This window comes from Bufo bufo, chromosome 6 (genome assembly GCF_905171765.1).
Source record: "Bufo bufo chromosome 6, aBufBuf1.1, whole genome shotgun sequence".
NCBI lineage: Eukaryota > Metazoa > Chordata > Amphibia > Anura > Bufonidae > Bufo > Bufo bufo.
The window spans coordinates 317,065,834-317,126,781 of record NC_053394.1 but is presented as its reverse complement, the minus strand read 5'-3'; the positions used below and the strand labels follow the sequence as shown (position 1 = coordinate 317,126,781).

General features: G+C 44.9%; 1 protein-coding gene across 1 annotated transcript; it reads right to left on the bottom strand.

Moving 5' to 3' along the window:
* Nucleotides 1-1,761: 1,761 nt before the first annotated feature.
* PSME3 (proteasome activator subunit 3) lies at nucleotides 1,762-38,618 on the bottom strand. The gene is made up of 11 exons (XM_040435411.1): nucleotides 38,497-38,618; nucleotides 18,965-18,997; nucleotides 18,614-18,676; nucleotides 17,567-17,671; nucleotides 14,309-14,354; nucleotides 12,699-12,811; nucleotides 12,521-12,589; nucleotides 6,321-6,388; nucleotides 3,239-3,293; nucleotides 3,051-3,137; nucleotides 1,762-2,032 (listed from the first exon to the last, which is right to left on the bottom strand). The coding sequence occupies exons 1-11, from the start codon at nucleotides 38,536-38,538 to the stop codon at nucleotides 1,952-1,954; spliced, it is 762 nt and encodes a 253-aa protein (XP_040291345.1). The 5' UTR covers nucleotides 38,539-38,618; the 3' UTR covers nucleotides 1,762-1,951.
* Between the last annotated feature and the right edge of the window lie 22,330 nt (nucleotides 38,619-60,948).

The window sequence follows — 60,948 nt, the reverse complement described above, 5'->3', positions numbered from 1 at the left end:
GTCGAATGCGCTGGAATGAATACATGTTTACTGCCTGGCCCTAAAGAGGTGGACTAAAAGCAAGTGAGTCGAGCCTAAAGCCTTGCACAATTGCCTAATGTGTATATGGGACCAACAGCATTTGATTCAGCTGGCACATCGCCCACGTCAGCCAGTTTAAATGAGAGGCATGTGGTGACAGATTCCCTTTATTTAAAGTTTTCATTTGGGTTTTATTAATGAACAGCTTACAGAATTTCACTCCCACACCCTTCGCTACTAAATTAAAGGCCGACTATACAGTTTTCAGGGAGGGGTCATGGCGGACCATGGGCATGCTGCTCCACAATCTCAGTAAGTACGCACTGAAAATGTAGGTAGAAGAAACAGGATCATACTACAGACAGCATAGAGGAAGGGGCAGAATAATGGCCGACCAACCACTACATACAATACTGTGGTAGAAAACATTACAGCGCTGTGTAAACCTTTAAAGTTCCTGATTATACACTGAAAAAAGGTAACACTTCACAGGTCAATACTTGAAATGTTCTGATGGGGTTATGTAATAAACTAGTTTAAGAGTTAATTAAAATGGGCATGAGAAAATCTTAGACACTCCAGCATCCTTCCCATTTTTACAAAACATCCTATTAGGTCAAAAAAGTGGAAGAAACTTCAACAATTTGGTTAAAATGAATGAACAGAGAAGAGGAATAAAGCCCTGACCTATAAACGCGCTGCGCATCAGATTGTGGAGGCAGTCATGTCGCTGGAGCCCAACACATCCATTCACGGGGCAGCTGTGACATTTCTATCTCATGGCTCAGTCACCACCTTGTGAATGGATACCGAAATGGGGCTAGTTGCGCCCACCTGAAAGTGGATCCACAGGATAACCAGAGTACATTTAAAAGAACATCTGTCAGCAGATTTGTAGCTATGACACGGGCTGACCTGTTACTTGTGCGCTCGGCAGCTGACGGCTTCTGTGTTGGTGCAATGTTCCTATGTGCCCGCATTTAAAATGAGCCTCTAAGAGCAATGGGGGCGTTACCATTACTCCTAGAGGTGGTGCAACTGCCGCACCCTCTGCACTTTGATTGACAGGTCCAGGCTGTGATGAGGTTTTCACTGCCTGGCCTTGTCAAAGAGCAGAGGGTGTGGCAGTAGAAGAACGAGCAGAGCATTCAGGTGTAATGGTAACACCCCCATTGCTCCAAGAGGCTCATTTGCATATATTAAAACATCATTGTTCTCAGCCATGCGGGCACATATGAACATGGGACCAACACAGATGCCTTCAGCTGACAAGCGCACATGTAACAGGTCTGCCAGTATCATAGGTACAAATCTGCTGACAGATGCCCTTTAAATATACTCTGGTTATCCTGTGGATACACTTTTTAGATGGGCACCCATGCCAGCATCCACACAAAAAAAAAAACTGCCCCTGGTACAGAGGTGTCAGTACTACACTTAAAAATTGGAAGAGGCAAGTACAATGAGTCATTTCTCTATTGAGGATTCCAGTATATTAGGTAGAAATTAGCAAAGGTGTTCTGCAGTAGCAGCGGCGTGACACTCCACAACGTTTCAAGGACTGTCACGATGCACGGAAACGAAGTGCCAGAGGAGAAAGCCCCAGAATTCGGGCTACAGCACTCGACATGTGATAAGGCTTCAAGGCTCCTCATCATTGAGCAGGGCTTTCTTCACAATTATTTAGCAGTCAATTCCAGAAAAAGAAGGGAGGAAGGAGGGGCGGAAAGGTGGGGGGAGGGGGGAGCAGTTTAATACGATTAAAAACCTGCACACTGATTTCCAGGCCAGTCTCTTTCCCTTCTTGGTGGTACGGATGTCAGAAGTTCAAACAAGGCAATGATGGTCTTTACTCCTTTTATGTTCAAAGAAGAAAAAAAATAATAATATAGAACTAAAAATTTGAGAGGGGATTATGAGGACGCGCTGGTTAGTAGAGAGTTTCAGCATTGCTGTTTCTGGGCCTCTTGATTTTCTCAATGTTTTTGAGGATCATGTCGTGCAATGTCACCTAAAAGACACGTAGGATTAAAAAACACATTCGGAAAGCTACATCAGATACAGCTCCAACTGCAGGCACAGAAGACAATTAGTTACAAACATGACGACAATTTAAAGCCATGTGCCATCCTCTGGGTCAACTGCCGGATGAACTAATCTCCGTTCAGCAGATGTTGGCTGCAAGGAAAACTTAAGGGGGGGGATATTTTTATTTTAGCACATTAATGTCATCTCAACAGGTTACAGGAGTGTTTGTTCCGCTGGACGGCCACACTAGTATTAGGGTTCAAGCATATAAACACATTTATTGTCTTTTTTTTGCAACCCGTATGTGGAACCACTTTAATGGGACCCCCAAAAAAAAGGTTAATTACTCTGTGTGCATGTCCGTTCGGACAAGGATAAGACTGTTCTATTCTTTCCGTTCCGCAAAATGCGGAATGCACACGGCTGGTATCAGTGTTTTGCGGATCCGCAAAACAACGGTCGAGTGCATGAGCCCTTATAGGCCGCACTTAATGGACTCGTGTTACTCAACCCCATCAACTATGTAAGCATAAGAAATGCCACCTCTCAACTGATTTCTGCAAGGAAAGCGACAGTCTGTGAACAAGAGTCCCTGAAAAATGCACCCCTTGCAGCTAGTTTTGGACATTATGGCATTGGGAGGGTTCGCCTTTTCATAGCCTCCACCCAAGAGCCATTACTTTGGTCAGTAGGATTATGGCAATACAAAGTATGTTGGGTTTTTGAGGTTTCACTGCTTTTGTAGAACATATAAAAATGTGTATTTTTTTTTTTGTAGCACATTCCAAGAGCCATAACTTGTTGAAGTAGCCATATGTAGATGACGAGGGCACAGGTCTTGTGTCTGCACCACCGAACCAACGTAATTGTACATCAGTCTCCGGTAAGGCACCGCTAAAATGGACATCTGCCATGTCCAAATGAGGGAAGGAGTTAATTTACCTTGACAACTAAAACGGGCACAGGCAAACATAATTCATAAAGATGTAGGAATTGCTTACATATTGGTTCCTCAGTTCTGATATAATTAGTCGTAAACTAATATATTCCTTTTCGTCTATTTCTGTCACCGTACGTCGATAATCTTCCTGCAGAGCACAAAAAGACAATTCAGAACCATGTGCCATTCTCAGGGCCGGAAGCAGACTACATGGAAGTCAATAGTGCGTCACAAGAGGCTACTACTTACCACATGAGGATACTTTGCTATTTTAGAAACAAGTTTTGCCCGGGTAATGTAATATCTAAAAACATGAACACATGGGGGATGGGGAAACAAAACAAAAACAAAAAAAAAAACGGACAAAATGTAAAAAAGATAAATTCTTATTTTCACAACAGCAAAGTCAGCAACAGATGCAAACTATTTTGACTAATCCATAGCTGACCACTAGTGCTGTAGAGGAGGCTTTCAGAAAGACAACTACAGAGAAGACCTCAATGCACACTTCTTGCCATATTGGTAAACTTAAAGGGGTTTCCCGGGACATATATATTGATGGCCTATCCTCAGGATAGGTCACCAATATCAGATCAAAAGCAACCAGCCACTGGTGCCAGAAACTGTACAGTAGACAAAAGGCTCTGTCTACCGTGTAGTTTCAGGCGCAGTGAACACGACCTACTTCCAGCTCCATCCACTGTATAGTCTGTCACTGGTGGCTGCCTTAAAACAGCGGATCATAGGGGCGTCAGATGTTGGACACCCACTGATCTGATGTTGGACACCCTATCCTGAGGATAGGCCATCAAGATCTAAGTGCCAGGAAAAACCCTTTACAGTTTTGCCTGAGCTCTACATAGGCTTTGGGAAAAGGACTTTACAGTTCAGCCAGGGCAGTGCTCGGGCAGCAGGGTGCGGGGGATGGGGGGGGGGGGGGGGGGGGGGGTTGGGGGGATGCTGCTCTAAGCCTGGACTGTAAAACAAGGATAAGCAACCTCTGGCACTCCAGCTGTGGTGAAACTACGACTCCCAGCATGCACACTTACTTGGCTGTTCTCAAAACTCCCATATAAGTGAATGGAGTCTGCTGGGAGCTGTAGTTTCACAACAGCTGGAGTGCCGGAGGTTGCTGATCCCTGCTGTTGAAGATAGCAATAATGGGACAGAAGTGATGGCAGCTGAAAACAAAAGCAGGATTCAGATCCTTTCACTCTCAAACAGATTTCTAAAGGCTATAGCGCCCAATGTAAATGAGATAATGCTGTATTTCTGGACTTGTTTTAAAGCTCGTTTCAAACAAGACCAGGCCCATATCTTATCTTCTATAGAGCCCAATATTAGGAAGCTTCAATCAGCACCCCCCATGAATGCAGGACTTTTTCTCGGTTCAAAAATAACTGATCTCTGACAGAAGTGACAAACTGATGCAAACTGAATCCCAAAATAAGGCTGGGTTCACATCTGCAGTTTTAACGCCAGTAAGTCTGTTCCGGTGGAGGAACAGACTGCTGGAGTTCACCGGATCCAGCACAAGCGGATACCACCATGCACTGCTGGATCCCCATTCACTGTAATGGGATCTTTCAGGATTCGGCTGGACAAAAATTGCTGTGTGTAGCATCTTTTGTCCAGATGACAGACGGCATATGTACGCCGGATACAGCGAATTCTGGCAAACTGTTCCTCGGCCGGAACAGACTACCGGAGTTCACAATGCAGATGTGAACCCAGCCTAAAAGGATCAGTTTTTTTTCCTGTTCTTCTAATGGATCAGAAGAATGGAAAGCTAAACAGTGATGTCAACCCGGCCATAATTAAATCACACAGTGAATGCCATAAATCCCACAGAATAATGTTAGAATGGCTGTTATTTAACTTCACCTGTAAAAATAAAATGTTATTTAAATACAATATATGTTATCCAAAATGGTTAAAAATAAAAATACTATTTGTCCCACAAAATTGAATGTCTAATATATCTAAATTGGAGGGGGGGGGGGGGGGGGCTGGAGAAATTTTCAGGAAGGTTTTCCAATTTTAATGTGACTGTTGGGGTGGTTAAAGGTCAAATCTTGTTTATGTGCCCAACATAGGCAAATGGATGTCTCAGAAGGGGGTCCACAGCTTAGGTCTCAACTCTTGAAGTTACTCCTCTGGTGATAACTTATTGCTGGGGGCTTAGACCTATAGCAATTAGTGGATCGCCAAGCTTGCTTGAATATACAAAGGAGTGTTGACAGCCCCTTAGAGCTCTTTCACACTTGCGTTGTCCGGATCCGTCGTGCACTCCATTTGCCGGAGGTGCCCGCCGGATCCGGAAAAACGCAAGTGAACTGAAAGCATTTGAAGACGGATCCGTCTTCAAAATGCGTTCAGTGTTACTATGGCAGCCAGGACGCTATTAAAGTCCTGGTTGCCTTAGTAGTAGTGGGGAGCAGTATACTTACAGTCCGTGCGGCTCCCGGGGCGCTCCAGAATGACGTCAGAGCGCCCCATGCGCATGGATGACGTGATCCATGTGACACGTCACCCATGCGAGAGGGGCGCCCCGACGTCACTCTTGAGCACCCGGGGAGCCGCACGGACGGTAAGTATACTGCTCCCCACTACACTTTACCATGGCTGCCAGGACTTTGGTTACCATGGCTGCAAGGACGCTAAAGTCCTGGTAGCCATGGTAAAGTGTAGTGGGGAGCAGTATACTTGCCGTCCGTGCGGCTCCCCGGGTGCTCCAGAGTGACGTCGGGCACCCCACGCACATGGGTGACGTGATCACATGGATCACGTCATCCATGCGCATGGGGCGCTCTGACGTCATTCTGGAGCGCCCCGGGAGCCGCACGGACTGTAAGTATACTGCTCCCCACTACACTTTACCATGGCTGCCAGGACTTTAGCGTCCTTGCAGCCATGGTAACCATTCAGAAAAAGCTAAACGTCGGATCCGGCAATGCGCCGAAACGACGTTTAGCTTAAGGCCGGATCCGGATTAATGCCTTTCAATGGGCATTAATTCTGGATCCAGCCTTGCGGCAAGTGTTCAGGATTTTTGGCCGGAGCAAAAAGCGCAGCATGCTGCGGTATTTTCTCCGGCAAAAAAACGTTCCGGTCCGGAACTGAAGACATCCTGATGCATCCTGAACGGATTTCACTCCATTCAGAATGCTTAAGGATAAAACTGATCAGGATTCTTCCGGCATAGAGCCCCGACGACGGAACTCTATGCGGGAAGAAAAGAACGCAAGTGTGAAAGAGCCCTTACATAGAATTCCAATCAGTTATACCCATGTCTGTGCTCAGTAATGTGTTCTCTAGTTGTAAACTCTACCTGGAAATCTGATCTAGGTAAGAAGCCGCTTCACTCTCTACTGTCCGCAACTCTGCCACAGTCTCTTCCTAAATGTAAGGGAAAAAAATGGAAGACTATTATATATAAAAAAAAAAAAAAAAAAAAAAAAAAAAAAAACACACGTTATGCATGACTACTAAAATACATATTCTGAATACATAGAGCAGGGGTCGGCAACCCCCGGCACGCATGCCCGGCATGGCACGCGAGTCTGTCTCTGCTGGCACGTGTGAGCGGCTGTCAATTTCGCCCCATAAGACGCACTTTTTCTTCCCCCAAAATGGGGGAGAAATGCCCCTGCGTCTTATGGGGCGAATGCTTGCCGTTTTACATCGCAAGCTGCGATGTAGGAGCGAGCTGGGACTCGGGGAGGGACTGGGAGGAGGATCTGGGGGGCTGGCAATAGCGGCGGGGCGGTGCAGTCAGTGTAGTATAGCCTCGCCCCTCCGGTATACTAATATAAGATGTCATATTCATTTATTGGTTATTAAACATGGCCCCTCAGTCCTATTACTACCTTACATCCTAATCGCATCTGTAGAATTCAGGCAGGCCAGGCGGGCGGCAGCGTAACTCTTGTCATGTGCCTGAATGAAGCAGGCGGCGCAGGCAAGTGACGTCAGTGAGAGACGCGCCGGCCGCCCGGCTTGGGCTGCCTGAATTCTACAGAAGCGATTAGGATGTAAGGTAGTAATAGGACTGAGGGGGCATGTTTAATAACCAATAAATGAATATAACATCTTATATTTGTATACTGGCGGCGGGGGGGGAGGCGGGGGCGATCTGTGGATGGCACAGTTATGGGTTGGGGGGGGGGGGGGGGGCGCGGTCTGTGGATGTCACTGTTATGGGCTGGGGGGGGGGGGGGTCTGTAGATGGCACTGTTATGGGCTGGGGGGGGGGGTCTGTGGATGGCACTGTTATGGGCTGGGGGGGGGGGTCTGTGGATGGCACTGTTATGGGCTGGGGGGGGGGGGTCTGTGGATGGCACTGTTATGGGCTGGGGGGGGGGGGGGGGGGGGGGAGTCTGTGGATGGCACTGTTATGGGCTGGGGGGGGGGGGGGTCTGTGGATGGCACATATATAACCGTGCCACCCACAGATCCCCCCAGCCCATAACAGTGCCATCCGCAGATCTCCCCCCCCGTAACAGTGCCCGTCATCCACAGATCCCCCCATAACAGTGTCAGTCATCCACAGATCCCCCCCATAACAGTGTCAGCCATCCACAGACCACCATTAGTTCCAAACCCACCAAACACACAGCACACCTTTTGGTTAAAAAAAAATTTTCTTCTTATTTTCCTCCCCAAAAACCTAGGTGCGTCTTATAGAGCGAAAAATACGGTACGTGATTCGCCCACCCACCTCTGACATTGCTGCATTTCATTGGCTTGCAAAGGCACGCTGAGGAGGCTCTCAGCGGTCTGCCCGATCTCCCGCCTGCAGTGCCTGGCGGTTCCCTCGTACAGCAGCAGAAATTGTTCCCTGCCCAGTTTTATCAGGAGCCAGAGCGCATGTGCCCCATGCTTTCTGCCTGCTGTCTGTATGCTGCCCAATTTTACTTTATGTGTTCCATGCTGTATGTATGTTGCCAAGTTTTACTTTATGTGCCCCATGCTGTGTGTATGCTGCCCAGGATTACCCAATGTGCCCCATGCTGTCTGTATGCTGCCCAGGAGTACCCAATGTGCCCCATGCTGTCTGTATGCTGCCCAGGATTACCCAATGTGCCCCATGCTGTCTGTATGCTGCCCAGGATTACCTAATGTGACCCATGCTTTCTGTATGCTCAGGATTACTTAATGTGGCCCATGCTCCCCATATACTGCTCTGGATTACTTTATGTGCCCCATGCTTTCTGTATGCTCAGGATTACTTAATGTGGCCCATGCTCTCCGTATACTGCTCAGGAATACTGTATGTGGCCCATGCTCTCTGTATACAGCCAATGTTGGTCCTCAAACCTGCACACACGCAGATCCCCACAAATGCACTGCAGTATCTTGATCCACAAATAGCTTTGATTTTATTCCTGTCCTAATATATAGGACAGGAATAAAATCAATGCTATTTGTGGCTGATACAGCTGTGCACTTGTATGAGTCTGCATGCCAGGGGAGACTTCTGCTAGAATACTTGTTTTCTTTTTCATTTCAAAATTGGGGCTGTTGCAGCCTGAAGTATGTGGATTGGTGTTGGTCTGCCACTCATTGCTGCTAATCTGAGGTCTGCTGTGCATTGCTGCTGGTCTGAGGTCTCCTATGTATTGCTGCTGGTCTGAGGTCTGGTAAAAGGTTTGAGGCCGACGTGAGGTCTTTTGGTGATGCTGTAGGCCTGTTAGAAATTATTTTCTGTAAGTAATAATTATTTTGTATTTCTTCCAGTCTACCAGAAGAAAATACCTGCCAGTAACCTACAGTCAGAAGTCTACAGCTTGAACGCCTACAGCCCATACGCCTCCGGTCTTTTGTCTCAGCTCTCCATCAGGTAAGTAAAAACCCTGTGTTTTATGAAGGTGCAGTGTTTAGGGCTGATCTGAGGTCTTTTTGTAATGTGGAATAGAATTTCTCACTGCCTTAAAGGAGAACTATGAGGTGAGTGCTTTTCACTCACCTCATAGTTCTAGCCGACCTGTGACAATGAGACTGTCACAGGTCGGCTCAGTAGATCGGGAGGTGAGCTAACACATGCACATAGCTGTAGCTCGCGTTATACTGAGCTTAGGGTGACGGGAGGAAGTCTCCCCTGGCATGCAGACTCATACAAGTGCACAGCTGTATCAGCCACAAATAGCATTGATTTTATTCCGGTCCTATATATCAATTTTTTCACTTATAGCTGTGCTGCTAATGGCAAGGTAAACACCTTTAATTAATTAGTGAGTTTAACTTACTATTAGCAGTACAACTATGTACTTGTACTGTATAAAAAGTATAAAAATGAAAATCTAACTAACACTATGGAGCGCTGTTGTTCACTAACACCCGATTGTCTGGTGGTTTCAAAAATGGCACTCGGTGTGTAAAAGGTTGCTGACCCCTGACAGTATTAAAGAATATTAGAGAGCACCACATTATATACAACGCCTTAAAAAGTATTCATACCCCTTGAACTTTTCCAAATTTTTTTTTACGTTATACCCAGAAACAAATATATTTTATTGGGATTTTATGTGAAAGACCAACACAAGAAAGAATGTGTGTGTGTGTGTGTCTAAACTAAGTAAAGGTACTCAGGGTGCACCCTCCTCCACCACAGTGTAAATAAGTGTGCGGCAGAGGGGGTCCCTTAGTCTGTCTAGTGATGAATATAGGTCACAGCTTAGGAGACTGCGGAAGATACAGGAGAGAGACCTAGACTGGATTCAGAAGACTTCTGGGGAGGTGATATCCATGGGTCAGAACCCCACAATGTTGTGCGAGAAGAAAAAATGGAAACTGATTGGAAGACGACAAACTAAAAATGGCGTCTGGGTATCAAGGGAAGCGCAGATGTGACGAAAAGAATGGGGTTATCCGAGGAATGCACAAAACGGGCCGAAAGGAACCAGAGATGGCATAAATACTGCGCCAGGAAGGTAGTGTGGACACCAAACGCCACAAGTCCCAGAAAAAAAATAAAAAAACAAACACTGGCAACAGAACCAATGCCACCCCTGCAGGCACTCTACAGCAGAAAGGGGGCATACAAGAACTCAATGGCAACTGAAACTGGCCGAGCAGGCAGAAACAGTATCTGGAGAAAGTGCAACTACTCGCCCTGTGGAAGGGGAGAAGTTGAAGAGGATGATGTGGCTCAGTAGGAAACCAGCATTTGGAGGTGACAATGACAGCACGACCGCTCTACCCGGGGAGGGGAGCCATGGAAACAATTCACATATGCAAACTGAATAAGTGCATACCCAAAACCACAAGGAGGCAACGCTGATGCTGACAGCATAGAGGATGGTAGAGGCAATGCACAACATGTGAAGGGAAGAAGGCGCGAAGCCAGCGCCATAGAAAATCGGCAGGTTATACCATGCACAGAAAACCGTACTAATACCCACGAGAAGTTAGCAAACCCACCAGCTGCAGCATGTCATGGTATGGGCAGATGACAGCACTATAGGGAATAAGTACCTGTCAGCCAGCGCCTCAGGAACACCATACATAAGGCCTGGAGGATCTATCGCACCTAAAGATGGAAGAACATGAGCACAGTGGCACCTGTGGAAGAAAGAAATGTAGGCACAATCACAGCTACAACTAGTGAGAAGGTTGCACCCCTAGAAGGAAGAATAGTGCGCAGATACCGCACAAAACACCAGGGCCGATAAAGGGGATGCGGAAAAAACGATGAACACAAATACTCCTCCTGGGACGGAGTCACACAGAAGTAGCCATGGAATAGGAGTACCTAAGAAAGACAGAAAATGCGATAGGATGAACAGCTTCCAGAGATGGGGAATCACTCCGCTGATGGAAAGAGGGGAACCCGACAAGATGTACCGGGTCCACTGGTAGTGTAAGCACTACTGGTTGTGCAACTACTGCGTCAATGGAAGGAGGGTAATGCTACAGGCTGTACAGTATCCAGTGCAAGTAAAATTACTCCGCCTAAGGAAGAAGGGTAAAGCTACAGGCTGTACAGTATCCAGTGGTAAGCACACATATTCCACCTAAGGAAGGAAGGGAATGTGACAAGACCTACAGAATCCAGTAGTAGTGAAACGACTTTATTTATGGAACTACAGGGAATGCGGTATTCAGGGGTAGTGCATGACTGCCGCTTATGGAAGGAAAGTAGCACTACTGGACGTATGTATCCAGCGGTAGTGCGAGCATCCAGCTGTAGTGGTAAGAACTCAGACTATGGAATGGCGGTGGGAACTAGGTCCAGAACAGGACCAGATAGCTCCAAGGATTAACAATATATATAGTTTTTAATTACATACAGCTCAAATCTAAACCCCCAGTTGTCTCGAGTCCAGGAAGCATTTTGCCCAGCGCAGTAGTACTGAAGGCAAGGAAAGGGTTAAGCCCAGGAGCGAGCTTATTGGTCGCTGGTGGGAGGAAGAAATAGCGTGAAAATTCCACACTCTGTTGGAAGAGTTCGCGCCCCCCGAAACTGTTTTGAAGATGCTGCCTATGTAGGCCGCATAGCCGGGGCCTTGAGTACAGGCGGGGCGACAATGCAGGGAGGTAGCGGGAGAGCAAACCTGCGACCTACCCCGGCAAGGAGCTACGGAACTGCCACAGGGAGCCAGATGGGCAGTAGGCAGCAGAGAATTACAAGCGGCCCCGGCGGAAGACATGGACCGGAACGCTGGGAATAGGCAGAAGGTGGCCTGACATGAAGTATCCCCTCCCCCCACCGGGCGAGGGACGCCTGCTGAAACTGAGGCCTTAGGGTAAAATAAAGGTAAGCAGGCCTCCGTGGGGGATATGCACATGGGAAAACCTCGGCTCCAGCCGGGTCACCAGCTTCGGTGTGTTACTCCTTGGTGAGTGTAGCTACACCGGTAACGGGGGATTTAGCAGAGGCCGGACCTGGCGATCCAAAAGCTGGCGGGATACAGAGGCTTTAGGAACCTCTGGTCCTCCTTGCCTTCTGGAGACCAGGAACAAGCAGCGGGAGACTGCCAGCAGTCCAGCTAAAGAAAAGAAAAGAAAAAAAAGAAAAGCATGGAGGTCTGCCTCCCATGGACACTAAGCTAAAACTGATTAGCTCAGTGTCTGCAGGAGGGGTATAGCTGAAAGGAGGAGCAAACACTTTTTTTTTTTTACTTTGTGTCGCCTCCAAGTGGCAGCAGCTATACCCATGATCTTCTGTGTCCCCCAATGATACGAGCGAGAAACTCCCTTAATATAGGTGGGGGTCCAAGGTAGGTGTCATTTATGTTCTTGGCCACTGATAGAGAGACATGGGATGCACTTTATCCCTCACCACTTTCTACTGAAACTAGTTTCACTTAAATCCACAAGCTGCACAAGCGTAGATAAAAGCTAGGTGTGACATTAGAGACACTACCAGCAAGTATGGTGCAGAGGTCCTATTAATTGGAAAAGGAGATGTGCACAATGGTCATGTTCAAAGTGGTACATGACCATCTCTCAGGGCCGGATGTGGCTCTCAGGGTAGGAAGCGTTGGACACACGTGCATTACATCATCTATATAATACAATGTGGCTTACCTGGATTGAAACGCCAAAATTGTTTCCATCTTCTATCCTTGGAATTAAGAGTTGAACCCACATTTTTACCTTAAATAAAAAGAAAAGGCATAAAGAATTGCCCAGTGAAGCCTCGAGCTGCCCCTCCAGAACCTAATAAAAGACAGGTAAGGCCCAGGCAGATACAGAAAACACTCACCGTGTTACATTTCTCTATGAGTAGCCTTATCTCAGGTTTTACTCTTTCAATGATCTCAACAAGGGGGGCGTTACTCTTCAGCATTCCATTAGGCATGGCAAAAATTTTAGTCCCTACAGAAGGAAAAGACAACATAAAAACGTGATTTGCCATTTAGCAACTTTACGTCCATAACTGAGTTTTTAAGGGAGTTCGTGCATCACAACAATAGCCATCACCCCCATGCCAGAGAGCATGGAGCTTTCAGATGTGTTCAAACTTCCATCATATTTGACAGTGGTAATAGTGCAGCGCTATACTCCCATCAAAATGATGTTCTGGAACCTGACGGACCCCATAAAAGTCAACCGTGTCTGTCATAGGACAGATCCAGCACACCACTATTCTTGTTTTTTTGCTCCTATGACAGAACAGGGTGATGAAAACGTGATGGAAGTGTGAATAGTGCTCTCAATCCAAACAAAAAATTAATGAAACGCGATCAACTACAAAATGAACAGAATGGCTTTAGAGATGCTTGTTCAACATGCCCCATTTGGGATATGGATGTGAAGAGAGAAATGTGCACATCCTTAGAGGTCAACGTGAACCAGGTTATACTTCCATTTCATCGGCAGCAATGTATTTCCTGCATAACAGCCATCTTCCAGAGATCCCAGTAGCATAGTTCTCTCATGAACAGCAATTCACCAGGGCAAATGGTCACTGAACAGTTGGGTGTGTAAAAAGTAGAAGGGTCCAGCTTTTGATAAAACAATATCCTTTATTCGATGTGGTAAAATCCATACAAAACAAGACAGATGCAAAACGGACACGTTTCAGATCTCAAGTATATCATGAGTAAGGATTGTTAACTTGCGATCCGAAACGCGTCGATTTTGCATCTCTGTCTTGTTTTGTATGGATTTTACCGTATCGAACAAAGTATATCGTTTTAACAGAAGCTGGGCCCGTCTACATTTCACACAGTTTAGGTTGGCTTTGTCCTGGCCACATCCATGCCTCTGATACGATATACAGGTGAGCGCTGCAATCTGAGTTTCTATATCTGAACAGTTGGGTGCTCCAAAATCCAAAAAACACTTTCAGAGCCATGGCTCCCAGTGGTCCACGCCAGACCAGAAGTGATTGGGACCTGATCTTGGTCATGAGACAAGTCAATCAATGGCCTCAGCAGTCATGCGTGCAAGAACGTTCAGATCCGATTTCTGCGCGTGTCAGGTCATTTACATACTGAGCGCACAACCTATACAGTAGAGTTTTTAATCTTTCTTAGGGTGGGTTCACATGACGTTTTATGCCTTTGACACATATATGCAAGAAAGAAAAAAAAAGAAAAAAATTGAGCACACCATGTTCTTGTATCCGTATACTTTATTTTTTTGCAATTGAACCCTAGAGTGAATGGATGGCACTGTATGGCACCAGTTTATCGTATACGTTAAACGGATGGAAGAAAACACAATTTGAACCAACCCCCCTGGTGATAAGTCTCCTCTTCCTCCTCATCTGAGAGCTCCAGGAAGAGATAGCATTAGTATTGTACATCACCACCTTAGGAAACACTGGCACATGAAGCAAGCAAATGCAATGAAAAGCCAAAAAGTTACCTGAACAGTCTTCTCCATCTTCCAGTTTTCTCTTCTTAAGAGTTGGCTGATAAAAGTAAAAAGAAAATTACTCTATTACTACAGTAATAATAAACTAAGGTAATGTTGTTTTAGTGGTATTCTGGTCTCATGAAACTGATGACCTGGCCTAAGGATGTCATCAATATCAGATCGGTAGGAAGCCGACTCCTGACACCCCTGTCAATCAGCTGTTTGTAGGGGGTGCAGTGCTTCTGCTGCATTCTCTTCAATGTTTCCCTGCTCACTATCTACTGTGCAATACAACTCTTTGTCTCATTCAAATGAATGGGAGAGGAAGCTGTAATTACCCTGCACTGCTGCTACAACAGAGAGCTGGCGGGTAAACGCTGATGAGATTGCAGCTTATGTACTAGCACCGCAGCCCCTTCAAACAGGTGATCCAGCAGAGGTGCCGAGAGTCAGCCTTCCACCAGACCTGGGATATCATGTTCTTAACCTCCTTTGGCAAAAGAGAAAAAGGGAGAGGCGCTCATAGGGTAAGCAATGATAATCAGATAAGCGTAACGGATGAAATGTGCTCACCTTTGGGTGTTGTGCATGTGTAAGCGCAACGTCCGTGAAGGTAGACACACAAAAGGTTGGGAAAGGGGGGAGGGGGAGGTCCGTGCTGCCGGTACCCGTACAGTCCCTTTGGAGGGAGTTGCCAAAAACTCCTAGGGATTGTTGAGGGCGAGATGAATGATGTGTGTGAAAACACACGATAAGGTACCTCTTTGGCGCACAGGGACGACCACAGTTCCAAGGTTTTTTGGTATAAATGCCATTTATTGTTCAGTTGACCCAATGAACAATAAATAGCATTTATACCAAAAAACCTTGGAACTGCGGTCGTCCCTGTGCGCCAAAGAGGTACCTTATCGTGTGTTTTCACACACAAATCATTCATCTTAACCTCCTTCAGGAAGTTTTAAAACGTATTGCCCTCAGATGGCAATAACCCAATGCTCATACATTAAGTATGGGGAAGTTGCCGGAGAACCAAGTCCTGCCGTTGGAGGCGCTGGTGTACAAACTTGGTAAGTGATCCCATAAATATGAAAGGTTATGTTGGGGTTGGCACAATTCACCCTTAACACACTAGTCATCTCCTAGGCTTCCTCATACTTTGGCTACACAATCATGAACGTCTGCCCTGGGTGTCTCTCCCACATTACTTTACACTCTGTACTAGCGGGTCCTGCTAAGGAATATTGTCCACTGTACTTCGATAAGACTGTATGATGTTATTGCCACTTATGATTATGTGCTAGTTCTGCCTGATTTAATCTTGCTATGAAGTATGCTAAAGATACATGACAAAATGTCTGCACCTGTGATTTTGTTGGCCTTCTACCTGCTATGCGTTTAATATAAGGGTGGCCGTGTATGATGTGGCCCTGGTAGAAGGATCCGCATGCGGCTCACTGTTAATTTCCAGGCTGTGCTGAAACAAATAGCTGTAGACACGGATCCCGCTGCTGGGGCCACAGAGTACGGGCAGCCCTAGGGTAATGCATGACTTGTATACCGTGTGGATATGGCCCTTTTACTTCTGTTATCGTGAATAATCTATGTGTCAATAAAAAGGAGATAAAAACAACTTGTAAGTGCAGCAGCTGAAGTTAGACTCTTACCTACGGTGGATATAAAAAGTCTACACACCCCTGTTAAAACGTACAACTCAACTGAAAAACAAACAAATCTTTTAGGTAGAGGGAAGAAAAATTATAAAAATAAAATATGGTTGCATAAGTGTGCACACCCTTAAACTAATACTTTGTTGAAGCACCTTTTGATTTTATTACAGCACTCAGTCTTTTTTGGTATGAGTATCAGCAGGGCACATTTTGACTTGGCAAGATTTGCCCACTCTTCTTTGCAAAAACACTCCAAATCTGTCAGATTGCGAGGGCATCTCCTGTGCACAGCGCTCTTCAGATGACCCCACAGATTCTCAATCAGATTCAGGTCTGGGCTCTGGCTGGGCCATTCCAAAACTTTAATCATCTTCTGGTGAAGCCATTCCTTTGTTGATTCGGATGTATGCTTTGGGTCGTTGTCATGCTGAAAGATGAAGTTCCTCTTCATGTTCAGCTTTCTAGCAGAAGCCTGAAGGTTTTGTGCCAATATTGACTGGTATTTGGAACTGTTCATAATTCCCTCTAGCTTAACTAAGGCCCCAGTTCCAGCTGAAGAAAAACAGCCCCTTGGCATGATGCTGCCACCGCCATGCTTCACTGTGGGTATGGTGTTGTTTTGGTGATGTGCAGTGTTGTTTTTGCACCAAACATATCTTTTGGAATTATGGCCAAAATGTTCAACCTTGGTTTCAGACCATAACACCTTTTCCCACATGCTTTTGGGAGACTTCAGATGTGTTTTTGCAAAATGTAGCCTGGCTTGGATGTTTTTCTTCGTAAGAAAAAGGCTTTTGTCTTGACACTCTACCCCATGGCCCAGACATATGAAGAATACGGGAGATTGTTGTCACATGTACCACACAGCCAGTACTTGCCAGATATTCCTGCAGCTCCTTTAATGTTGCTGTAGGCCTCTTGGTAACCTCCCAGACCAGTTTTCTTCTTGTCTTTTCATCAATTTAGGAGAGACGTCCAGTTCTTGGTAATGTCACTGTTGATGATGACTGTCTTCACTGTGTTCCATGGTATATCTAATGCCTTGGAAATTCTTTTGTACCCTTCTCCTGACTGATACCTTTTAACAATGAGATCCCTCTGATGCTTTGGAAGCTCTCTGTGGACCATGGCTTTTGCTGTGGGATGTGACTAAGAAAATTTCAGGAAAGACCAACTAGAGCAGCTGAACTTTATTTGGGGTTAATCAGAGGCACTTTAAATGATGGCAGGTTTATACTGACTCCTATTTAACATGATTTTGAATGTGATTGCTTAATTCTGAACACAGCTACATCCCCAGTTATAAGAGGGTGTACACACTTATGCAACCACATTTTTTATTTTTATTTTCTTCCCTCCACCTAAAAGATTTCAGTTTGTTTTTCAATTGAGTGGTACAGTTTATAGGTCACATTAAAAAGGTGGAAAAAGTTCTGAAATGATTTATATTTGTCTCATTCTTTTAAATGCACAGAAACCTAACATTTTAACAGGGGTGTGTAAACTTTTTATATCCACTGTACGTGAGGTATATACATGTAGAAGAAAAAAAATAATAAAAATGACGGACGTAGGTCCAGTCTTCTAACTAGGAACTTACAGTATCAATTCCATCATGACTGTTGGACAGAAGAATGGGATCTGGAACTGGCAAATTAATTTCGCAATGGATTTGGGAAAGGTCTTGAACATTTAGCATAGGTTCCTGAAAGAAACAAGCACGAGAAGATAAAACATGGCACACATGCGGGGGGGGGGGGGGGGGGGGGGGGAGGTTTTTGGAAAAAGAGGGGGAAAAATGGGGAACATATTGTATGGATCACTAACCCTGGGTTCACACCTGAGCGTTCTGAAAGGAGCGCTCTGTATGCGCGATTGTACGGGCTTTTACAAGCGTGCATACAGAGACAAGCGAACGCCCATTGTCGCGCGTTCCCGAAAGTCTATGTACGGGAACGCGCGGCAAAACGCCCCAAAAAAGCTCAAGTACTTGTTTGAGCGTCGGGCGTTTTACAGTGCGATCGTACGCGCTGTAAAACGCCCAGGTGAGAACCATTCCCATAGGGAAGCATTGGTTTCTCCTTGTTGTGCGTTTTACAGCGCGTAGGAACGCGCTGTAAAACGCTCAGGTGTGAACTTAGGGTTACTCTCCAGTGAATGGTACAAAAGTCATCAACCTGTTTTCATGTAAAAATGTATTTTTATTGATATATGTAACCTCCAAGATATTTTGTCATGAACCGTACATGTCTTTTCCCGAAATAAAACTTTTTTTTTTTTTTAAACAAAAACTCCAGAAACAGTGTAGAAATAAAGGCTGATAGAACAGCTGTCAATCTAGAGAATGTGTGTGTGGTTCATCAGTAGCGTCCCCAAGAGATTAGCATCAGCAGAAGTGTCCCACATCTAGATGTTAACTACTTTTTGGTGGTAGTGGGATCTTTCTTTACTTGTGGTGTGTTTTTTTGGGTCCATAACTATTTTTTATTTTTTAAATAAAAAAAATAGAGCCTTGAGAGGTAGCAGAATATTCAGCCACTGCATTCAGAGCCATTTATGGTGCCAAATTGATCAGTATGGTCTCTTTATTGGACAGCTTCCCTGACTTTGGCTACTACTATGGTCATTTGCTTTCTGCTGGACTTACCTTAAGAAATCCATCCAGTTCCAGTAACTTTTTTGGGAAAAAAATTGCAACCAGGTCTTCAGCCTTAAAGAGTGAAGCAACCATTACACAATTATCAAAGTCACTTGTCCCCTTACAAATACTTTATCACAGAGGTCTGGACAAGGCTGAACTAGAAGTGGCTTTCTTAGGAACCCTAGTCTTACCAATGGCAGTCTATAAAAAAAAAAAAAAAAAGTCTGTAGACTTGACGTAACCCCCTAAAAGTTACTGACTTACTGCCCCCCTCACAAATGTATTGGGGTCACCCCAGGACTATCGTAAAGTCACACAAAAGTTTAGAAACCAACATAAAGATAGATATCGATTTACCTCATTTGTTATCCTCTCTCGGAAACAATCAACCTGTAACGGAATAAAAAAATAAAGTAAGAAAAACCTTAACAGCAAATATTCTTCACCAATGTATTTTTCATACAGAGACGTGTCACCATGTCCCAGTAGCAGAAACCATGAATGCATTTGAGACGAACTAAAATAAACTCAAGTTATGACTAAAATGTATAAGAAGAACTGTGTTTGGCCGCTGGCGTACAAAAGATATAAAGAAGGTATGAGGAAATCAGATGAAAGGGTTGAAGGCAATGGACAGAGGCTAAAAAACTGAAGGTGAAGTGGTAATTATAGTAGGTCACATTTCACATGGGGCAGTGCTGTGCCTGTGGGTTGCTGGGCCCCAGTGCCAAAGGGGGTTTAGCCTGACAGCAGGGGTTTTGTTGGGCTGCTGGGTTGTGCCACCTATGGGTGCGGTGTCCTCCATGTGGCACTACGTTCATTTGATGTAGAGACCCACTTGAAAGTGGCCACCTCCACAGGGTGAGTGGACCTAAGCATTTTGACCAGAAAGTATACAAAGTGCTCATGTACAGTTTATAAATTAAGTGGATGTGCGACCCATGTTCTCTTTAAAGTCCAAAAAAGTGAAAAAAAAAAAATCCAGCTTCCAATAAAAAGCATTGCATCTTTATTCTTCTAAAATCATGAATAATTAAATTCAAGGATAGCATTATAGTCTGCACGTTTCGGATACCAAAATACGATCCTTACTTGTCATGAGTAAGGATCGTATTTTGGTATCCGAAACGTTAACTATAGTCCTAGCCTGTCTGTATGATGTCGCACTTGGATTTCATTATTCATGATTTTTGAAAAAAGATGCAACGCTTTTTATTGGAAGCTGGACTTTTTGGACTTTAATCTTGCCTGATCCGGGGTTATGGTCAGTGCTTCCATTAAGCAGGACACCAGTGAGTGCGTGCTATTTTTCCTTCCTTTACGTTCTTTAGAATACAATTTGACAATATATTTTCTCTAATAGCTTTCAAGATCCCTGCTTGCTGTCACTCAACTGAAACCTTCATTCTGGTTCCACACATCAGGCTTCCAATGCAGGTTCCAACTGATGACAGCAAGCAGAGGAATCAATATGGGAATTAACCTTTATCTGATGAAAACTTGTATTTCTCTTTATTCCTGTAACTAAAAATGTCAAGTGTGTGAAAAAGACGGGGAAGCCACTTATCAATGTTCAAAAAACATGGTTACAGCAGCACAGAGGGTGTCTGTATAGAAATGATCCTGAAAAACTATTGATGCTAGATGAATGCAGGCCTTTCAGGAATAACACCGACCACATATACCAGTCACAGTACCGCACTATACTACCGCCACATCACACAGGAGGCTTTATTACACCGGCCGCGGACCTCAAGACAGTCATTTAGGAGAGAGCCCTAACTGATCATAATGAAGGACCAGTGTGAACACAGTCATGGTTATGGCAAAGAACAGGAGCCAGGGACCCAATGGGAGAGATTTGTAAAGAGGCAGATGGCACGTAATAAAGTACGCCCCTCTCTAACCTCTCCGTGAACCCAGGTGCACGAGCTACAATTTACACCAGCAGCTGACAATAGTAAATTTGTCAGGATGTGGTGGGCCCTTCAGAAAAGGGATGCATATGGGGTGCGACACGATTTGCCACTTTTGTGACACGAGAACTTTAAAATGTCCTACATCTGCCTCGGGCTCATTCACATTTCTGAAGAATCTTATTTTGACCTCAACTTCACTGTATGCAACAGAAATGTGCCTGGTGTACAAGCTGAGCTTATAGGCTCCTATGGACCTGTGAGTACGCCAAGAGAAACAGAATAGTAATAATCGGCTATTATCAGCTGCACAGACACAGGCAGGAGCCTAAATACACACGTAGTCACAGCACCCACCGGAGAACTACCCACTTGGACAGAAATTAGGGGGGGGGGGGGGGGGGGGGGGGACCACCTCCTGGAGGATCTTCCATCCGGATGCCAGGTCTTGGTTGGCTAAAGCATCTAGCCTATAGTGTTTAGCAAAAGTCAGGAAACTAGACCATGTCACGGCCTTGCAAATCTGATCAACCGAGGCCTTGGCTTTCTCTGCCCACGTTGCTGCCACAGCTCTGGTTGAGTGGGCTTTTATAAAAGGGCAGACTATATTCTGAAGTCTGTAGGATTCTTTGATAGTCTCTTTTATCCATCATGCTAAGGTGAGTTTTGAAGCCTTGTTGCCTTTGTTTCTCCGACCAAACTGGACGAAAAGATTAGTCGATTTCCTCCAAGGTTTTGTTTTTTGAAGGCAAGCCAGAATTGTTCTTCTAACGTCCAGACAATGGAATGGTTCCTTCTGTACATTTTTGGAGGAGGCACAAAAGGAGGGAAGCATTATTTCCTGTTTCCTATGAAAGGGCAAAACTACCTTAGGCAAGAAGGACGGATCCAGTTTCAGTATTATACGATCGTGTAGAATCTTTAAATATGGTTCCATCATTCAAAGGGCTTGAATCTCCCCTATTCTACGAGCTGTAGTTAAAGGGAATCTGTCACCTGCTTTTAGCATTTTAAGCTGTCACCATTGCCATGTTCACTAAATTACCTTATTTCCTGCAGTCTTCCTTTATTTCGTTTTGTCATTTTGATAAAAAAGCCCTTTTTATGATATGCTCCCTCTCTGGAGCCCAGTGAAGCCCCCCTGCAGTGGCCAGCCCGCCTTAATTTGAATCCCAAGAACGCCTCCTGATCCTGAAATAACCTCCCACAGCCCCGGCAAACGGTTCCGCCCCCTCCCCACGTCATCCTCTACCTTCTAGAAATGCCCCGTCCTTCATGTCGGCAGCCAGAAATCTCACGCAGGTGCAGTACCGCCTGCAGCCTTCGCCTGCACAATCATCAACCTCCACAGGGCAACAGCGCTCAGATTACATCACTGGGCTCGGCGCATGCCCAGTGAGACTTTTGAGGCTGTTGCCCTGAGGAGGTTGATGATCGCGGTACTGCGCCTGTGCGAGATTTCTGGCCGACGACAGGAAGGAGGACGGGGCATTTCTAGAAGGTAGAAGATGACATGGGGAGGGGGTGGAACCGTTTGCCGGGGCTGTGGGAGGTTATTTCAGGATCAGGAGGCGTTCTTGGGATTCAAATTAAGGCGGGCTGGGCACTGCAGGGGGGCGTCACTGGGCACCAGAGAGCAAAAAAACAAAAACAAAAAAAAAAAAAAAAAAAAACACCCCTCTGGGCACCTTGGAGCTTCATTAGCATATCATAAAAAGGGCTTTTTTTTAATCAAAATGACAAAACGAAATAAAGTAAGAAGACCACTGCAGGAAATAAGGTACTTTAGTGAACATGGCAATGGTGACAGCTTAAAATGCTAAAAGCAGGTGACAGATTCCCTTTAATGCTACCAGGAACACAGCTTTGAGGGACAAAAATGTTTCTGATATTTGATCAATTGGTCAAAAGGGGGACTACAAAGGCCATTTAAGACCATGTTTAAATCCCAAGCAGGAACATTCTGTCTAAATGTAGGTCTTATCCTGTCTTTACAAACCTTTTTATCAGTCTATGATCTGCCAATGGGAATCCGCAAAACACGCTACGGACGTGTTAATGGAGCCTTATGTGAATAGCTGAGATGGAAAGCATGTTCTTTTCTGCCCATGTAAATATTTGATTTGTCAGACTCTGAAGGAGAGGGTCTTTTGTTCCTCCCTGACGCTTTAGATAGCAGACCGTGGTCATATTGTGTGAGTGTATCTTGATGCGTTATCCCTGAAGTAGATGCTCCGCTGCCGTTAGAGTCTCCAGTACAGCCTTCAGTTTCTCTGAAATTTGATAACCTTTGGCTGTCCTGTATGGACCATTTTCCCTGAAAGAAGCAATCTTTTAAATGGGCGCCCCAACTTCTGACTCGCATCTGTGGTGATCACCAATGCTGGAGACATGCTCCAGGGAACCCCTTATTTGGGTTTTCTGGATTCAACCACCAGGATAGGGAGTTCTTTACTTTCTCTGGGAGGATTATCCTGGAATTGAGGGAGCAGTGGTCTCTGTCACATGATGAGAGCACGGCATCTTGTAAGGTTCTTGAATGGGACTGTACCCAAGGTATAATTGATGTCATGTCGTCATTAGACCCAGGATCTGCATAGACTCCCTTAAGGTATGATTTCCTTTTCTTCTGAAGGATTCTATCCTTTGTTTTATATCTGGGAGATAGGAATGCTACTCTACTGAATCTAGAAGCGTTCCCAGGAATTTTTTCCTGGTATCCGGATGCAGGTCCGATTTCTTGTCATTTATAATCCATCCCAACTCTTTTAACAGGGATAGAGTTTGATGAATGTGATCCTCCAAACGCTGTTTTGATTCTGCTACGAGTAGGAAATCGTCCAGGTAAGGTACTATCATTATTTCGTTTTGTCGCAACTAGGCCATAATTTCTGTGATCATTTTTGTGAATATGCATGGGGCTGAGGATATCCCAAACGGAAGGCATCGAAACTGGCAATAGTAAATTCTTCCATTGCATTTGATTGCAAACCTTAGATATTGTTGGTGCTGTTGAAGTATGGGGATGTGGTAGTAAGCATCGTTTAAGTCTATGGTGCATAGGAATGCACCTGGAGTTATAAGCGGAGTTGCCGACCTTAGACTCCATTTTGAATTTGTGATATACTACCCATTTGTTCAGGAATTTTAGGTTGATAATCATTCTGTTTGACCCATCTGGTTTCTTTATGAAGATCAACTTTGAGTAGTGTCCTCTGAATTCCTGTGGGTGAGGCACCTGAATTATTGCTCCCAGACTTTTTTGAATGTCCGCCAGCAGTTGATTCTGAAGAGAATTGGTCTGAAATTCCGTGATCTGAAAAATCTGGGGAGGACGACAACGAAACTCTATTCTGAATCCTTTGCAGATGGAGTCTAGAATCCATTGGTTTTGTGTGACTTGCAACAAATGTCTGCCAGAAGTAGCAGTCGTTCCTCCCCCCCCTGGCCTGGCGTCATTGTTTTCCTGTATTTGTGTTGAAGAGAAATCCTCTTCCTCCCTTAGGGTAGCTCCATCTACCTGTCTTACCTTTCCCTCTAGTTGTGTTTTGAAACTGTCTAGAGGGCTTCCGAAAGGGCTGCGGCTTCTTTGATTTCTCTTCTGGAAAGCCATTGTTTCTTATCCGCTGCACTTTCCAGAATAGGATCTAGGACTGGTCCAAATAGGTAAGAGCCATGAAGGGGATTGCACATAATCTGTTCTTGGAAGCTATATCCCCTGATAATGATTTAAGCCAGAGCGCCAGACTTGCCGTATTGGTTAGTGCCTCGTTTATTGCTGAAAACCGGATGGATTCTGCTGAGGCATCTGCCATGAAAGTAACCATCTTCAATAATGGCAGTGACTCCAAAATTTCTTCACTGGAAGTTTTTAGTTTGAGATGAATTTCCAGTTGTTCGAGCCACAGAATCATTGCTCTGGCCTCAGATGCGGCAGCAATATTTGTGTTAATGGACACAGCCGAAGACTCCAATGCTTTTTTTTAATAAGCAGTCTATTTTACGATCCATCGGATCCTTCAACTGGGACTGGGATGAATCTTTAGTTTCAAAGTGTTTTATTTATTCACAATGGTAGACATCATGAATACATTACTGCATACATAAATGACACCGAAGCAGTAAGCTTCATACAAATCAATTTGCACATTTGGAGTGAATATCAATATATCCATAGGGTGTAGGGTAGAACATAAAAATAAAATTAACATGCGGAGATCATGTCAAGAAACTAAGGTTAGCAAATGTAGTGCCTACAATATTTTTTAATATACACACTATGACCCTCAATTAAATACTTTCAAGCAACGTACCCCAAGATTTGTAATCTCTAAAACGTCAAACCATTCAATGAATATGAGGAGGACATCGAGGGCTCCCACAGCTTCTCAAAGGCCTCATAAGTGTCTTGGCGGATAGCTGTAAGTCTCTCGTAAAGCAATATTTTGTTAATTCTATCCACTACTGCTTGAAAGCTAAGTTCCGCCGTTCTCCATTTGAAAGCAATATCAATCCTGGCAGCTAATAGCATATGCTGAGACAATTTAAATTTAGAATATGATAACCCTGAAGATTTGTCGCCAAGAAAACATAAGGTAGGTGACAGCGGGAAGGCACAGCCCAGCACAGAAGAGATCAAGTCACAAATCCTACTCCAAAAACTCTGTACTACTGGACAGGACCACCAAATGTGATAGACCGTGCCGTCCACCTCACATCCCCTAAAACATAAGGGAGAGACTTCTGGATACATGCGGTGGAGTCTATATGGAACCAAGTATGCCCTGTGAAGAACCTTAATTGAGGTTTCTGCTAGAGTAATTTGCCAAGAGGTCTTAGTCAAGGTCTGAGAACATTGATGCCATTTAGCTATAGAGAGTTCTTCCTGGATGTCCCCCTCCCACTCCAACATGTATGGCAGCTTAACCCCCTCCGGTATGGTATTCAATAACCCATAGATCCTGGAAAGTAACCCCTGCTTATACAATGAGTAAGTAGTAAATCTCTCAAAGGGGGTAAAATCCAATGTCATATTACTAATTTTCAGGGAGTGGAGGCACGAAAAGATTCGAATAGCATTAAATGACTCGCTATCCGGGAGGGCATATTTATCCTTAAAGTCGGCTAGGGACAGAAGTTTCCCTCTAATCAGAAACCTGTAAAGGGTAGTCAATTTAGTGGAGATCCACCACTGAAATGCAACTATATGAAGACCAGGGGGGGGAAAGGGGGGGGGGGAACACTGGGTTACCAAATAAATGAAAAAGCGGTGAATGTTTGGATTGGAGGCCTGCTTTGAATCTAACAGACCGCCACAGAATCAGTGAGTGATGTGACAATGGTGAGGCTGTTCGAATGGCTGATGGCAGGGGAGTAGTGTTCCAGAGCAAGGCTCTCCAAGTCTAGGGTGCACATAGAGTTTGTTCCAGGGACACCCACAGGGGGAAGACCTCTGGTTTTAAGTGGGTCAAGAATAATTGAGCCAAACCTGCAGCTTTATAGTACTTGGTGAAATCTGGTACAGAAAGGCCTCCCTGAGATTTGTGTCTGCACATTGTGGACTTGGAGATTCTGGCCCGCTTGCCCGCCCATATAAATTTCATTGTATCTGCCTGTAAGTTGCGAAGATCTTTGATAGGGACTTGAAACGGAAGGGTCCGAAATAAATAAAGGAGGCGGGGCAGGACTACCATCCTGACTATATGTATTCTTCCAATCCATGAGACCGGCAATGAGCCCCAATTTTTGTAATCTTCTCTAATTCTGCGATAAAGCGGGGGGTAATTGAGTTTGTATGTCATGGATAACTTTGCAGGTAATAAGGTCCCCAAATACTGAATATGCGTGGTTAGTTGGGAGAAAGAAAGGTTTTGTGAAAGTAGAGATTGAAGGGATTGGGGGGAATTACACAACAAGAGTTCAGATTTCTTGTGGTTAATTTTAAGCCCAGAGGCTATGGAAAAGGTCTTTAATAGCTTCAGCATATTTGGAAGCGAGATATGAAGGTTAGACAGTGATAATAGGAGGTCATCGGCAAACAAACTCCGTTTATATTCGGTGTTTGCTATCTTAAGACCTGATATATTGGGGTCATTCCTAATAGAGATAGCGAGGGGTTCCATGGCCAGGGCGAATAAGGCAGGGGAAAGAGGGCAACCTTGTCGGGTGCCTCTGAGGATTTGGATTGGAGCGGGATGGGTTGTTGGAAGTTTAATGTATGCAACAGGCTCTGAATATATAGCCTGTACCGCCGGTAAAAAAAGGGCCCTTGATGCCCATGTTGAGTAACACTTTATATAGGTATTCCCAGCTAACAGAATCAAAAGACTTTTCTATATCCAAGGCCAAAATAGCCAAGGGGGTCTTTCTTGTGTTAGCCACCTGAATCACGTTAAGAACCTTTCTGATATTGTCCGGAGCTTCTCTGTCAGGGATGAATCCTACCTGATCTTTATGTATATATTAAGGAGTCTTGCTAAAATAGATAAATATAAAATAAATTTAACAGAGATATCGGTCTGTAGTTTGTAGGCGATAAGGGGTCCTTTTTAGGTTTGGGAAGCACAGTAATGTTAGCAAAAAGAAAGTCAGGATGAGGAGTATGGCCCGTCAGTAAGTGGTTGCAGAATTGTATAATATGTGGCGTTAAAATTGGAGAAAACTTTTTGTAATACAAGGCCGACAGTCCGTCTGGCCCCGGAGCTTTGCCTAGTTTCAAAGAGTTAATCGCATAGACTACCTCCTCAGAACTAATGGCCCTACCCAAATCACACAGTGCATCAGAGGTCACCTGGGGGAGTGGGATCGAAGACAGGAAGTCGTCTCTGGCTGAATCACGTCCATCACCCGTTCCCGTATAAAGCTGTTGATAAAAAGCATGGAACGTATCGTAAATGGTGTTAGGGTTAGAAGTTATATGGCCGGAACGTGAGCGGATTTGGAAAACCTGGTTGATTTTCTGTTTGGCCTTCAGTTGGCGGGCTAACATTTTATCAGGCTTATTAGCATACCTGTAGAAATACGATGCAGTCCACCGTAGGGCTTTTTCCGTGTCATTTGACAGAATTAGATTTATTTGCATTTTGGTATCCTCGACTGCTTTAAGTAGATATAGTGAGGGTGACCTCTGATGCGCCTGTACTAACCTACCTAATTTAGATTCAAGAGCTAGGAGGGCCGCCTGCCTCCCCTTCTTTAGATGAGATGCTTCTCTAATTAGCCTGCCCCGCATGTAGGCCTTATGTGTAAGCCATGTTAACAAGGGGTCTATATCGGGGTTCACATTTTCCGCAAAAAAACACTTCATGTCCTCCTGAAGTCTATCACGAACAGCTGGCCGAGTCAAAAGTGATTCATTAAGCCTCCAAGAGAATAATCTGCTTGTGGGGGTGTTTGGGGTCATAGCAATCATTACCATGTCGTGATCGGACCAGGGGGACACGACATGTCTACTATATGCCAAAAGGGGGAGCAGAGAGGTAGACAGCAAAATGAGGTCAATACGAGAATATAGACTATGAGCCGGTGAATAATAAGTACATCCCCTTTGCGTACAGTTATGCTCCCTCCACGAGTCTGCTATAGACAGAGATTCCAGAACCTTCTTGATAGTAACCTTACATGAGGTTGGACGTGGTATAGTGGGTGGAGCAGAACGATCCAACACAGGATCCATTACAAAATTTTAATCCCCGCACCAAATTATTTTGTCATAGATAAGAGACTCAAGCTTGCACTGTATATGGGAAAAGAACACTAGCGATTCATCATTAGGGGCATATATGTTGACTAGACACCACACTTCACCGCAAAAATCACCCAATAAGATGACATAACGCCCATCCTGATCTACTATGGAGCGGGAAACCTGGAGTGGGAAGTTGTTTTTAAGTAGGATCATAGTCCCTCTACTCTTGGATTGAAAATTGGAGGAGTAGAACCTAGTGTACTGAGGGTGAAAGTACTTAGGGTGGGAAGTCGCGGTGAAATGGGTCTCCTGCAAACATATGATATCAGGTTTATGCCTACAGTAGGATGAAAAAGCTGTTTTAAGTTTTCTTGGGGAATTAAAACCCCGTACATTGTGTGCTAAAACCTTACACATGTCTTAATAAAATACAAGGTATGGCTAGGACCGGTCATAATGCATAATATCACATATCTCACTGGACATAATATATGATCTCCAACAGAAATAAGAAAAAGTTATAACGGTTATAAGAACTAATGCACTAGGGAGTGCAATATAGCACAGAACAAATAGGTTAATTGTGGTCATCAGAAAAAGAAAAAACAATCCTGACCCCACAAAAAACAAGAGTCCCATAATGACGGGCAACAAGCAAGTCCGATCCACCGTATCCCTTCACAAAAACACGTGGACCATAAAGGGAAACGTTAAAAAGAAATAAAAATTATAAAAATTGCGAGTTACCCCGACACGGCGAGACCCTGCAGTTCCAGCATAACAATGACAATCTGAGATGTAGCGTTCAGGTTGCCTGTGATCTGGTTCCCGATGAAGCTGCCGAGGTGACCTTCGTCCACTCCCGCGCCGGGCGTTGGGGCCTAGGGCGCGCAGAGGAACCGTCTTGACGATCCACTTCGATGCCGGCCTTCTGCAGTACCTCGATCCGTTCAGCCTGCATGCGAATGGTATGGCTACGTGCATTCAGCTGAAAGGATAGGGCGAAAGGAAATCCCCATCGATACTTTACTTGTGCTTGCTGAAGAGCCTGTGTCACAGGCCTCATCTCCCTACGTTTCCGTAGCGTGGACGGCGCCAGATCCGCGTAGAGATGTACTGAAGAAGGAAGACCAGGTAAGTTGGTCAGATTCCGTGCAACATTCAGGATTTTATCCCTCATCTCGGGGTGGTGTAATCTGAGAACCACGTCCCTCGGCATATCTGGTAATCTTGGTTTCCCCAGGGATCTGTGAATTCTATCCATCTTCAATTGGTCAGAGTGAGCATCTGGCAGCAATTCTGCAAACAGTAGGGGTGCACCGAAATGAAAATTCTGGTCCGAAACCGAAAATTCAGGATGCCCTTGACCGAAAACCGAAACCGAAACTGCCTTTTTGCCCAAATACTTTTAAAATACTTTTTTTTTAATGATTGGCGCTGTTATGGAGGGGGGGGGGATATGTGCACTGTTATGGGCATAACAGTGCACAGATCCCTTTCCCCATAACAGTGCACAGATCCCTTTCCCCATAACAGTGCACAGATCCCTTTCCCCATAACAGTGCACAGATCCCTTTCCCCATAACAGTGCACAGATCCCTTTCCCCATAACAGTGCACAGATCCCTTTCCCCATAACAGTGCACAGATCCCTTTCCCCATAACAGTGCACAGATCCCTTTCCCCATAACAGTGCCATAGACCGATCCCCCTACCCATAACAGCCCCGGCCCTGCTGCTCACAGCATCACTCACTGCATCTTTATTTTACCTTACAATCGTCACGCTCCAGTAAGAACTCTGCAGGCAGAGCGGAGGGCGGCGTAACGTCACTTACTCACGTGACGCACCTGCTCCGCCCACTTTATGAATGAAGGAGGCGGAGCAGGCGCGTCACGTGAGTAAGTGACGTTACGCCGCCCTCCGCTCTGCCTGCAGAGTTCTTACTGGAGCGTCAAGGTGAAATAAAGATGCAGTAAACCGCCCGGCGCCCGCCCGCAGATGGTGGGTGACAAATCCCACACCCCATATTTTCGGCCGATATGTAACAATATCGGCCGAAATGGATTAGGTACATTTTCGGCCGATCTTTTCGGCTGCCGAAATTTCGGTGCACCCCTAGCAAACAGGGATCCCATCGTCGCGGGTAAATCTAGATAAAGTTCAGGTAGGCCTCGAACTCTAAGGTTACCTCTTCTGGACCTATTTTCTAGGTCCTCGATTTTAAGTTCGAGCTCCTGCAGTTGAGCCGAATGTGAAATCGATATCTGCTCTATCCGCTCCAATGGCGTCTGCAAGTTCGTCAGCTCTGGATTCCATGTCAGAGACCCTGTTGCCCAGGTCTTGTATCTGCCGTGTAAATTCTGCCACCGCTTGAGTCAGCTCGGTACGAAAAAGAGCTGCAATATTGTTGTAGAGATCAGTCGGATCTGGCTGAATCTCTTCAGAAGCTGGCCGTTGTCCACTATCAGTGGAGGAGGCAGGGCTTGTCTGTAACGCGGCCTGGTCCGCCATGATGGATTGGCGCGTGGACCTGAAGATCTCCGGGATTGTCTGTGATGGTACGGGTGTCGCGGGCAATTTAGACTTCCATTTGCCGCGGGATGTTTTCTGTGTCCCCTGCATGTGAACACTTTTGTAGTGGAGCCGCGACGACGGCGATTATAGCGGGATTAAGACGGCAGTCGGTGCGGAGCTCACACAAGCATGTCTTCCCAGCGAGCCGCGCGCATGCGCCTGGGATGAATCTTTAAATGGAATGGTGGTTTTCTTTGCCACTTGAATATCATCTTCAGGGATCTTTTCCCATAATTTTGTCTCTTCCGGATCAAATAGCAGTCTGCTTTTAAGTTCACGTGGTACATATAGTTTATTTTCTGCTTCTTCCCATTAGTCTTTTATTAATGCCTTCAGATTTGAATTCACTGGAAAAAGCTTCTTTTTTGCTCTCAGGCCCCCCAAACATTTCATCTTGAATGGTTCGGGCCTGCTCCTCCTCTTAGACTGCCATAGTCTGTCTTTTCGCTGTTAGGAGGGGATCTAAGTCTTTCCAGAGAAGTAGTATCTTCCTAGTTCATCCGAGAGAGAGAAAGGGGGATGTTTATTATCTTCTTCCATCTCTTCTGAGTAATATAAGCCATCATCCTCAGAATCAGAATCCATCTGAACCCCGAGTCTCTTGGGAGGGTGGTGGAGAGGGGACTAGGGTAGGGACTTGATTTAATCCCGCACATTCTCTCTTATTATAGCCCTCAATTCTGACAAAGGATGGTTGTTCCTCTTTAAGAATTTTAGACAGGCAGTGAGATTTCTTATACGACTCCAGTAGTTTTTTTGGACCATTCGCAAATTTTTTAAGATTTCTTTTTTGAATCCCCATGGGACTTTTGTCCCGTCTCTTTCTCAGCCTAAAGCGGAAGAGAGCGCGCTAGGTTCATATAGAACTCTCTAAAACCGGACATACAGGGCAGGGAGCGTGACTTACATGACCCTGGACGGGGGAATCTGTACCAGCCTCCTGATATCTGGACCTCCATGATATACAACCGAACCCTCAGCCATAATCACTTACCCCATTTGGACCACCCCCCCGCCGCCATGCTGCTTCGCCTCCTCTTCCCGGGGGACCCATTTCAAGGAAGAGTCGACCCCCATGTGAGGCCTCAGATTACCAAGGCCTCCACAGCATGCAATGATGTGCGCCGCCATCTTCTTCCGGCGTATGCGAACACGCACTTCTGGTCACGCGGTATGACTCGGCAATCATTCACCGGGCCGTGCTTACAGAGGAGCGCAGGAGCTGCAGCCGAGCCCAGAGCTCCCACAGGAGAAGCGGAATCGGCGTCCCCGATACCGCGGCGAAGTAGATTGTAGAAGGTGCCCAGGACTGGTCCCTCAGGTATCAGGGAAGAGCTAGGGGTACCCTTCCCAGAGGGGTGCTAGCTTAGGCTACAGGAGGCAGAGAGGAGAGGCATAACCCCCCGACCCAGCCTCAGCCTCTTTCCTCACACATCTTCTTTCTTCATCCCAAGCAGGGACTCTTCTTCCTGTCCCTACGGGGATAGGAGCAGAGAGCACTGGAGAGTGAGGAGGGGCCTTTTAATCTCTCTCGCTTCCTGTCCCTACAGAGACCAATAGAACATCCTCCAGTGGGTGCCGTCATGGAGGGATGTCTTGGAAAAAATATGTTTTAATATATGCAAATGATCCTCTAGGAGCAACAGGGGTGTTACCATTACACCTAGAGGCTCTGTTTTCTCTGCAACTGCAGCGCCCTCTGTACTTTGACAGGGCCAGGCAATGAAAACATCAGATCTTTCTGGCCCTGTCAAAGAGGAGCAGGTGCTGCAGTTGCAGAGAGAGCAGAGCCTCTAGGTGTAAGGGTTACACCCCCATTGCTCCTAGAGGCTCATTTGCATATATTAAAACATCATTTTTCTCAGTAATGCGGGCACCTATGAACATGGAACCAACACAGATGCCTTCAGCTGCCAAGCGCACATGTAACAGGTCAGCCAGTGTCATAGGTACACATCTGCTGATGGATGCTCTTTTACCCTTAGAGAGCTGGCAGACGAACATTCATTTGGCCAACATCCACTGAAATCCAACATGTCCGATCAACATTTACCAGTCATTTGCAGACAGGGGGAAATGACAAGACACCCCCATAACATACTTTCACACTTGCGGCAGAGTGATCCGTCAAGCAGCTCAGACGCCGGAACTGCCTGCCGGATGAGTCTTACAAATGCATTACAAGAACGGATCCGTCTCTCCGGATGTCATCCAGAGAAACGGATCCATTATATATATTTTTTCACGCAGACCAGGGCGGATCCGGCATTGCGGCATTTTTAATGCCGGATCAGACACTAATACATTTCAATGTAAATTAATGCCATATCCGGCATCTGATCTGGAATTCTGGATGGAGATAATACCGCAGCATTTCCTCCGTCCAAAACGTCGTTCAGTGACTGAACTGAAGACATCCTGAACGGATTGCTCTACATTCAGAATGCATGGGGATAAAACTGATCAGTTCTTTTCCGGTATTAAGCCCCTATGATGGAACTCAATGCCGTAAAAGAAAAACGCTAGTGTGAAAGTACCCTTAGGCCTCTTTCACACTTGGGTTGTCCGGATCCGGCGTGTACTCCACTTGCCAGAATTACATGCCGGATCCGGAAAAACGCAAGTGTACTGAAAGCATTTGAAGAAAGAGCCGTCTTCAAAATGCTTTCAGCGTTACTATGGCAGCCAGGACGCTATTAAAGTCCTGGTTGCCATAGTAGGAGCGGGGAGCGGGGGAGCGGTATACTTACAGTCCGTGCGGCTCCCGGGGTGCTCCAGAATTACGTCAGAGCGCACCATGCGCATGGATGACGTGTCCATGTGATCACGTGATCCATGCGCTTGGGGCGCCCTGACGTCACTCTGGAGCGCCCCGGGAGCCGCACGGACGGTAAGTATGCTGCTCCCCGCTACACTTTACCATGGCTGCCAGGACTTTAGCGTCCCGGCAGCCATGGTAACCATTCAGAAAAAGCTAAACGTCGGATCCGGTAATGCGCCGAAACGACGTTTAGCTTAAGGCCGGATCCGGATCAATGCCTTTCAATGGGCATTAATTCCGGATCCGGCCTTGCGGCAAGTCTTCAGGATTTTTGGGCGCAGCAAAAAGCGCAGCATGCTGCGGTATTTTCTCCGGCCAAAAAACGTTCCGTTCCGGAACTGAAGACATCCTGAACGGATTTCACTCCATTCAGAATGCATTAGGATAAAACTGATCAGGATTCTTCCGGCATAGAGCCCCGACGACGGAACTCTATGCCGGAAGAAAAGAACGCAGGTGTGAAAGAGCCCTTAGACAGTCGTCCAATCCCTAGTGACAGGAGGCGGTCCTATCAGTGACTGACAGCTATCTCTGTATGCACAGTCATAGAGGGGCTGTCACATCAATCTGCTCAGCTCCTCCCCCTCTATAACACGCTGCCTGCAACGTGACAGATTCCAGAGGCTCAAGCATGATTGGATTTTACTTCTGTGCGTGATCCACGTTTTTCACGAACACCAGATGGAACCATTCATTTCTCGGTGGCCATGTAGACACCCTTTTTTTCACAAATCCGTGTGCGGCAAATCTCAGCGCAGGACCTATTCTTAGCTGTATTCACAGATGAGAACAGCCATTTTTGTCGAGAGCGAGAAGAAAATGGAACGCACACAGAAGTGGTCAGCGGGTTACATGCGTAACCCACATACATTACAGTTTGTAGCAGGGCTAGGGTCATGTTCCGAATGTACGGCACATAATCCCAGAAGTGCCCACAACCTATTTAGACCGATGAGGAAAATCTCACCATCTATGCTGCCGTTAGAATCCACATCAACGGGGAGGCCGGATTTATTATAAAAAAAAAAAAAAAAACACTGATAATGCTTTTAAGCCCTCATTTTCCCCATTATATTAGCTGGTGTTAGCCATTCTGTTCTATAACTGTCTGGTCCCACTGAGGCTTTTACTTGAACTCCTATAAATCAGATCAGTGTATACGTAGTTCCCCACAGCAGGCCTGTATTCCAGTGTACTACTATCATTCTGTAATATGATCGCACCACGAGGAGGAACCAACATGCCCAGGCTAGTAGCTCCTCACATGTAGGGTCAAAAAATCTATACCCACCACCACCACTTCATCTTGACGTATGCCAGTGCCCAATAATACATCTACACACAATACTCAGCGCCTGGGATCAGGCTGGCGATAAAATCCAACAATGTACTGCCACAGGGTGATCCGACAGGGTGGACGGTATTTAAAAGTCCTTTTATACGTACAGATCTGGCTGATCCACTGCACAACTGAGAGAAAAACAGGTGATTTATACTGAAATGAGCGCGCCGATTCCAAACATGAACTCTGAATTTGCCTGACACATTAAATTTTAACCCCTTAAGGACCCTGGGATTTTCCTTTTTTTGGGGGCGTTTTTTGTTTTTCACTCCCCGCCTTCCCATAGCCCTAACTTTTTTTTCTATTTTCCCATTCACATAGCCTTATGAGGGCTCATTTTTTGCAGGACAAGTTATACTTTCTAATGGCACCATTTACGGTTGCATACCATGTAGTAGGAAGCGGGGGGAAAATTCCAAATGGGGTAGAATTGGGAAAAAACACAATTATGATAAAGGTTTTTATTTATGTATTTTTACACTGTACACTATGTGGTAAAATTGACCCGTTCTCTACATACTCCAGGTCAGTACGGTTACAATGATACCACACTTGTATAATTTTTCATGCGTTTTAATACTGCGTTTTTTATAACCATATTATGACCCCTATAACTTTTTTGTAGTTATGTGTAAGGGGCTGTGGCAGGGTAAATTTTATGTGGGACGATCTGCTCTTTTCAATGATACCAATTTGAAGTGTGTGCGACTTAGATCACTTTTTATAAAAAAAAAAAATATTGGGTAGTTGAAGTGACAAAAAATGGCAAATTGTCTTTTATTTTTTTTTTCCCGTTTCGCCATATGCCATTAATATTGTTATATTTTAATAGTATGGGCATTTTTGCACGTAGCGCTGCCCATGATGTTTATTTTTTTATTGTTTAAGTATTTTTATGTTAAGGAAAAGGGGTGATTTGAAAAAAATTTTTCCTCTCCTATATTTGAAAAAACAGCATCTGAAAGGGAAAATGTATGCCGCATGTCTCTGCCATTTAAAATAGCAGAAACCCCGCGGATATGGCCATGTTTGGGGACTGGACTACCGCCATACATATACAGCGGAGGTCCTTAAAGGGTTAAGTATATGCAAAGCCTATTCAGTTATAATATTAATGCATTATATTGGAGATATTCCAAAGGACAGATCCAGACCTGTTCGGACGCACTCAGGCTGATGTCAGCAGTAAGTATAAAAGGCAAGCTGGACAGATTTTGATAAAGTGATCTGTTATAGTGCTATCGGTTTTGAAACTTAAAGGGCTTCCGTCACCCCCAAAACCCCCTCTTTTTTTTTTGGGCTTGTTAAAATCGTTATTTAACGACTATTCCCTATATAGGGATCTTACCTTTGTCTGTGGCTTCTTTTCATTAAAAAACGATCTTTTAAAATATGCAAATCACTTCACTCCCAGCAAGTAGGGCGTCTACTTGCTGGTAGCCGCCGCAAAAAACCACCCCCTCCTCTTGTTGATTGACAGGGCCAGCAGTGCTCTCCTCCTCCGACTGGCCCTGTCAGCATTTCAAAAATCCCGCGCCTGTCTTCATTCGGCGCAGGCGCTCTGAGAGAAGGAGGCTCGCCTCCTCCTCTCAGAGCGCCTGCGCCGAATGAAGACAGGCACAGCATTTTTGAAATGCTGACAGGGCCAGCAGGAGGAGGAGAGCACTGCTGGCCCTGTCAATCAACAAGAGGAGGGGGTGGTTTTTTGCGGCGGCTACCAGCAAGTAGACGCCCTACTTGCAGGAAGTGATTTGCATATTTTAAAAGATCGTTTTTTAATGAAAAGAAGCCACAGACAAAGGTAAGAGCCCTATATGGGGAATAGTCGTTAAATAATGATTTTAACAAGCCCAAAAAAAAAAAAAAAAAAGGTTTTGGGGGTGACAGAAGCCCTTTAAGATGGATAAACGCAAATGTGTTAACTTTTAAACTGCAAAAATTTTCATACACTGTTCACTACGCAAACTTTGATGTAGATCAGGTAATTGTTGGAGTAAAACTCGTTCTGTTCAAAATTATTCAATGCTTTCCAAGTGCTTAATTTATTTAGGCATACTTATTCATAGCAAAATTTCATGATGTGTTACAACAATTCTGACTTCAGATTTGTAATCTGCACACTCGATTTAGTATAGGACAAATGGTTTTTGCCCAGTAGCAGACAAAAAGTTTTTGTTGCGTGGTGTTATCAAGGGAGGAGTATTTGCAAAAAAATGTGTGTTCCGGATAATCTGCAGGTGTGTGCAAGATGCCAGCAATCACCGGATAAACGGGCAGACGATCATCCGTCGGGAAAAAGCATTGTTCTGCTGGCAAGAGATTTATCCCACTTTTCAAAGCTCCTTTGGAAAATGGAAGGTGAAATCTGATTGGTTGCTATGGGCAACTAAACAAGTTTTCCTTTACACCAGTTTTGATAAATCTCCATTGTTCCTGTGCAGCTGATTGTGCCATTTTAAAGGCACAAAGGCCACACTGCTGCATACCCAGACAAAAGTGCACGCACAGGCCCCATCAGTCCTGCTCAGGTGGCACGGGCAGAGCCTCCGCTCTTCAGCTGCTACAGTGCAGGTCGAGACAGACAGCGCCAGGCAAGATGCCTATGTCAATGCAGGGTTCTCTTGAGCGGCAGGGATAGCCCATCACTGTAAAAGGTGGCCGATTTTTTTAACACAGGGGCTCATTCACCATACCAACAGCGTCCGGTCAGTGGTCACTGGACAAAATGTCATTAGTCTTGGGGAACTTTCACACTAGCGTTATTCTTTTCCGGCACTAAGTTCCGTCCTAGGGGCTCAATACCGGAAAATAACTGATCAGGCATATCCCTATGCATTCTGAATGGAGAGAAATCCGTTCAGGATGCATCAGGATGTCTTCAGTTCAGTCACTAAACGGTGTTCTGGACGGAGGAAATACCGCGGCATGCTGCGGTATTATCTCTGGCCAAAATTCCGGATCAGTTGCCGGATCCGTCCTTCCGGTCTGCGCATGCACAAAACAGTAAAAATATGAAAAATAGTAACGGATTCGTTTATCTGTATGACAAGCGGAGAGACGGATCCGTTCTTGCAATGCATCTGTGAGACGGTTCCGCGTCCGGATCTGTCTACAAATGCTGTTCGTTTGCCGGATCCGGTAGGCAGTCCAGTGACAGAACCGTTTGCCGGATCACTCTGCCACAAGTGGGAAACACCAGCCAGAAGGAGATCAGCATTTGAAGAGCATTGTGGTCGAACACCCCCCTCTGCTTTTCTACAGGTTCCTGGGGCTGTTTGTGACGTCCATGCTGCAGATCACACGTGTACCGACTACAGGAAGCCGTAACCTCAGTGACTACCCACACCGTCCATGTGGCACTGCCTCCTCCTGACATCTCCACGTGCCACGCCACAGCAGCTGCCGGAGCCTCACAGATGGCCGCACACACAGGGAACCACCTGCAGCCCCGGCGGCTTCTATGTCACGACAAAGCCACCCAGCTGCTGGCACCGGCCTAAGTCCTGTCCGTTCACACCTGCCCTCTCCACCATGCGGTACCGCTCACCTTCTTCTTCAGCTCCTGATCCACTTTCAGCAGGGAGGACATGATGCGTCCGAACGAGATCTGCCCTCACTTACAGCACCGGCTCGTGCACCACGGCTCCGGAAGTGACGTCTCAATTTGCGCGCCGTCAGAACGAGTGACGCTGGGGCAGGCGTGACTGGAATTAACCAATCACCGAGTCGAGACTGTCATGGTGTAGCCAATCAGGACGTAGAACCGGACGTATCGGCTGTCGCTCTGTTACCATGTGGTTTCCTCATGTGTTACATTGTTTCCGTTATCCCCGCCATCACCTGTGACCTGCTCTGACTGACACTGCACCCCCTGCTTTATCAGTGCTGGGGCACCATTGAATTGCTTGTATCTCGCCAGAAGTGAGCTGTCAGTATACAGCCAAACTTCTGGTGGCTCCAGCCTTAGGTCTCCATCACATGGGGCTTCACCACCTTCATGTTTTACATGTGATAAATATGTTACTATGATATGCTGCGAAACGTAAAATAAAAAAGGTACACATTTCTCTTGCATTGTGTTCTGCACAATAGTAATACGATTACATTTATTGCTTTTAGTCGCTGTGAGCCCCATTAACCCCTTCAGGACCCTGCCATATTTCACCTTCCTGCCCAGGCCATTTTTTGCAAATCTGACCAGTGTCACTTTATGTGGTAAAAACTTTAAAACGCTTTGACTTATCCAGGCCGTTCTGAGATAGTTTTCCCGTCACATGTTGTACTTCATGACACCGGTAAAATTGAGTAAAAAAAAAATTATTTTTATGTATAAAAAAAAATACCAAATTTACCAAACATTTGGAAAAAATGTCAATTTCTCTACTTCTATAATACATAGTAATACCTCCAAAAATAGTTATTACTTTACATTTCCCATGTGTCTACTTCATGTTTGGATCATTTTGGGAATGCCATCTTATTTTTTGGGGACGTTAGAAGGCTTAGAAGTTTAGAAGCAAATCTTGAAATTTTTTCGAAAATTTCCCAAACCCACATTTTAAGGACCAGTTCAGGTCTGAAGTCACTTTGTGAGGCTTACATAATAGAAACCACCTAAAAATGACCCCATTTTAGAAACTACACCCCTCAAGGTATACAAAACTGATTTTACAAAATTGAGTAACCCTTTAGGTGTTCCACAAGAATTAATGGAAAATGGAGATGAAATTTCAGAATTTCAGTTTTTTGGCAGATTTTCCATTTTAATTCATTTTTTCCAGTTACAAAGCAAGGGTTAACAGCCAAACAAAACTCAATATTTATGGCCCTTATTCTGTAGTTTACAGAAATACCCCATATGTGGTCGTAAACTACTGTACAGGCACAAGGCATTGCGCAGAAGGAAAGGAATGCCAGATGGTTTTTGGAAAGCAGATTTCACTGGGATAATTTTAAGCTGCCATGTCTCATTTGAAGACGCACCCCTAGGGTAGAAACTCCAAAAAAGTGACCCCATTTTGGAAACTACAGGATAGGGTGGCAGTTTTGTTGGTACTTTTTTAGGGTACATATGATTTTTGGTTGCTCTATATTACACTTTTTGTGAGGCAAGGCAACAAAAAATAGCTGTTTTGGCACCGTTTTTATTTTTTGTTATTTACAACGTTCATCTGACAGGTTAGATCATGTGGTATTTTTATAAAGCAGGTTGTTACGGACGCGACACTACCAAATATGACTACGTTTTTTGGTTGTTTATTTCAGTTTTACATAATAAAGCATTTTGGAAAAAAAAAGATTTTTTAGTGTCTCCACATTCTGAAAGCCATATATATATATTTTTTTGGGTGACTGTCTTGTGTCAGGGCTAATTTTTTCAGTATGAGATGACGGTTTAATTGGTACTATTTTAAGGTGCATATGACTTTTTGATTGCCTGCTATTACACTTTTTGTGATGTAAGGTGACAAAAAATGGCTTTTTTGACACAGTTTTTATTTTATTTTTTTACGGTGTTCACCTGAGGGATTAGGTTATGTGATATTTTTATAGAGCAGATTCTTATGGACGTGGCGATACCTAATATGTCTACTTTTTTAAATTTATGTAAGTTTTAGATAATGAAATCATTTTAGAAACAAAAAAAAACATGTTTTAGTGTCTCCATAGTCTGAGAGCCCTAGTTTTTTTATTTTTTGGGCAATAGCCTTAGGGAGGGGCTCATTTTATGCGGGATGAGGTGACGGTTAGATTGGTACTATTTGGGGGGGCATATGCCTTTTCGATAGCTTGGTGTTGCACTTTTAGTGATGAAAGGGGACAACAAATGTTTTTTTTTTGCAGTGTTTATATAAATTTTTTGACGGTGTTTACCTGAGGGGTTAGGTCATGTGATATTTTTATAGAGGAGGTCATTACGGACGTGGCAATACCTAATATGTTTACTTTTTTTATTTATTTAAGTTTTACACAATAATATGATTTTTGAAACAAAAAAAAATCATGTTTTAGTGTCTCCATAGTCTGAGAGCCGTAGTTTTTTTTTTTATGTTTTGGGCGATTGTCTTAGGTATGGTATCATTTTTGCGGGATGATGTGACGGTCAGATTGGTACTATTTTGGCGTGCATATGACTTTTTGATCGCTTGGTATTACACTTTTTGTGATGTAAAGTGACACAAAATGGCTTTTGACACCGTTTTTATATACCTGAGAGGTTAAGTCATGTGATATTTTTATAGAGCAGGTTGTTACGGATGCGGCAATACCTAATATGTATACTTTTTTTATTTACTTAAGTTTTACACAATAACAGCATTTTTGAAACCAAAAAATTATATTTTAGTATCTCCATATTCTGAGAGCCATAGGTTTTTTTATTTTTTGGGCGATTGTCTTAGCTAGAGGTTCATTTTTTGCGGGATGATGTGACGATTAGATTGGTACTATTTTGGGGGGCATGCGCCTTTTTGATTGCTTGGTGTTGCACTTTTAGTGATGTAAGGTTTTTATTTTATTTTTTGACGGTATTCATCTGAGAGATTAGGTCATCTTTATAGAGCCGGTCAATACGGACACGGCGATACCTAATATGTCTAATTTTCTTTTTTTCCCTATTTTTTACCTATTTTTTTTACTTTATTTTGGGAAAAGGATGCTTTTTTTTACTTGAAACTTAAAAAAAAAAATTAAAACTTAATTTTTTTACTTTTTTTATTTTTTACTTTTTTTTTTGTCCCACTCTGGGACTTAAACTTTTGGGGGTCTGATCCCCTTTACAATGCTTTACAATACTTCTGTATTGTAAAGCATTGGCTGTAAGTGTATTACCAGAGTAATACACTTACAGCCTGCTTGCCTGTGAGATCCAGGGGGGTGGATCTCACAGGCTGTCCCAGAAAGCAGCCATGATGCCTAAGTAAGGCATCGGGCTGCCTACCATGCCAGCAGCACGGGGATCCGATGGCAGCTCCGATCCCCGCATGGACAGCGCACGTGCCGCGGTCAGCGGGGACCGCGGCACATCAAGGGTTAATGCGCCGGCATCAGTGTTTTCACCAATGCCGACTCATGCAGCAGGGGTCCGGCTATAAGTGACTGCTGGACCCCTGCCGCGGATCGGACGGGCGCAGCTCCTTTACCCGCCCGATCAACGCACCGTACATGTATGGCGCTGGTCCTTAAGTCACAGACATCTGCGCCGTACATGTACGGCGCGGGTCCTCTACGGGTTAAAGGGGTGGTCTCACTTCAGCATTTATCATGTTTAACACAGTTAAAGGGGTTGTCCTATCTCATGCATTGTGTGTATGTCGCTGGGACATGCCACCAGCGTCTGATAGGTGTGGTCCAAACCAGCGGACCGCGCATGCGAGGCCAATCTCCATTCATTTCTATGGGACTACTGAAAATAACCGAGCTGTGTTTTCAGAAGTCCCATAGAAATGAATGCCAAGTGAGGCCATCGCTCCATTCGCTTCTATGGGGCTAACTGAAGTAGTTGAGCCAGTGCTCAGCTTTTTTCGGCAGTACCATAGCAATGAATAAAGGGCGGCCAGGCTCTGTTCTAGAGATAGGTGAGGGTCCCAGAGGTGGGACCTGCACCTATAAAACATTGGTGGCATATCCTAGCGATTGTATCCATTGGTGGCAGCCACCGCTGATGGATTGCAGGGTGGTCGTAACCATGGAAACGAGCAGTATATAATGTGATGGAAAAATGATTCAAGCCAGCAAAGGAGACAATATGGATAATATATTAGTAAGTGCAGGGATGCTCAATCTGCGGCCATAGCTGTAGGTTGCCTGGTGTTGTGCCTTTTCAGAAGTGTAAACAGTTATATCTACTTATTCTAGATATGATGGATAGTTTATAGTCACTATTTTTGTATGGACGTTTGGGAATGAGACTTTGTTCAGAGGAAGTTCTGTTTTTGTAACCAATAGTCAATCGTCTTTTAGACAGTTTGAAGATACACGCCACCTGTGGGGTGTGGAGTTTTGCTCTGGTAGACAGGCTAGCGGACGCAGTATAGAGGCAATCACAAAGTCTTTAACTTAAACAGTTCAGTGTTTATTCACACATAAGGAAAAACAAAAATGACCGTTCACAGTCTTGGTGTTTGTTCACACCATGCAATGTCCATAGAACAAAATCTTCACCTGGTTTGCAGTTTTCCACCCGCAGTCCACAGCAGGCTTTAGGGGCCTGTTTCCCGGCATGTGGCTCTCAGCCCTTTAGCACGGCACAACTTCACAGGTCCCAAAACACAGAGACTCCCCAGCCTCTCTGTCAAATGGAGGATAATCCACACCCAGCTGAGATTGCTGGCTGTTTTTTTTTTATATAGGGCAAAAAGACCCGGCCTGGAGCATCGGTAGAAGCCACCCACCCAGCACTTTGGCTACTCCCAGTAAGAGCTGGCTCGGATCGGCTTTACAGCCATACTAACAAAAAACAGTGTCAGCACTAGCTGCCGCTGATACTTAAAACTACCGGCACTTACCTCGCCGAGGCCAGGAATCTCGGTAACACATACCTTCCATCAATGATGGCCCCTTGCGCCTTCCTACATACCTCCCCCCTTTGTTCAACCCTGAGGGGGTGAACACCCGCCAAACATTGTACCCGGGACAGGGCATCTGCGTTTCCCTGTAACCTGTTTTCCCTATGACCCGAGCATTCCTCTCTTTGGCTTGGCTCATCCACTTGAGAGGGGAGTGGTCAGTGACCAGACAGAACTTTCTCCCCAACAGATAGTAGCGGAGAGACTCAAATGCCCACTTGATGGCACTCTCTCTCCACTATACTGTACCTAGTCTCGGCTGGGGTAAGCTTCCGGCTCAGGAAAACAACAGGATGTTCCTCCCCATTGATGTCCTGAGAGAGTTCAGCTCCGAGGCCTACTTCAGAGGCATCGGTCTGCACCACAAACTCCCTCTTGAAGTCAGGCATCACCAACACCGGGGACCCACACAGGGCAGACTTCAAAGCGGAGAAAACCTTTTCCGCCTGCTCATTCCACTGAACCGTCACTGACTTGCGTCCCTTCAAAAGGCCTGTCAATGGTGCGGCGACTGTAGCAAAATTGGGGACAAACCTCAAATAGTACCTCACCATATCCAGGAACGACTTTAGTTGCCGAGTAGTGACAGGTCGGGGCCAATTACTAATTGCCTCAATCTTGTTCACCTCAGGTTTGATAGTTCCACGCCCAATTACATACCACAGGTACTTGGTCTCTTCTAACCTTATCGCGCACTTTTTTGGGTTAGCTGTTAAGCCAGCCTTCCTAAGGGAGTCCACTACAGCCTGTACTTTAGGTAGGTGACTTTCCCAGTCTGTGCTGTGGATAACGATATCGTCCAGGTGAAGTCCAACACAGAAAAATACTGGGCTTGGCCCAACTTCTCAATAACCTCATCCACTCGGGGCATGGAATATGCGTCAAACTTGGACACCTCATTCAGTTTGCGGAAGTCGTTACAGAACCGCAATGTCCTGTCCGGCTTGGGTATTAAGACTATCAGACTGGCCCATTAGATTTTTTGACTCATCGATGACACCTAGCAGGAGCATTAGCTGCACTTCCTCTGCGATGGTTTGTCGCAAAGGTTCGGGTACCCAGTATGGTTTTAACTGGACTTTTGCCTGAGGCTCAGTGATAATGTCATGTCGGACTATGGAAGTGCATCCAGGGAGGTCCGAGAACACATTCGTGTTCCGACTAATGAACTCCCTGGCTTCCTGAGCCTGTTTAGAGGAGAGGCTATCAGCAATTTTCACTGTGGCAGCCGCTTCCCTTGCTTCAGACAGAGGGGCCAAAACCACTTCCCCTGGGAACCCTGGTCGTGGGCTGTCTTATGTACAGTGTAAGCAAATATGAAGGGGCACACTTAGAAGTGAAACACGAATGGTGATAGTAATAATATACTTTAATATTCTAAAAACATACCCCTAAAACTTATATAAAACATACATATACATATGACGCATGAATAATGGATGGCGTTTGGGATCCCCACTCATACACACAATATTGCACTATAGTGGAGATTCCTGCGTCCACAAACACTCAGTAGAGCGGCTGTGTGAAGCGACTAGTATAGCGTGCAACAGTCACCGTAAATACTGATGAAACATATGGCAATGTAATGGCAATGTCCCAATCAGATGAAACATATGGCAACGTGACAAACAATGTCCCAATCAGGGTACTATTCCTGTTAGGCGTAGATCCTCTTGCTATATCTTTAGCACTATAGCCGAAGCCAGGCTGAGCAATAGTTATGTTGTAGCAAAGTTCCAGTATCCGGCAACAAAAAGCCTGCACACTCGCTGACGGATATCAGTCACAATCAAGTCTCAATGAGACTGGCAGTACCGTTACTTACAGACTCTTCATGCAAGTTGCGATGCTCATATATGAGCCCGGTCTTACCCCTCTTCACTGCCTCACCGCAGCGCTGTTCCCAGGTGCCCGTACACCAGCAGCATCCCACGTGGTGTACTGGGCCTGTGCGTGGCGTCCCACGTGACCTGGTTGTCTAGGGGACCGGATGGACACTCTGCTGACGTCACTATTAGGCGACTGCTCCTCCAGTCATTGGATTCAAGCAGATCTTTTTACTTTTCTCCTTTAGTTTCAGGCTTCCTTTTTTCTTTAAATGAATCCACACTCACTCTGTAATGCCAGACGCGATTCAGGGTCTTACACCCCTTCCTCAGTGGCCAACTGAGTGAGCGGATCCTCACTCCTTATAAATGGGATGCCCCTACCCACAATCCCACATTTCCTTGTGAATTTACTAATTTGCGGAGTGGATTGGGCTTCCATTCCTTTTACAGTTATCTTGCATGCATTATGTACATAGAATTAAAATAATAAATAATCCCCTTATTCATTGATATGAATTACCTAAAAGAACAATAAAAACAGGTTATGGAGAGAACTGCAAGGTCCAGCGATAATCTGGAGAAAGACTGCATCAAAAAACGCATCAAAAACGCATAAGTCTGAATTGCGTTTTATGTGCGATTGTGGCCTATCTATATCCAATCAGTCTTATCTAAAGGAAGACTAAACTCCCAACATCCCTTTATGTATTATTCATCCAGGGGTGCTGTAATATTCATCAGGAACAAATAGCAGAGATGGTGTGAAGTTGTGGCTTTGAGGAGCCGTCCGGCAGGGAGGGGAGATCACAGTGTCGAGAAACGACTAAACTGCGATGTCCCATCCCTACCGGACAACACACCCTCACAGGAACCCAAAAACCTCCATTTTGGCGTTTAGGCCCCTGGGGATAATTGTATCATATTCAAAGATCCTACAGGATTCCTGTCTTGACATGTGTGCGATATGGTTACCCCCTCTCCATACCTTTTTGACCCTCTCAATGGCCGTAAATCTCAGACCAGTTGGGTCACAGTTATGTTTGATTTTAAAATGTTTGGATAATGAATGCATATCTAGACCTTTCTTGATGTTTGCCACGTGTTCCGCTACTCTCTTTTTGAGTGTACTTTTTGTTCTGCCTATATATTGCTTCCTGCATCCGCATTGCAGCAAATATATGACATCTGTGGAATCACAGGTCAAGCATTCTTGTATCTCCAAACTGAAGGAGTTAACTGTGGACTCTACTTTTGTGTTTTTTTTAGGGAAACTGGTAATCCTACAGTTGGCACATCTGCCATACTTAAAGAACCCATTCACTGCCAACCAATTGTCTTTTTTATGGCTATCTTTCGTCACTTTGACCGTCGGGGCTATTTTTCCAGCTAAATTGCTGGCCTTGCGTACGTAATCTTGGGTACTTCACTCAGAAGAGCACCAATTACCTTGTCGTTCAATAGATGTCCCCAGTGTTTCCGAATACTCCTTTCCATCATCCTATATTGTGAATTAAATGGAAGGATAATCCTCAATGTTTCATCTCGTGGTTGGGAATAGCTGGCCAAGAAGAAATCTTTTCTTTCCATTCTTTTTACCTTTTCTAGTGATCTATTAATTACCTGGGCTGGGTAGTCCCTTTCCAACAGTTGTTCTTTCAAGCCAGTGGCTTCCTCCTCAAATTTGCTGTCATCGGTACAGTTCCGCCTCAATCTACGGAACTGACTGGTCGGCACATTTATCAGCCATCGAGGAAGATGGCAACTAGCAAACCTGATAAAGCCGTTTTTGGCCACTGGCTTGAAAAACGTATTACAATGTAGTTGGTCCCCCTTCACCCATATCTCCAGATCTAGAAATTCTACTTTTTCTTTGCTGACATTGGGGCTGAAAACAAGGTTCCTATCATTGATATTGATGTTACTTAGGAACAAATCCAGGGATTCAGTTGTATCCTGCCAAATAAACAGAATGTCGTCTATATAGCGCCGCCATAGCACCAGATCCACCCCCAGCCTGGGTAGAATGACCTCCCTTTCCCATTGTGCCAAAAAAAGATTGGCATAGCTGGGGGCGAATCTGGTACCCATGGCGGTGCCGGTACGCTGCACATAGAACTCCTGTTCAAATGAAAAATAATTATGGGCCAGTATGTATCTCACTCCACCCAATAGGAAATCTAACTGTTCAGTCGAGAGACCGGCATCTCCCGACAATTGCTCACGCAATGCTTGTATACCCTGGGTATGGTCAATCACTGTATACAAGGATCCAACATCCAGCGTCCCCAAGATCCATCCGTCTTCCCATTTTATGGTTTCCAGTGTTTTGATGATATCAGTAGTGTCACGAATGTATGATGGCACTCTCTTTACATAGGGTTGAAGCCATTGATCAATGTACTTAGACAAGTTACATGATATTTTATGGATCTTGGGGATGCAATAGAACATCGGAATCCTCTTCTCAGTGTCCAAAGTGAACCTAGCTTCCTGATTGGAAAGAAAGCCCACTTTTGATCCCTTCTCACAGTACTCCTTTAGAATCTTATAGTACCCCTCTGTCGGGTCTCCTTTTAATTTTTGATAGGTATTTTCTGATCCTAATTGTCTATGACACTCTTTCAGATAATCTGCCATATTCAATATCACTACCGCCCCACCCTTATCGGCTGGCCTAATTGTGATGTCATTTGCCTCTTGCAGTGATTTGATTGCCTTGATTTCTTCTTTGTTTAGATTTGTGTTTACCCTCCGGCTTTTGATTCCCCTCAGATCTCGTTCTACATTGTTCTTGAATGCGGACATCTCACTACTGATCTCCTGCCTAGGGATTTTTTGGGATCTAGCCTTCAGATCAGTATGTGGATATTTGTTTGCATTCCCTTCTAAGTCCATCTCTCTGTTAATGGGGGTTTTTTTTAAATATTTTTTCAGACACAATCGTCTAATAAATTTTTCTACCCCAATATATGTAGCGAACTTATCCAGGGGATTTGTAGGGGCAAACTTTAAACCCTTATTCAATAACTGAACCTGGGTATCTGTGAGTGCAGTGTCGCTGATATTAATTACGTTGGTCGTCGGTTGTGTGAATTCCTGTGATTCCTTCTTATGTGCATGTTGTCCTCTCCGGATTTTCCGTTGTGTTCTTGTCGTTTCGACCTGGTCAGTATTGGTGTGTGATAGTGTTCTGTATTCTGATGATACCTGTGCTCCTGTGTCTGGTAATTCCCTCTGTCTTGTGCCTAATCCATCGGACGATCCCTCAAATTGTAATCGTGTGCATACCCCTGTGTTCTGTGATTGTGTTTCCTTATATTCTGTCGTAGTGGGGTGGGAGTGCGTGTGCTCCTCGTTCGTGCTTTGTGATGGGGTGGGGTATAGTCTAAAAAATGCGGTGTTGCAAGTGTTTCAAATCTATTAGAAATTTTGACATTGTCAAATGTGTTAGTGTGCTCGACCTCCTTCCGTGAATCAACCTCAGTGACCTCTTTCCTCTCCATATGGTTCAGCTTCCTAGACTTTTTACCTATTATTTCTCTTTCTAATGAGTCCAGATTTTTACAAATCCTCTCATGCCATTTGTGGACTGCATTGGTGTCTGGGAATGCTTCCATCTCTCTTCTAAGGGTATCTATTTGCCCCGTCATCTCCTCTGTCATCTGTGTCCTTCTTCTGATAATCATTTGTATAAGGGTTCCTGACTGAGTTTTCAGGAAAGCATCCCATTCCTTTCTAAATTTGTCATCCACCAGATCCGATGCGGGTGTCTTGGTGAGTGTCAAACCCTTAGGGATAAGACCCTTATCCAAATATTGTGTTAGTGACCTAATTTCCCACTTATTACGCAACTGACGTTGCAAAGTCTTCTCCAATGCCTTAAAAACATCATCCATTGATCTTTCAATCCCTGCCAATGCTTCACCTTCCACATTGAAGGTGAATGCCTCTATTTTTCTATATTTATTGTCTAAGTGTTCCCAAATGTCCATATCGGGGAAAAGGGAGCTCAACTGTTAAGGGTGATAAAAATGGTAAAACAGAGAGATACAGCAGCTCACCCCCTCACTGTATGGATAAGGTGGTCACCCTCAGGTCCCACCCTCAGGACCACAAGAAACAAATGAGGTGTAAGCAAATATGAAGGGGCACACTCAGAAGGGAAACACGAATGGTGATAGTAATAATATACTTTAATATTCTAAAAAAACATACCCCTAAAACTTATATAAAACATACATATACATATGCAAGGACCAGCAATTTAGCTGGAAAAATAGCCCCGACGGTCAAAGTGAGGAAAGATAGCCATAAAAAAGACAATTGGTTGGCAGTGATGTGCCAACTGTAGGATTACCGGTTTCCCTAAAAAAAACACAAAAGTAGAGTCCACAGTTAACTCCTTCAGTTTGGAGATACAAGAATGCTTGACCTGTGATTCCACAGATGTCATATATTTGCTGCAATGCGAATGCAGGAAGCAATATATAGGCAGAACAAAAAGAACGCTCAAAAAGAGAGTAGCGGAACACGTGGCAAACATCAAGAAAGGTCTAGATATGCATTCATTATCCAAACATTTTAAAATCAAACATAACTGTGACCCAACTGGTCTGAGATTTACGGCCATTGAGAGGGTCAAAAAGGTATGGAGAGGGGGTAACCATATCGCACACATGTCAAGACAGGAATCCCGTAGGATCTTTGAATATGATACAATTATCCCCAGGGGCCTAAACGCCGAAATTGAGGTTTTTGGGTTCCTGTGAGGGTGTGTTGTCCGGTAGGGATGGGACATCACAGTTTGGTCGTTTCTCGACACTGTGATCTCCCCTCCCTGCCGGACGGCTCCTCAAAGCCACAACTTCACACCATCTCTGCTATTTGTTCCTGATGAATATTACAGCACCCCTGGATGAATAATACATAAAGGGATGTTGGGAGTTTAGTCTTCCTTTAGATAAGACTGATTGGATATAGATAGGCCACAATCGCACATAAAACGCAATTCACACTTATGCGTTTTTGATGCGGTCTTTCTCCAGATTATCGCTGGACCTTGCAGTCTTCTCCATAACCTGTTTTTATTGTTCTTTTAGGTAATTCATAACAATGAATAAGGGGATTATTTATTATTTTAATTCTATGTACATAATGCATGCAAGATAACTGTAAAAGGAATGGAAGCCCAATCCACCCCGCAAATTAGTAAATTCACAAGGAAATGTGGGATTTTGGGTAGGGGCATCCCATTTATAAGGAGTGAGGATCCGCTCACTCAGTTGGCCACTGAGGAAGGGGCGTAAGACCCTGAAACGCGTCTGGCATTACAGAGTGAGCGTGGATTCATTTAAAGAAAAAAGGAAGCCTGAAACTAAAGGAGAAAAGTAAAAAGATCTGCTTGAATCCAAGGACTGGAGGAGCAGTCGCCTAATAGTGACGTCAGCAGAGTGTCCATCCGGTCCCCTAGACAACCAAGTCACGTGGGACGCCACGCACAGGCCCAGTACACCACGTGGGACGCTGCTGGTGTACGGGCACCTGGGAACAGTGCTGCGGTGAGGCTGTGAAGAGGGGTAAGACCGGGCTCATGTATGAGCATCGCAACTCGCATGAAGAGTCTGTAAGTAACGGTACTGCCAGTCTCATTGAGAATTGATTTTGACTGATATCCGTCATCGAGTGTGCAGGCTTTTTATTGCCGGATACTGGAACTTTGCTACAACATAACTATTGCTCAGCCTGGCTTCGGCTATAGTGCTAAAGATATAGCAACAGGATCTACGCCTAACAGGAATAGTACCCTGATTGGGACATTGTTTGTCACGTTGCCATATGTTTCATCTGATTGGGACATTGCCATTACATTGCCATATGTTTCATCAGCATTTACAGTGACTGTTGCACGCTATACTAGTCGCTTCACACAGCGGCTCTACTGAGTGTTTGTGGACGCAGGAATCGTCACTATAGTGCAATATTGTGTGTATGTGTGGGGATCCCAAAAGCCATCTATTATTCATGCGTCATATGTATATGTATGTTTTATATAAGTTTTAGGGGTATGTTTTTCGAATATTAAAGGGCTTCTGTCACCCCACTAAAGTGATTTTATTTTTTGGGGCTAGTTAAATTAGTTATATAGCGATATATGAAAATATAATTGTGTTACTTACATTGATCCAGCAGTTTATTCAAAAAACGAAGTTTTATCATATGCAAATTCGGTCTCTACCAGCAAGTAGGGCGTCTACTTGCTGGTAGCTGCTGCAGAAATCCGCCCCCTCCTCTTGTTGATTGACAGGGCCAGCCGGGATCTCCTCCTCCGGCCAGCCCTGTCGGCATTTCAAAAATCGCGCGCCTGTGTTGATTCGGCGCAGGCGCTCTGAGATGAGGAGGCTCGTCTCCTCAGAACTCCCTCAGTGCGCCTGCGCCGATGACGTCTTCTATTTCGGTGATGTCATCGGCGCAGGCGCACTGAGGGAGTTCTGAGGAGACAAGCCTCCTGATACTATTATATTTTCATATATCGCTATATAACTAATTTAACTAGCCCCAAAAAAAAAAATCACTTTAGTGGGGTGACAGAAGCCCTTTAAAGTATATTATTAGTATCACCATTCGTGTTTCCCTTCTGAGTGTGCCCCTTCATATTTGCTTACACCTCATTTGTTTCTTGTGGTCCTGAGGGTGGGACCTGAGGGTGAGCACCTTATCCATATGGTGAGGGGGTGAGCCGCTGTATCTCTCTGTTTTACCTGTCTTATGTACAGGTTTCCCTATCTTTCCAGGGTTTGAGCAGATTCACATGGTACACCTGATCCAGCTTTCGCCTCCCTGGCTGGTGTACCTTATACTCTACCTCTACAATTTTTTCAAGCACCTCATAGAGCCCCTGCCACCTAGCTAGGAACTTACTGTCTACGGTTGGTACCAGAACCAATACCCGATCACCCGGGTTAAAGGTCTGGACCCGAGCCTGCCGATTATAGATCCTACTCTAGGCTTGTTGTGCTGCCTCCATATGCTCCCTAACCAGAGGTAAAACTGTTTCCATCCATCCTTGCATCTAGGTGACATACTCAACAAAACTTCTGTGTGGTGTGGGTTGTTGTTCCCATGCCTCTTTGGCCACGTACAAAAGACTACGAGGGTGCCTGCCTTATAGCAGTTTGAAGGGCGAGAACCCAATAGAAGCCTGGGGCACCTCTCGCACTGCGAACATGAGATAGAGCAGAAGAAGGTCCCAGTCCCTCCCATCTTTAGAGACCTTTCTTTTTAGAATATTTTTTAATGTTTGATTAAACCTCTCTACCAGGCCATCCGTTTGCGGATGATACACGGATGTCCATAACTGTTTTATGTGGAGCAACTTACAGAGTTTCCTCATGACCTTGGACATAAACGGGGTCCCTTGGTGAGTCAGAACCTCCTTAGGCAGACCTGGATTTTGGGTATAAAGCTGAGGACATGGGCTGCTAGATCGCCACTAGCACATCCGCAATATCCAGTCCCCATAGCTCTGTGTGCTTTTATTGTGTCAAAAAAACGATTTTATCGATATGTAAATTAACCTTAGATGAATCCTGTCTCCTCCATGCTTGAAAGATGAGTCCAGTGTTCTCTGCCCAGCCACGCCCACTGTGAAGGAGCCTAGCACCGCCCCGCATCCTCCGAATCTCCTCCTTGCTCCCTGACGTCACAAAGCTAGAGCGTCATAATCTCGTAATGTGCAAGCTAGCGCATGCGCAGTTCGTTCCCTGAGGCTGATGCCAGCACAGGGAAGGAGCACTATGCCGACACTGCGCATGCGCTAGCTCGCGCATCGCGAGATTACGGCGCTCTAGCTTTGTGACGTCGGGGAGCAAGGAGGAGATTCGGAGGATGCTGGGCGGTTCTGGGCTCCTTCACAGTGGGCGTGGCTGGGCTCCGGAAACGTTAGTAGCCTCATTTACATATATATAAAATCGTTTTTTTTACACAATAAAAGCACAGAGAGCTATGGGGACTGGGTATTGCAGATGTGCTAGCGGCCATCTAGCAACCCATGTCCTCAGCTCTAGACACAAAATCCAGGTGACAGGTTCCCTTTAACTATGAGTTTGGCTGATGTATGATGCAGTGGCACTGCCTCCGGGTACCGAGTGGCGTCGTCTAGGAAAACCAAGATGTGTTGGTGTCCTCTAGCAGACTTCGGTACCAGGCCTACGAGATCGATAGTGATTCGCTCGAACGAGACCTCGATAATCAAAAGGGGTACCAGGGGATTACAGGGTTGGATTGTCACCCTCCCAAAAGAACCCCCCTGCAGATTTCTGGTGGCCTTGTAGCGCTCCAAGTGTAAGAAAAGGCACTCACTACTTTCTTGCATTTGCCAATTGCATGTTCAACACGGGCGTCTTTCAAACTTCTCTCTAAGGACAAAATTGGAAGATATTATTAGCACAGTCAACAACCCCTGCATAATGTTGAACTAGTCTAGGACTAAAAAAAACATTTACCTACCGATGGCGAGGTGGAGCCTGTAGCCGAAGCACTGCAGTCTTGTCCAGCCATTCAATTCCACATTTGCGCCATTGTCGGTGGTTATGCAGACTTGTAACTCTTCTTTAAGTCCCCATGACTCCAGCGCTTCCTTTAATCCCTGAGATATCAGTTCACCCGTATGATCCTCTGGAAAATAAGATGTCTGTAGGTATCTGCTGCACAACTTCCACTCGTCATTGATGAAGTGGACTGTGAGACTAATGTAAGGCTCCATTGTGCGACTTGACCACAAGTCTGTAGTAGTTGCATAGTATTTTATGCTCCGGAGTTCTTTCTTCACTTGCTGGCGGACTTTGTCATACAGTTTGGGCACTTCTGTTTGGCTAAAGTATTTGCGGCTAGGTACCTCGTAACGTGGATCAAGTGTCTTAATCGTGTTCTGAAAGCCGCTTTTCTCCACTGTAAGAAACGGCACCATGTCCTTACACAGGTACAGGGTAATGGCATTTGTAATTTCAATCCACCGCCAATTTTTTTTGTCATCAGGAGTGCCTTTAGAAAATGCTTTTAAAATATCGGTCTGCTGGTGGGCAGAGGCAGGGCCACCTTTTTTCTTTGCACTTGACTGACTGGCCGTTTCTGGAGGGCACAGTTTTTGGCTATCTTCGTATTCCAAAACATGCTTCATTTTGAGGTGATAAAACAAATTTGTTGTATTCCCTCTCTTCGCTATTATTCTCGCCCCACATAGTTTGCAGATTATATTGTTCTGCTCAACATCAGACTCCTTAAACTCAAACCAGGTCCATATGACCGCCGTCACACCGGTCTTCTTTACGAGCACCTCCTGCTCTTCCGCCCCACGTGTAACTGGTGTAAGCTCCTCCATGCGTGCGAGTTGCACAGCTTGATGACATCTAGGGCTGCAGGAAATGATTATTTTAGCAATCGAGTATTAATCGAGTACTCTAAGACAAAACCTTCTTATTCTATTACTAACGTATTGCTATTTGCTTTCTAAAAACAATATTTTTATTGTGGTTTAGCAAATCATAAGCCCCATTCCATTGCCATCATCATACATGTCCCCCAGCCAGTGCCATCATCCCCATGCCATTGCCATCATAATACATGTCCCCCAGCAAGTGCCATCAGCCCCATGGCATTTGCCAATTGCCATCATCATACATGTCCCCCAGAGCCAGCGTCATCAGCCCCAAGCCCCATGGCATTTGCCGCCATCTGCCATCAGACATGTCCCCCAGAGCCAGTGCCATCAGCCCCATGTGGCATTTGCCATCATCTGCCTGCCATATGTCCCCCAGAAGAGCCAGTGCCATCAGCCCCATGTGGCATTTGCCATCATCTGCCATATATCCCCCAGAGCCAGTGCCATCAGCCCCATGTGGCATTTGCCATCACCTGCCTGCCATTTGTCCCCCAGAAGAGCCAGTGCCATCAGCCCCATGTGGCATTTGCCATCATCTGCCTGCCATATGTCCCCCAGAAGAGCCAATGCTTTTTGAGGAAAATATATTACCATCCAAAGGTTATTCCACCATGAAATAAAGATTAGTTTTTAAATTATGTAGAATAAGGCTGTATATGTAAAAAATTTTGGGTAAATAAATTCCATTAATCCATTCACAATGTCATGCTCTTCCAGAGGTCTTTGTAAGATTATTGGGCAGTTTCTCTGCCTACAAGATATTATCACAGATGCTTGGTTTACTTTTGCAGTTCTCAAAACTGAATTTGACTCAGCAGAGATCACATGCCTCTTCTTCACAGCAAAAATGTTATAACATGAACAGAGTTGAGAAAAAGACCTTAATCCTAACTTCTACAAACCTATGAATACAGAATCAACCTAATCAAACTAATATAAAAAGTTGTTACTCTAAAAATCTTCATCTACTTGCATATTATAAGTTATATCAGCAAGAATTAGTCTTTATGTAGAAAACTATGATTTAAATAAGCCTTACTGACTAGTGATGTAAATCGTGATTTAAATCAGTTTGATCTAAATCAAATCCACCCTGGTAATTAGACATCCCACATTGATTGTGGACCTTCCCTATGATCGGCTGATCATACGAATCGACCTCCTGAAAAGATTGAGTTCCCTAGCAGACTTCATCAATGAAGTAGTCTGGACTCAGGTGAAGGCACCCATTGCCCATGAGTACTCTTGCAATGAACAACCCCAACGTAGTTGTCTTGTGATTGAAGAAAGGTTTAACTCAGTTGAAGTTCATTTTAGGAACAAACGCCAGATGTCACAATCCTGAAAAATGGTGAACCCGAGGAAGCCGTCAACGGTGCCGCCCATACCATAACCATCCAGAAAGACAGAATTGAAAAGGTAACCTTGGATGGGGATGCATTAGCTATTTCTCTTAAAGGGGGAAGTTATGATGTTGCGGACCGGACCAGGCATACTCAATCCATGGTACAGATTGAGAAGGTTAATGATAACTTATTGATTCCCGTACAGGTGAACAATATGGCCCGGGTGAAATACGCCAAGTTGGATCTGAAATCCGAAGCTAGTTACATGAGCCTAAGTCTCTTATAACAGGTCGCTAACCCTAAAGTGATTAAAGTTTCCTCTCCACAGGACCAATGGGTATATGATCTGAATGGAGATTCACAGAGTTATAATGTGATTGCAAGAATAGGAGATAAGACTATGGAACATTTATTTATCGTGTTGAACGAACCATGGTATCAGATGTATCTAGGTAATGACCTTCTACACCAATTTGCCGTGCAAATTGATCTGGTCAACAATACTCTATGGTCCAGATTACATGGAGACCCGGAGGGGTTCCAGGATGAAGGGCAAGCCTTGAAATGGGGACAACAGATGCCCTATGCCGTGAGTATTATGGTTGCTGATGAGGTTAAAATCCCTAAAGGATGCAAACTATTTTTTCTTTCCATTCAAGTGAAGAAGGGACAAAGACTGAAGAATGCAGATGCTTTGATCTGTTTGTCTAACCGGATGCAGCAACTTGGCCTGAAGGTAAAACCCACTCCTATGATAAATATCCATCAGGATCCATTGCATATGGTAATTCATAATATGGCTCCCCATAGTATATCTCTACAAAAAGAAACACCATAATTGGTCTGGCTATGGATTCGGAGTATTATACTTTTGGATTCCAAAATGATGTCATTGGACTTATTCCTGATAAATAGTGGAACAACATTTTTTCTCAACACCTGAGGGGTTATTAAATATCCACTCTGTTTATCCTTTCAGTTCTGAAGAAGGTACATGCCACATAGAAGAATCATCACTGGTTTTCAACCATGAGATCGATGAGAAGGAGTACGACAAAAAGGAATGGAGAAGGTACGCAATACTCAAAACGATTTAACTAGTGAGCTTAAAGAAGCGTACGAGTTAAGTCAACCTGAAATCTTTCCAGAATTTCAGGAACGGGTGGAAGAGCAAATCTCTATAGCTGACGCATGTTCCAAGGAGTCGGAGCGTCAACAGCTAAAAGGGCTCTTCGCAGAATTCCAGGACATGTTTGCTAAGGATTCTTATGACTGTGGGGAAACTGACCTACACGTTTCAAGAATCCAGACAGATGCCAATGCACCCCCTGTATATGTCAAACAGTACCGACTTCCGCTGGCAGCTTATGAGTCGCTAATCGTAATGGTCAAGAACTTGGGGGAAGCGGGGAATCATCCGTCCGGTGCACAGCTCGTTCAACCATCCTATACTTGGGATTCTCAAACCCAATGGTCAATTTTGTCTCTGTTTGGACCTAAGGCAGTTAAACAAACGTGTATACATGTCGGGATGGCCCATGCCGTATATTGAACAGAGTTTGGCGCAAATACAGGGATCCAAAATTTTTACTGCTCTGGATTGTACACAAGGATATTGGACGATTAAAGTGGACGAGAGGGATCAATACAAACTGGCCTTTACATTTGGAAAACAACAATATGCATTTACCCGATTACCTTTTGGGTACATAAATGCGGGTCATGAATTTGCTGTGTTTATGCATAAGGCGATGCCTGATGCCACTGAACAAGGAACCTTGTCCTATGTGGATGACATCCTAATCAAAAGCACGACTTTTGAGGAACATATTGCGGAATTGAGGCATGTACTAACCCAACTAAGAAAAGCTGGTGTGAAACTTTCTTTACAGAAGGCTCAATGGTGTCATACCAAAGTTAATTTCCTAGGTCATGAAATCACTGCTGATGTGTCACGAGGGTATCAAGAGCTACGTCTGACTCCGTTATACCCGGGGTCAGGAAGTCGCAGCGGGTGGCTGCGCGCTCTATATCTAAAGATCACGGTGTTTCTTAGTGATTGTTTTCTGTGTTTGCCTTGCTATCCTTTTTGTCTCTCTCAGGGATCCGTAGCTTCTCCTCCTCAGCTGTTTCTTGTCTGCCACTCCCTACCTCCTTATATTCTCCCCTCACACTTCTCTAGTTGCCAGTTATAGAGCTTCCTGCCTGGACATCTATACTGACCCACTGGAGTGGTTAATCCTGGTTGTCGTTCCTGAGTGCTACCCTCCGAACCCTGTTGGGCTTATTGTTGTCTCCTGTTGTCGCCCACCTGGGAATATATGTTGAGTCTGTGTTGTCTGTCCTCCCCTTGGTGTTTTCCCTTAGAGTTAGTGGTGCGGACTAGTGTTCCCATCGCCCTGTTCACTACCTAGGGCTCAGCTCAGGGAAAGCCAGGGCTTTAGGCACGTGATCGGCGTACGGGTGAGGAACCCGTCTAGGGACGTCAGGGCAGCCAGGTGCCAGCCGCCAGGTGAGTCAGGGGTCACCATCTTCCCTCTCACTTGGGCAGGGCCTTCCTCGTTCCCTCCCTCTGTGTCACGTATGTGATAGCCACGCCGACCGTGATATGATGGAATTAACCCACAGAAGAAGAAATTGGAGGCAGTGATCAATTCGAAGTCACCTACAAATCTTAAGGAGTTGAGCTCTTTCCTGGGTATGATGATCTATTAACGTAATTTCATAGATAATTATGCAGAGATTACGAATCCTCTTTTACAGTTGCTGAAGAAAGGAGTGAAATGGGAATAGAGTAAGCATCACGAGCAAGCTGTGAATGAGCTCAAAGCCAGACTTATCCAGGCCTCATGCCTTGCCTATCCAGAAGGTGGAAAACTCTTTTATGTTGAAACAGGCTTCACCGACAAAAGCTTGAGAGCAGTCCTTTTCCAGAAATAGGGAAACCTGAACAAGATCATCGCCTATGCCAGCAAGTCCTTGTAACCGGTTGAGGTAAAGTTCAATGACTGTGGAAAAGCATTACTGTCAACTGTGTGGGCTTTGCAATATTTCAGGAGTTTTGCACACCAACCACTGCAATATTTGCAAAGTGATAGAATCAAGGATGGGAATTTATCAAACAGCAGGATAACGCCTAGATGATGTCCTAATGGGATGGCCATTGGAAATCAGGTACAAACAAAATAATAAGAATCCAGTTGCTCAAGGATTAGCTGAACTTCACGATTGTTCCAATGCAGGACATGAAGGTGAAAATGATTTCCTGGAAGAACAATCTTCATCTCCATACAAGTCTTATGAAGAAGAATACTGCAAATCATTACCATGTGTACAGTCGTGGCCAAAAGTTTTGAGAATTACATAAATATTGGAAATTGGAAAAGTTGCTGCTTAAGTTTTTATTATAGCAATTTGCATATACTCCAGAATGTTATGAAGAGTGATCAGATGAATTGCATAGTCCTTCTTTGCCATGAAAATTAACTTAATCCCAAAAAAACCTTTCCACTGCATTTCATTGCTGTCATTAAAGGCCCTGCTGAGATAATTTCAGTAATCGTCTTGTTAACTCAGGTGAGAATGTTGACAAGCACAAGGCTGGAGATCATTATGTCAGGCTGATTGGGTTAAAATGGCAGACTTGACATGTTAAAAGGAGGGTGATGCTTGAAATCATTGTTCTTCCATTGTTAACCATGGTGACCTGCAAAGAAACGTGTGCAGCCATTATTGCGTTGCATAAAAATGGCTTCACAGGCAAGGATATTGTGGCTACTAAGATTGCACCTCAATCAACAATTTATAGGATCATCAAGAACTTCAAGGAAAGAGGTTAAATTCTTGTTAAGAAAACTTCAGGGCGTCCAAGAAAGTCCAGCAAGCGCCAGGATCATCTCCTAAAGAGGATTCAGCTGCGGGATCGGAGTGCCACCAGTGCAGAGCTTGCTCAGGAATGGCAACAGGCAGGTGTGAGCGCATCTGCACGCACAGTGAGGCGAAGGCTTTTGGAAGATGGCCTGGTGTCAAGAAGGCCAGCAAAGAAGCCACTTCTCTCCAAAAAAAACATCAGGGACAGATTGATCTTCTGCAGAAAATATGGTGAATGGACTGCTGAGGACTGGGGCAAAGTCATATTCTCCGATGAAGCCTCTTTCCGATTGTTTGGGGCATCTGGAAAAAGGCTTGTCCGGAGAAGAAAAGGTGAGCGCTACCATCAGTCCTGTGTCATGCCAACAGTAAAGCATCCTGAGACCATTCATGTGTGGGGTTGCTTCTCATCCAAGGGAGTGGGCTCACTCACAATTTTGCCCAAAAACACAGCCATGAATAAAGAATGGTACCACAGCACCCTCCAACAGCAACTTCTTCCAACAATCCAACAACAGTTTGGTGAAGAACAATGCATTTTCCAGCACGATGGAGCACCGTGCCATAAGGCAAAAGTGATAACTAAGTGGCTCGGAGACCAAAACGTTGACATTTTGGGTCCATGGCCTGGAAACTCCCCAGATCTTAATCCCATTGAGAACTTGTGGTCAATCCTCAAGAGGCGGGTGGACAAACAAAAACCCACAAATTCTGACAAACTCCAAGAAGTGATTATGAAAGAATGGGTTGCTATCAGTCAGGAATTGGCCCAGAAGTTGATTGAGAGCATGCCCAGTCGAATTGCAGAGGTCCTGAAAAAGAAGGGCCAATACTGCAAATACTGACTCTTTGCATAAATGTCATGTAATTGTCGATAAAAGCCTTTGAAACGTATGAAGTGCGTGCAATTATATTTCACTACATCACAGAAACAACTGAAACAAAGAT

What these genes read in the sequence shown, in the direction of transcription:
- PSME3 (XM_040435411.1), bottom strand. Translation starts at nt 38,538, where the DNA reads ATGTCCTCCCTGCTGAAAGTGGATCAGGAGCTGAAGAAGAAG. An exon ending in TAGCAAAGTATCCTCATGTG is followed by an intron (nt 3,138 to 3,238) that starts GTAAGTAGTAGC and finishes TGTGCTCTGCAG; the next exon opens with GAAGATTATCGACGTACGGT. An exon ending in CAGAACTGAGGAACCAATAT is followed by an intron (nt 2,033 to 3,050) that starts GTAAGCAATTCC and finishes CGTGTCTTTTAG; the next exon opens with GTGACATTGCACGACATGAT.